The 72089-nt window shown below is 38.6% G+C and overlaps 3 protein-coding genes across 4 annotated transcripts; 1 reads left to right on the plus strand and 2 right to left on the minus strand.

Moving 5' to 3' along the window:
• Nucleotides 1-35: 35 nt before the first annotated feature.
• Nucleotides 36-3522, minus strand: LOC133290567 (uncharacterized; the record flags this gene model as incomplete). The annotated part of the gene is made up of 2 exons (XM_061488662.1): nt 1488-3522; nt 36-350 (listed from the first exon to the last, which is right to left on the minus strand). Coding segments are annotated over exons 1-2 (2350 nt in total), but the record flags the coding sequence as incomplete, so codon positions are not given.
• A 27293-nt stretch (nt 3523-30815) lies between these two features.
• Nucleotides 30816-32847, plus strand: LOC133290569 (protein SRG1-like). Of its 2 annotated transcripts, XM_061488666.1 has the most exons (5): nt 30816-31088; nt 31226-31473; nt 31570-31680; nt 31762-31894; nt 32605-32847. In XM_061488666.1, exons 1-5 carry the CDS (start codon nt 30840-30842, stop codon nt 32845-32847), a joined length of 984 nt encoding a protein of 327 aa, XP_061344650.1. In that variant the 5' UTR covers nt 30816-30839. The 2 variants fall into 2 exon arrangements, with proteins under 2 accessions (XP_061344650.1, XP_061344649.1); XM_061488665.1 differs by having other exon boundaries at nt 31570-31894.
• Nucleotides 32848-58462: 25615 nt separating this feature from the next.
• LOC133290566 (protein SRG1-like) lies at nt 58463-60528 on the minus strand. The gene is made up of 4 exons (XM_061488661.1): nt 60222-60528; nt 59797-60044; nt 59142-59466; nt 58463-59047 (listed from the first exon to the last, which is right to left on the minus strand). Exons 1-4 carry the CDS (start codon nt 60468-60470, stop codon nt 58805-58807), a joined length of 1065 nt encoding a protein of 354 aa, XP_061344645.1. The 5' UTR covers nt 60471-60528; the 3' UTR covers nt 58463-58804.
• Between the last annotated feature and the right edge of the window lie 11561 nt (nt 60529-72089).

Consider the following 72089-nt stretch of genomic DNA (forward strand, 5'->3'; position numbering starts at 1 on the left):
CATCTTAGTTGCACCTGGGTGGATGGTGTACTTACCCATATGACCCTCTGTTAACACTTCTTCTACCATTGGTCCCTTCGGGACAATTAACCGATCTTTGTAGTATTTCACATGAGAAGCATCGGTGAACACAAAATCTTGCTCTTTCATCATTTGGATCCCTTCATCAAGCACTTGGGCCGCTTTAACTTTTTCCATTAACGAATTTCGGACTTCGACCGTAGTCATGAAATATGAAGTCTCAAATGGTGTCACAGAAATTCGCAAATCCCTGAACTCCTCAATCAAATCATACTCTGCAATCATCATGCTAGCCACACCCGTGGTCTTTCTGCTCAAGGCATCAGCCACTACATTCGCCTTTCCAGGGTGATACTGAAGGTCAAACTCATAATCCTTCAGGAATTCCATCCATCTCCTTTGTCTCATATTAAGCTCCTTTTGATCGAATAGATACTTCAAGCTTTTGTGATCACTAAAAACTGTGAAGGTAGCACCATACAAGAAGTGTCTCCATATTTTCAATGCAAAAACCACGGCCGCTAACTCAAGATCATGAGTAGGGTAATTCTCTTCATGTGGTCTCAACTGTCTAGAAGCATAGGCCACTACCTTTCGCTCCTGCATCAACACACACCCTAATCCATACTTGGATGCATCACAATAGATCTCAAATCTCTTCTCCGGATCAGGAAGAATCAGAACCGGTGCGGTAGTCAACTTATCTTTCAATTCTTGAAAACTCACATCACACCCAAGGGTCCATGCAAATGGCACCCCTTTTCGGGTCAACCTAGTCAATGGCAAGGCAATTCTGGAGAATCCATTAATAAACCGCCTGTAGTATCCTGCTAAACCCAGAAAACTTCGGATCTCAGTAACACTCTTGGGTCTCTCCCAATCCAGCACAGCTTCAATTTTACTCGGATCAACAGCCACTCCTGTAGATGATATGACGTGTCCAAGAAACTGGATCTCATGTAACCAAAACTCACACTTGGATGGTTTGGCATATAACTGATGCTCCCTTAAAATCTGTAGAACTATCTTCAAATGCTCTGCATGTTCTTCCTTACTTTTGGAGTAGATCAGAATATCATCAATGAATACTACAACAAACTGATCTAAATGTGGTTTGAAAATTCGGTTCATATAACTCATGAACACGGCCGGGGCATTAGTAAGCCCAAATGGGATCACTAGATACTCATAGTGCCCATATCTAGATCGGAAAGCCGTCTTCGGAATATCCTCTGCTTTTACCCGAATCTGGTGATATCCGGAACGAAGATCAATCTTTGAGAACACTGAAGCACCCCTGAGCTGATCCAACAGATCATCAATGCGTGGTAGAGGATACTTGTTCTTTACTGTTACCTTGTTTAACTGTCGATAATCAGTGCACAACCTCATAGTCCCATCCTTCTTTTTCACGAAGATGACTGGTGCACCCCAAGGAGATACACTCGGTCTGATAAAGTTCTTGCGGGATAATTCTTCTAACTGCTTCTTCAGCTCAGCTAGCTCCACTGGTGACATCCGGTATGGAGCCAATGAGATAGGCCCCACACCAGGTACTAAGTCAATTGAGAATTCAATCTCCCTCTCAGGTGGAAAATGAGGAATTTCTTCCGGAAATACATCTTCAAACTCGCATACAACCGGAATATTAGCAGTAGGTTCTTTGGAGTCTCCTACGAGTCCTCCCAGGATAATGTATCCTGCATCTCCCTCATTTAGAGCCTTATTTAATTTTTGTGCCGTCAAGTACAAACTGTCCGGTTTTTCTCCTTTTGCAGCAAAGAAAACCCTTCTGCTACAACAATCTAGCATCACACCATATCGGACCAGCCAATCCATACCTAAGATAATGTGTAGATTCATGCCCTCAAGCACTATCAAATCCACCATATACTCTTCTTGCTCATATATGAATCTGACTTCTTTGCACTTCAAGGAAGTAGAAACAATGTCTCCGGTGGCAGTCTTCACTACCATGGGAGGCGTGAACTCACAAATGGGTAAATGTACCCCATTAGCAACAAATTCCGATATGAAGGAGTGGGTAGCTCCAGAATCAAACATGGCATCAAAAGCATATCCTCTGATAAGAATAGTACCTCTGATAAGGTTTGGAGACCTCTCTGCCTCCTGCTGTGTCACTGCATATACCCTGGCACTAGTGGGCGCCATAGGCTCCTCTATGGCTCTCTGAGTAGGCACAGACTGAATAGGGATCGCCTGAATGGCTGCAACTTGCCCCGTCTTCTTGGGGCACTCTCTGGAATAATGACCTGCCTGACCACAACTGAAGCAAACATTCTGCCCCAGTCGACAAACACCTGTATGCATCTTCCCACACTTGGCACAAGTGGGAATCTTCCCTGCACTAAACATTCTGCTTCCATTCTTCACAAAGGGAGTCTTCTTAAACTTGGTGTTCTGCTGTGCTTGCAAACCCTTGCCCTTACTCTTCCAGGGCGTAGTCCTCCCACTGAAGCTCTTTCCTGCTGCTTCCTTTCCCCTGGTACGATAGTGCTCCTGAATATTCTGGCACTGCTTGATCAACTCCACAAAATTTCTGGTGCAATGACCCGCCAGTTTGTCTGCTATCATATCATTCAGACCCTTCCTGAATCGAAAGGCCTTGTCTTCTGGAGTGAGGGGAGTTCTACCATAACAAGAATATTTTGCCAAGCGGTTGAACTTGCTGAGATATTCATCCACAGTCATGCCTCCCTGCCGGAGGTCTTCAAACTCACTCTTCTTCCTTTCCCTGGCTTCTTCAGGGAAGTACTTTTGCAGAAAATGCCTCTCAAATAATGGCCAAGTAATAGCATAACCTTGGCACTCAAGTGGGTTTCTAACATTACTCCACCAGTCAGCAGCATCCCCCTGTAACATGTACACCGCATATAGGAGCTTCATGTTGGCATCGCATTCCATAACCTGAAAAATACGCTCCATCTCTTGGAGCCACTCCAATGCTGCAATGGGATCTCTTCCACCTTTGTAGTGAGGTGGGGAATGCTTCCTGAAAGCATTCAGCATACGCTCTCTAGTATCCCGGTCAAACCTGGGTGGTATAGTTGATCTATCAACCTCAATAATTGGCTGCCTCACTAGTCCTTCATGGACAGATGCCTCCGCCTCCTGATGGGCCTCTCCTGACCCTTCATGTCCCAGCACAACAGGCTCAAGAATCTGTACGGGACCAGCAGCACGTGCAACCTGCTGCTGCACATGTGGTGTAACTGGCGGTGGAGGAAGTGGTGGAGGTCCTCCTCGTACCTCTGTCAACAGTAGTCGGATCATCTCAGCATTGGCCAGCCTATTCTGCGCCATAAGGTCTTCACTGGCCTTTCTTAGCTGCTCTCTATCGCGATCTCTGGCCTCTTCGATTCTTTTCAAATCAGCTTCCCTGGTTTCATTCAGGGTCTGCTGCAATGTTGCTATAGCTGCAACAATAGGATCAGGAGGAGGGATTTGAACTATTCGCCTGGGTCTCCCTCGAGGTGCCATGTCACTACACAAAACTGCACGAGGTATGAGTTAGCTACGCTCAATCAAGTGATAGCATATGCAATATCATGACACTCAAGAGACACTCAATAAACAGTTCTAACACTTAAGCAATACATCAGTGAACGTCCCGGTGAAATTGCTCTGATACCATAAATGTAACACCCCGTAGTACTCCGGTTGTTAACATACATGATATTTAACATTCACAGCGGAAGACTTTATTTGAAAAGGAATAAAGCATCTTATAAAAATACGAGTAAACTTTTTCCAAAACATTTCATAAAAACATTTCTAAAAACGTTCACGTCAGATACTGCGAAAGCGTAAATCTAAATATACATCTACTAATTAATCCCATGAGCCAGTATTAGTGGCCATTGACCATCAAGATATGACATCAAGTGTCATTCCTGACGGAGTCTCACGGACAGCATAACAGCTGTATTTCGGATAACTAGAAACATGATTCTACACATACAGATAACCTAATTAATACAACAATTTAAACAGATAGCTTGCAAGTCCCACACGGACTGCAATCCCCTTAATGGGTCAATACAACTAATAAGGCTCCATGCCCAAATTAACTGAATACATGCATCAAGTCTATATTAATTCGAAGTATAAAAGTATCAGTAAATAATCCATGGCTCTAAGAATACTATCATGAGCCTAAATAAATACATACAATAATCTCCATAAAATAATTAAGCATGTTAACAAGTCTACATGCCAACATCAAATCTAAACATAATATAAAATCATCAGCTGCATCATCAACTACTCCAATGCGGGGGCCATGCCCCTAGAAGCATCACCACTACTCTGGGTACCTGAAATGATGTCCCCAAACGGGGTAAGATAACAACATCTCAGTAAGCTCAAGGTTCATAGAGGATCCTCTAACCCCTGAGCCCACTTCCTGCATAACAAGTCAGATATAAAGCATATAATACAGACATACAACATAAACATAGCATCATCATATCATCCTTGTGTAACCCTAGGGTCAAAGCCATAGACGGTTACACATGTGTGACTTCCAGGGTCAAGCCATAGACAGTCAACACAACCTCAGTATGAAATAGCTCCCAGAGTCAAGTCATAGGCAGCCTACATACCATGATCACTGGCCAGGATCCTCATAACATATATCATCAGTGCATCATCATAACATCAAGATCATATAACATCTATATGAATGTGAATGAATGCACATATACATCATACCATATACTTTCATACAATATAACCATAATGCCCACCATCATGGTGGGGCCACAAGAGAGAGGAGTCAACTAGAACTAGGAGCTTACATCTTCAAGGTTTCTCCTTTAGCTCAAGTCTCCACCTTTTTCCACCAAGAACACACCTTTAGGCAAGCACACACCTTCATGAACATGCTCATGAGTTAGGCTCAAGAACATAAGAAGAAAAGATGATATTTTTCATGAAAAAAATTTAAGAACACTTACCCAAAAATCAAAGGAAACAAGCAAGCAAGTGTGATTCTTCAAGAGAGCTCAAGAACACAACTCCATAGCCTTTGCTCTCCACAAAACCATGGCTGTTTGGGATGATAAGGGACACGAAATTTTTGATTCGGTGTCACATGCTTACAAATCAGAGTCGTTGATCTTTTTTGATCTAACGACTCTAAGATAAGGTGTCAAATTTGAAATTTGACACTGGTGTCAAAGGATCCTGCCTCATATATATATAGGGTAAGGATCATTTTACACCAGTGTAAATTACACTCAATTTTTTTCGTTGATCCCATTTCTATCTAAGGGCTCAAATTTTGTAGAAATGTGAGCTGTAACACCCCGTGTATACTCGATTTGTTATCATGTCATCGTATTAAGCCACGCTTAATTAAATATGCAGAATAACTTTTTCTTTTTCAATTATGACGTCATTATATTAACCAAGTTGATTACTTAATCATTTTTCATAAAATATTGCCTGTATGTAAATTGCAATAAAACAACTAACTGGAATACCTCAATATATAAATAACTGTGAGTATCTAAGTCACGGAACTACAGCACGTAGTCCGGACCATAATCCTGATACATTAATACAACCCGAATCTAAAATAAGACATAGTCAATCAATGTGGCATGGACAACCCCCATGCTCACCAAATAAGGCAATAAAGCCCAACAGAGTCTCAACAATACAAACATAATCATAAAGATAGAACATATCACCATCCAATCATAACAGTAATAACAACTAGCATATCACATCAGCTCCGGCCTCCTGCCGCCCGAGGTTTCAACCCCCGAGTTACCTGAACCTGAAATATGTGCCCCAAACGTGGGGTGAGATCTCTAAACAGAAATCTCAGTAAGACAAGGGGTCCTCAGGGATTTCTCCACACCAAGCTCACTTACATGTGCAATATAAGTTTTCCAAAAATAGTAATATAATATAAGTTCCAAAACCAGTGCAATGCAGCAGAATAATCATGTCATGTGTGTCAACTATTCTACCGGCCAGAGAAATGCAGGATTTACATACGTCTATTACCTACATTCAGTGCAAGTCACTACTTACACCTACCCACAAAATCACCCTATGGTATGTCTACTACATACACAGGTTTACCGTCTAGGTGGAACAACGCATGCATATTATAAGACTTTGCACATAACAGCTCAACAACATTTCAAATATAAATACATGAAAACACACCATGTATATAAACCATCCCCCCATGGTGTAACACCCCGTGTATACCCGAAATATTAACATTACATCGTATTAAGCGGTGCTTAATTAAAAATGCGGAATATTCTTTTTCTTTTCAGTTATGACGTCATTATCAATTACCAACTTGATTACTTAATCAATTTCATAAAATATCGCCTGTATGTAAATTGCAATAAGACATCTACTGAAATACCTCAATATATAGATAAAGTGTGTATCTAAATCACGACATTACATCAAGTAATCCGAACAATATCCTGATACATTATTACAACTCCAAAAGACTCAAGACATAACAATACTATGTGTCATGGACAATCCCCATACTCACCAAATAAACATAGTAAACAACAAGTCTCAACATAAAACTCCATAACATAAACTGAAGCTATAAGCATAAGCAGCATGCAAATCCAGCATCCAACATGGTAGCATAATATAACAGCAATCTAACTCAGCTCCGGCCTCCTGCCGCCTGAGGTCTCAACATTACCTGACCCTGAAATAAGCATTCCCCAAACGTGGGGTGAGATCTCTAAACTAGAAATCTCAGTAAGACAAGGGGTCCTCAAGGATCTTCCACCCCAAGCTCACTTACATGTGCAATATAAGTTCTAAAAGCATTTATATCATTATCAGTTCCAAAACTATGTAGTGCAACAGATATCTATGGCATGTGTGTAATCGCTATCTACTGGCCAGAGAAATGTAGGAATACGTCTATTCCGTACATGTAGTACAAGGAACACCACTTGCACCTCACCCACAGCCTCACCCTCTTGTATGTTCTACATACTCAGGCTTACCGTATAGGTGGAACACCTCCATGCATATCAACAAGGCACTAACATATAATAGCTCAACAGCATTTCCAAAACATCAAAAGCATGTAACACATCATGCATATAACCATACCCCCATGGGACATGGTGGAACCACAACATGGCTAAACCGAGGACACGAAAGCTTACCTCTAAGCTAGCTATCCAATGCTACAAGCTCAAAGTCCAATCACAGCAGATCACAATCTGATATGGACCAAACATAAATCAATAAACATGTACCACATGCATACAAATTAAAGACAACGTCTTCCCATTACGTTTTCAAGTCTTAAAGCTTCTAAAAAAGTCACAAGCCCTTAATCCCATGATTCTGGCTTAGACCAATACATACAGAAGTTCAACTTCATCAAACTAGGGTCCACAAACCCCCCAATAGCCTACTGTACACACAGCACAACTACTGTTTCACGAAATCCCAGAATATCCAGATATTCCTCGGGACCATATCCGGATATGCAATATCCGGATATCTCACTGGACATATCCGGATATGCAATATCCGGATATCCAGAATCCCATATCCGGATATCTAATATCCGGATGTCCAAAACCCATATCCGGATACCACATATATGGATATTGCTCGGGCACATATCCGGATATTTCACGACAGAATGCAGAAACTGCATTTCGTGAAGATATCCTTCCAAGGTTGGGTTTTTACCGATTTTAAACATCTAAACATGCATTTCTAGGCGTGTTCAACATTACCCAACAACAAGTTATCATCTTTTAGTCATTAGGTGCATCAAGGTACCATTTTTAAGCCTTAAAACTCAAGTTAAAGGTTGGTGATCATACCACAGCTCAAAAACAGCAAAGGGAGATGCTCTTGGAGCTCACTAGAAGCTCCCACAGTCCAGCACACCCAAGGACACGAAAATGGACCAACAAGTTTGGTTCTTTCTCCCCAAAGGTGACACCTTGAAGCTCAAAGTACCAACTCCAAGTTCTCACAAACACACTAACCAAAGTCAGCCTTAAAACCTCACACACAGCAGCTGGAGTACCACTGAAGAACACCCTCACTCACCCACAATGATGCCTCTCACTTACACCAAGTGTTTAGGATGATGAAACAACCAAGAAAATGGGTTCAAGATTGAGTTTTGGTCAAAAACTAGAGAAGAAAGCAATGGAACAGTGCTCCCTCCCAAGCTGATCAGCTCACTCACGAAGGAAATAAAAGAGTCTAGGGTTTTGTGCCCATAATGGGAGTATTTATAGCACAAACACACTTAAGCACACAGTATTAACTTTAATTGCTACGCTTAGCATTTTAATCCTAAACTTTGGATTCTGAAACTACATAATTTTCTAAGATTTATCATATTTTTCTTATAATTTTCTGAGCAACTTTCCGGTATGCGCTTTTCAAAGCCAGTACCGGTTTCTAGCACCAGTTCTCATTATTTGGACTTGAAACTCGTTTTACAAGTCCTACATATTATTCTAGTAATTATTATGCACTTACTTTAATTTTACGGGATATTTTTTTGGCACACATTTATACCGACTAGCAGAACTGGTATCTGCACTTTTCTTCCGAAAAGCGACTTTCAGCATTCTAAATTACTTATTATGATTATTAAGCCTCATAAATAATTATTAGGGTCAATTATGGAATCATTTCCTATTTTTGCATAATTAATTAATTAAACACCTTAATTAACGGTGCGGGTTCTTACATTCACCCCACCTTTTTAGGATTTTGACCTCAAAATCAGAAACATACCTGGTCGAAACTCGGGGTACTGCCGGAGAAGCTCGTCCTCACGCTCCCAAGTACACTACTCATGAGTCCTTCCGGTCCACTACACCTTGACCATAGGAATGATCTTGCTCCTCAGCTGCTTCTCGCCACGATCGAGAATTCTGAGTGGTCCGACGGGAGTCTTTAGGTTCTCCCAAACCTCCACATCATCCGGTTGCACCACGTGCGACAAATCGGCTATGTACTTCCGAAGCTGAGACACGTGAAACACGTCGTGGATGTTAGCCAGGTTCGGAGGCAAGGCAAGCCGGTAGGCAACAGGTCCTACTCTACCAAGGATCTGGTATGGCCCAATATATCGCGGGCTCAGCTTCCTCACTTCGAGTGCCCGACCAACACCGGTGATAGGTGACAGTCTCACAAACACGTGCTCACCCTCACTGAACTCCACCGGACGATGTTTGATATCATAATAGCTCTTCTGGCGATTCTGCGCCTGCTTCAACTTTTCACGGATCATCTGGATTTGCAAGGTGGTATCTTGGACAAAATCCAAGCCAAAAAGCTCCTTGTCCCCAACCTCAGACCAACAAGTAGGAGTCCGACACCTCCTACCATACAGTGCTTCGTAGGGTGCCATGCCCAGGCTAGCATGAAAGCTGTTGTTGTAAGAAAACTCAACCAACGGAAGGTACCTATCCCATGCCGAGCCCTGCTCCAAAGTGCAAGCTCGCAACATGTCCTCCAAGGTCTGGATGGTCCTCTCAGTCTGTCCATCAGTCTGAGGGTGATAGGCGGTACTCAATCTCAACTGCGTACCAAAAGCCTCCTGCAGCGCCTCCCAGAACCGAGATGTGAACTTCGGGTCCCTATCACTAATCATACTCTCGGGCACCCCGTGAAGCCTCACAATCTCGCGGACATAAAGCTTGGCCAACTGCTCTGTAGTGAAGCTCACCTTCACTGGAAGAAAATGAGCAGACTTCGTCAGTCTGTCCACAATGACCCAAATAAAGTCACAACCCGCCTGAGTCTTCGGCAGACCCACCACGAAGTCCATGGAAATACCTTCCCACTTCCACTGTGGTACTTCAAGAGGTTGAAGTTCACCAGACGGTCTCTGATGCTCAATCTTCACCTTCTGGCAAACCAAACACTTGGACACAAAGATAGCAACATCTTTTTTCATACCCGGCCACCAGAAGTTCTTCTTCAAGTCTTGATACATCTTAGTAGCACAAGGGTGGATAGAAAACTGACCCTTATGGCCTTCTGCCATAACCTCCTCTGTCAACGGGCCTCGAGGAACCACAATCCTCTGCTGAAACAAAAGCAATCCATCATCATTCCAAGACACACCGTCTTGGTTCTTCACATAATCCAGACACTCTCTCTGAACTTGTGCCTCTTTAATCTTTTTAAGCAGCTCGTTCACAACATCAGATGCTTCCAACTCGAGAAGTACACTCTCACACGGAGCGGTCACTGCCAAGTTTCGGAACTTCTCAACCACATCAAAGTTACCAAGTAACAAACTGGATGAACTACTGGATTTCCGACTCAAAGCATCAGCTACCACATTGGCCTTGCCAGGATGATACCTTAGCTCAAAGTCGTAGTCCTTTATGAACTCCATCCATCTCCTTTGCCTCATGTTCAACTCCTTCTGGTCGAACAGGTACTTCAAACTCTTGTGGTCACTGAACACCACAAACCTCAAGCCAAAAAGATAATGCCTCCAAATCTTGAAAGCAAACACAATAGCAGCCAACTCCAAGTTATGAGTAGGGTAGTTCTCCTCATGAGGTTTCAACTGCCTCGAAGCATAGGCAATCACTTTGCCCAACTGCATCAACACACAACCTAGCCCCTTCCCGGAGGCGTCAGTGTAAAGCTCAATCTCGAGTGCAGGATCAGGAAGGACCAACACAGGAGCAGTAGTCAGTCTCTCCTTCAACTCCTGAAAGCATTCCTCACACTCGTGAGTCCAGACAAATGGAGTCTCCTTCCGAGTAAGGCGAGTCAAAGGGAGAACCATCATGGAGAATCCCTTGATGAACCTCCGATAGTAACCTGCCAAACCCAGAAAGCTCCTCACTTCCGTAACTGTCTTGGGTCTCTCCCAATCCAGTACAGCCTCAATCTTGTTTGGGTCCACTGCAACTCCCTCAGCAGAAATAACATGCCCGAGGAACTTCACAGACTTGAGCCAGAACTCACATTTGGAAGGCTTCGCATACAACTTCTTCTCTTTTAGCACTTGCAGAACAGTTCTCAAATGCCTCACATGCTCCTCCTCCTTCTTGGAGTAAATCAAAATATCGTCAATGAAGACGATCACAAACTGATCCAGGTACGGCTGGAAAATCCGGTTCATGTAATCCATGAACACAGCAGGTGCATTGGTGAGACCGAACGGAATCACCATGTACTCAAAATGACCATATCTCGAGCGAAATGCGGTCTTCGGGACATTCTCCGGCTTCACCCGAATCTGATAGTATCCGGACCGGAGATCAATCTTGGAATACACACAAGCACCCCTGAGCTGATCCAACAGATCATCAATCCGAGGAAGGGGATACTTGTTCTTGATTGTCACCTTGTTCAGCTGCCTGTAGTCGGTGCACAATCGCATTGTCCTGTCCTTCTTCTTCACAAAGATAACTGGTGCTCCCCAAGGAGACACACTCGGTCTAATAAAACCTTTCGCTGAAAGATCCTCAATATGCTTCTTCAGCTCTGCCAACTCCGGTGGCGACATCCGGTATGGAGCTAAAGAAATCGGCCCCACACCAGGTAACAGATCTATGGAGAACTCTATCTCCCTCTGTGGCGGAAACTCAGGAATATCCTCAGGAAACACCTCGAGAAAATCCCTCACCACAGGAATGCCGGTGATGTCCTCCTGTGTACCACTCACCAAACCTCCCAACATGACATAACCAAATGCCCCTGCTCTCAAGGCTCTCCTAGCCTGCAGCAACGAAATGTACGGCGAGGAACTGGCTGTGGAATCACACGGAGACAACACTACACGCTTGGCACAGCAATCAATCATCACACAATATTTGGACAGCCAATCCATGCCCAGAATAACCTCCAAGTTGGCCATCGGCAATCCTATCAGATCCACCGAGAACTCACGGCCATCCCACTGAAACGCCACATCGCGATGAACAGTGGTAGCATCACATCTTTCTCCGGTGGCGGTAGTCACCCGCATCGGTGGAGAAAGCACATCACTGGGCAACTCAAGCCCCACAGCAATCAGGGTAGCAACAAAAGAATGCGTAGCCCACGAGTCAAACAACACATCAACAGCTGATGAACCAATCGTAACAGTACCTCTGACAAGGTTCGGAGCTCGATCCGACTGCTGACGATCCAGAGTATACACTCTCCCAGAAGATGGTGGCACTGCCGGTGCCGAAGTAGGTGGAAGGGGAACCATCTGAAGTGGCACTGCCTGCACTGCAGTAGCCCTCGCCGTCGCCGACGGACAATCTCTGGAGAAGTGGCCCTCATTGCCACACTGAAAGCAAATCAACTGACCGGTAGAACACGGCCCAAAATGAGTCTTCCCGCATCCCGAACACCTGGGAGCAGGAGGTCTCGCTGCACTCCCCTGAGCAGAAGTCCTCTTGAACTGACTCGGCGCCTGCTGAGCTGCCAATTGTTTACCCTTGCCCTTGTTCCCAAACTTCCTGTCTCGCCAAGAAGTGGAACTACCAGCTGCAACCTTCGTCGCCTCAGCGACCTTGGCTCTCTTGGCCTTACTCGAGCTGTAGTAATCTTCAATATCACGACACTGCTGAACCAGTGTCCCAAAATCTCTAGAAGCAGAACCAGCTAGGTAACCAGCAATATCCTCACTAAGTCCCCTGCGGAACTTAGCAGCCAGAAATGTAGGAGTAGGCCTCGCCATCCTGAAGTGTGCAAACTTCACCAACTGGTTGAACTTGGCCAGGTACTCGTCCACAGATAACGAGCCCTGAACCAATCTGTCAAACTCTCCCTGCTGCCTCTCCTGAGCGTCATATGGAAAGTACTGACCCAAGAAGAAGTCCTCGAACATAGGCCAAGTCATCACATGGCCCTGCATCTCGTAGACATGAGAAAGGTTTGTCCACCACTCATGGGCATCACCCTCCAGCATGTAAGTAGCGAACATCAACTTCTGCGATCTGTGCACTGCATGACCCGAAAAATCTTGTCCAACGCCTGAAGCCAACGTGCCGCAGCAACAGGATCAAAGGATCCATCAAAGGCAGGTGGCTTATGCTTACGGAAAGCATTCAGCCGGCGATCGATCTCATCACGATCCTCAACAAAAACAGGGACGATCTGCATGGCCCCCGTAAGATGACTGCCATCTCCCATCTGACTCTAAGAGTCATCCTGCAGACTGGGTGGAGGTGGAGGTGGTGGCGGTGGAGCATGACCAACATCAGGGCCATTCCTCATCTCCTCCAACATGACTCTAAACATCGTCATGTTCGCTAGACGGTTGGCCTCCAACACGTCCTCAGTGGGCTTCCTGTTCGCCTCTCTGACGGTGTCCAGCATGGCCTGGTTTGCCATTCTCATGGCCTCCTGGTCGGCTAGTCGGGCCGCCTGCATCTCAGCCAATGCAGCCAGGATAGGATCGGGCCGATCCTCCGAAGTCTCACGGTTTCTCCCAGGTCTTACCATGATTCTGGACAAGTTACACAAATTATGAGTTGATCAAGCCCACACAATGTGGTCACATATGCATTATCATAATAATACTCGACGGAGCAAACACACAAAACAGACACAGCCAAACATCCTAATCATTGCAATACATACATGCTTTTCCCTTGAACCGTTGCTCTGATACCATAAAATGTAACACCCCGTGTATACCCGGAATATTAACATTACATCGTATTAAGCGGTGCTTAATTAAAAATGCGGAATATTCTTTTTCTTTTCAATTATGACGTCATTATCAATTACCAACTTGATTACTTAATGAATTTCATAAAATATCGCCTGTATGTAAATTGCAATAAGACATATACTGAAATACCTCAATATATAGATAAAGTGTGTATCTAAATCACGGCATTACATCAAGTAATCCGAACAATATCCTGATACATTATTACAACTCCAAAAGACTCAAGACATAACAATACTATGTGTCATGGACAATCCCCATGCTCACCAAATAAACATAGTAAACAACAAGTCTCAACATAAAACTCCATAACATAAACTGAAGCTATAAGCATAAGCAGCATGCAAATCCAGCATCCAACATGGTAGCATACTATAACAACAATCTAACTCAGCTCCGGCTTCCTGCCGCGTGAGGTCTCAACATTACCTGACCCTGAAATAAGCATTCCCCAAACGTGGGGTGAGATCTCTAAACTAGAAATCTCAGTAAGACAAGGGGTCCTCAAGGATCTTCCACCCCAAGCTCACTTACATGTGCAATATAAGTTCTAAAAGCATTTATATCATTATCAGTTCCAAAACTATGTAGTGCAACATATATCTATGGCATGTGTGTAATCGCTATCTACTGGCCAGAGAAATGTAGGAATACGTCTATTCCCTACATGTAGTACAAGGAACACCGCTTGCACCTCACCCACAGCCTCACCCTCTTGTATGTTCTACATACTCAGGCTTACCGTATAGGTGGAACACCTCCATGCATATCAACAAGGCACTAACATATAATAACTCAACAGCATTTCCAAAACATCAAAAGCATGTAACACATCATGCATATAACCATACCCCCATGGGACATGGTGGCACCACAACATGGCTAAACCGAGGACACGAAAGCTTACCTCTAAGCTAGCTATCCAATGCCACAAGCTCAAAGTCCAATCACAGCAGATCACAATCTGATATGGACCAAACATAAATCAATAAACATGTACCACATGCATACAAATTAAAGACAACGTCTTCCCATTACGTTTTCAAGTCTTAAAGCTTCTAACAAAGCCACAAGCCCTTAATCCCATGATTCTGGCTTAGACCAATACATACAGAAGTTCAACTTCATCAAACTAGGGTCCACAAACCCCCAATAGCCTACTGTACACACAACACATCTACTGTTTCACGAAATCCCAGAATATCCGGATATTCCTCGAGACCATATCCGCATATGCAATATCCGGATATCTCACTGGACATATCTGGATATGCAATATCCGGATATCCAGAATCCCATATCCGGATATCTAATATCCGGATGTCCAAAACCCATATCCGGATATCACATATCCGGATATTGCTCGGGCACATATCCGGATTTTTCACGACAGAATGCAGAAACTGCATTTCGTGAAGATATCCTTCCAAGGTTGGGTTTTTACCGATTTTAAACATCTAAACATGCATTTCTAGGCGTGTTCAACATTACCCAACAACAAGTTATCATCTTTTAGTCATTAGGTGCATCAAGGTACCATTTTTAAGCCTTAAAACTCAAGTTAAAGGTTGGTGATCATATCACAGCTCAAAAACAGCAAAGGGAGATGCTCTTGGAGCTCACTAGAAGCTCCCACAGTCCAGCACACCCAAGGACACGAAAATGGACCAACAAGTTTGGTTCTTTCTCCCCAAAGGTGACACCTTGAAGCTCAAAGTACCAACTCCAAGTTCTCACAAACACACTAACCAAAGTCAGCCTCAAAACCTCACACACAGCAGCTGGAGTACCACTGAAGAACACCCTCACTCACCCACAATGATGCCTCTCACTTACACCAAGTGTTTAGGATGATGAAACAACCAAGAAAATGGGTTCAAGGTTGAGTTTTGGTCAAGAACTAGAGAAGAAAGCAATGGAACAGTGCTCCCTCCCAAGCTGATCAGCTCACTCACGAAGGAAATAAAAGAGTCTAGGGTTTTGTGCCCATAATGGGAGTATTTATAGCCCAAACACACTTAAGCACACAGTATTAACTTTAATTGCTACGCTTAGCATTTTAATCCCAAACTTTGGATTCTGAAACTACATAATTTTCTAAGATTTATTATATTTTTCTTATAATTTTCTGAGCAACTTTCCCGTACGCGCTTTTCAAAGCCAGTACCGGTTTCTAGCACCAGTTCTCATTATTTGGACTTGAAACTCGTTTTACAAGTCCTACATATTATTCTAGTAATTATTATGCACTTACTTTAATTTTCCGGGATACGTTTTTGGCACACATTTATACCGACTAGCAGAACCGGTATTTGCACTTTTCTTCCGAAAAGCGACTTTCAGCATTCTAAATTACTTATTATGATTATTAAGCCTCATAAATAATTATTAGGGTCAATTATGGAATCATTTCCCATTTTGGCATAATTAATTAATTAAATACCTTAATTAACGGTGCGGGTTCTTACACATGGGGTATGGTGGAACCAACAATGGCTAAACCGAGGACACGAAAGCTTACCTCGCAAGCTAACTATCCAACCAAGAGTCCAACCAAGCTCAAAGTCCACAAACAGTAGAATCACAATCTATTTTAGACCAGCAATAATATCAACAATCAAGATCTACAAGCATACAACATAAGGACAACACTTTCCTTTTACGTTTCATGTCTTTAGGCTTCTCACAAAGCCATAAGTCCTTAATCCCATTGATTCTGACTTAGATTAATTATTACAGAGGTTCACTTAACCAAACATGGGTCCACAACCCAAAAATACAGTTCTGTATGCACAGAACCGTTACTGCCTCGAAATTCCCAGAATATCCGGATATTTGTCGGGGCCATATCCGGATATCCATATCCGGATATCACAAACCCCATATCCGGATATTTCGCGACAGAATGCAGTTTCTGCATTTCGCGAAGATATCACTCAAAGGTTCAACTTTTAATCCATTTCAACGTCCAAGCATGCATTTTTATAGACATATAGGTTCATAATCATGTTAGTTACTTAAACAACTCATTAAAAATGTCAAGACTCTACTTTTACTCAATAAAACTCATGATCAAAGATGGTGAAGCTTACCCAAAGGTTTGGAACAGAAACTAAGATGCTCTTGGAGCTCACAATGCAGCTCCAAGGTTCAGACTTTAAGGGTGCATGAAAATGGCATGCAAGCAAGGTCCTTTCCCGAAAAAATGGCTTCTTGAAGCTTCAACAACCCAAGAGAATGCCCTCACTCCACCCAAACAGTGAACTCAGGCCCTCCTTCTCACACACAGAGGTCACAAACTCAGAAATAGTGGCTCTTTCCCACTCACAATGCTAGTTCACCCAAGGCCAAGGTATTTTGGTGAAGATTGCAAGAAGAAAAGATGACAACTTGGCTCACAAGAGGTAGAAGGAAAGGTGACAAGCTTGGGAGACAACCAGCTTCAAAAATGGAGGCGCAACATGTATTAAAATCTGACCTAGGGACATGTGCCCTCATATTTATAGGGGTATCAATTTTAATCACACTGTATTAGCGCTAATAGCTACGTTTAACATTTTTATCCCAAAGTTTGGATTCAGAACCTAGCAATTTTTCTAATATTTTTCATATTTTTATTTTATTTTTCGCAGCACTTTGCCGGTACGCGCTTTTACGAAGCCAGTATCAGTTCTGACACTAGTTCTCATTATTTTAACTTGAAACTTGTTATACTAGTCCTATATATTATTCTAGTGACATATACATACTTTTCGTAATTTTCCGAGATACTTCATCGGTACGCATTTATACCGTGAGCAGAACTGGTATCTGCACTTTTCATCAGAAAAGCGACTTTCAGCATTCTTAATCACTTACCATAATTATTTAAGCATTCTCATAATTATTAGGATCAATTATGGAATTAACTCATTAATATCATAATTAATTACTTAAATTCCTAATTTAACGGTGCGAGTGCTTACATGAGCCATCAGATACAAGTCGATCAATGATCAAGATTGAGTATAAGACTTCTAACTCTTACACCGGTGTAAGAATATCCTGCCCCATATATATATATATATATATATATATATATATATATATATATAGGTAAAATCATATTCAAAGTTGCTACACGTGCAACAATAACAGGTGTATGATTATGATTTTCCACATTTAATGCTTTCACCTTTTATATGGTTAAAATTTACCATATTAAATGCTTTAAACTATATATATGACAAATATGTCATTACTGCACGTATATGGGAATAAAGTTTCTAAGGTTACTTCAGATAAATTTATCTAATGTTTACCAAAACGATGTAGTTTTGGGGTTAAAAATTATAATGATAAAGACTATTATAACTTTGAAATAAATTAAAATTACAAACACACCATGATTTACGCTTCAAAATGATGTCATTTCGATGAACATTAGGAAAAAAAATTTAAAGTAACTTTAGAAAAAAATGAACCATATATATATATATATATATATATATATATATATATATATATATATATATATATACACACACACACACACATATAGTTTTATACTTCTCCTTTCTCAGGACAAATTTAACCTTACGTTACTCTCACTTCGAATTTTGAGTTTCTCTTTTTCTTAATGTAGCCCCAGCATGATCCTTGTCTTTGCAAGAATTTGGGCTGCTCTTCTCCTGTACAATAAGAAGTACATTTTATATATATATATATATATATATATATATATATATATATATATGAGGTTTACATTTCTGCAACTGCTAAACGTGCAGAAGTGAAAAACTGGCCATATATATACGTGAAAGCATTAAATATGGAAAATCATAACCATACAAAAGATGAAAGCATTAAATGTAGAAAATCTTAACCATACACCTATCATTGTTGTACGTAAAGCGGCTGGAGAAATAATTGTACCTATATATATGGGGCATGTTATATTTACAAACTTTTTTGTTTACAAACTACATTATGTTCTTCCGAGAGAACACTGATTACACTATATTCTCCCGGGAGATCATAGTGTAATTTGTAAAAAATTTCAAAAAATGTTTGTAAACAGATCCTTCCTATATATATATATATATATATATGGAAAAATGTTTCTCACACGAGATAAAGTTACTACTGCAATTCCAAAACTACATTGTTTTGATGGTTGGAGAAATTAATGAAGGGTTGATTTGTTAATTTTGTTTTTTTTTATTATATGAATTTTACCAAAACATCATTAATTAATTCCCCTAACCCTCAAAACGACACAATTTTGGGGTTGCAAGAGATAATTTTATCTCTCGCGGCAAGATAGACATATATATATATATATATATATATATATATATATATATATATATATATGGCTTATCGTTTCTCAAGCTGCTTGAGATAATTTTATCTCCATCTACTAAATCATAACCGTACAAAGATGGATCAATGGTAATGAAGGAAGAGAGAGAAAAACAGAATCATAACCATTCAAATATATATATATATATATATATAGGGCTTATCGTTTCTCAAGCTGCTTGAGATAATTTTATCTCTGGCTACTAAATCATAACCTACAAAGATGGATCAATGGTAACGAAGGAACAGAGAGAAAAAGAGAATCATAACCTGTTGTAAATAATATTGATTATTTAGTTTTTATTTAGTCATTTATTGTTGTATTGGGCCAAAAAAAGTAGGTCAAATATTCTCTATAAATAGAGAACCCTTTGTACACATTATTTACAATTTTATAATATATTAGAATACCCTTTTTCAAGTTGGTATCAGAGCTCTCGATCTGAGGGCTTTGCTTCCGCACATATTATCTTCTTTTTTAACAAAACCCTAATTTCTTTGCCTCTTGCCACATCAGCCGCCACCGGAAAAAATTTTCGGGGACCTTTTGGACCAAGGGGACCATTGTTGACCTTATTTTTCCTCCGATCTATCATTCTACGCATTGTTCCTCCGCCACAAACGACTGAAACACCTCCGACCGCCTCCAATCAGATCTGTCTTCACTGTTTGGACCACTTTCCGGCGACTTTTCAACCGCGACCACCCACAGACAGGTGCGCGCTCACTGGACGACCACACCAGAAAAATCTCAGCCGGCAAAGCCCATCCACGCGCTCTCACGCGCCGCCCCTTTCCCGGCGAGTGAATCCCACGCGCAGCTCCTTTCTCCGGCGCGTGGAGGCGCGTACGACCGTGTTTTTGGACCGGACCACCACCATTCTTCTCGTCTTCTTGTCTTCTGTCTGGATCTGTAATTATTTTTCTGATCAGAGGTCATTTGATATTTTGTTTGGTTGATTTTATCGCTGGTTGTTAACTTTTTTTGTTAAAGAATGGCCGAGCATGATAGTTCTTCGATCTTATCTGGTAAGAGCACAAGTTCTATATCTCTTCTTGCTTCTTGCACTGATTTTAAAACCTCATGGATTTTGGATTCTGGTGCAACTGATCATATGGCTTGTCGTACTGAGTTGTTTTGTTCTTATCATCCTACTGTTGGTAGTCATACTATATCCATAGCTGATGGATCCCATAAATCAGTTATTGGTTCTGGTAACATTCAAATTCAACCTTCCTTGTTTCTTAAAAATGTTCTTCATGTTCCTCAGCTTTCTACTAATCTTATCTCCACTCAAAAACTTACAACTGATTTGAATTGTTCTATCACATTTTTTCCTTCTCATTGTCTTATTCAGGATCTTACCACGAAGAAGACAATTGGAGTTGCTAATGAACAGGATGAGTTGTATCATCTCCTTCCAGACCATGCTAGCAAAAATCAGTTATTAATGACACGTCATCCTTCTACTGCAGAGTCTATGATTTGGCTCCATCACAAGCGTCTGGGGCATCCACCATTTAGTCTTTTGAAGTCTATGTTCCCCTCTCTGTTTCTCAATAAGTCAGTTGAGACCTTTCATTGTGATGTTTGTGAATTTGCAAAACACCATCGAGTGTTATTTCCTTCTAGCACTATTAAAAGCAGGGAACCTTTTTCTCTTATCCATTTTGATGTTTGGGGCCCTTCTAAAGTGCACAGTGTTTCAGGTGCAAGGTGGTTTGTTTCTTTTATTGACGATTGTACTCGGATAACATGGATATACTTGATGAAAGACAAGTCTGAAGTACCAGAGATATATTCGGTTTCATCACATGGTTGAGACTCAGTTTGGTAAGGGTATTAAAAGACTCAGATCTGATAATGGTACTGAGTACGTCAATCGACGCCTGTCACAATTCATTTCAGACAGAGGTATGATTCATGAGCTCACATGTGTTGATACCCCTCAACAAAATGGGGTTGCTGAAAGGAAAAATCGTCATCTTCTTGAAGTTGCTAGAGCATTACTTTTTCAGACATCTGTTCCTAGTTCTTATTGGGGAGAAGCAGTATTAGCTGCAACTTTTTTGATCAACCGTTTACCTTCACGGGTCCTTAACAATATCAGTCCTATTCATTCCATGACTTCCTTCTTTCCTTCTGTTCCCATATTGCAGAGCCTTCCACCAAGAGTGTTTGGATGTGTTGCCTTTGTCCATGTTCATAAACAACATCGGAGTAAGTTGGATCCTAGGGCTCTTAAGTGTGTCTTCCTTGGTTATAACCCTTATAAAAAAGGGTACAAGTGTTATCATCCACCAAGTCGGAAATTTTTTGTTTCTATGGATGTCACCTTTCAAGAATCTGAATCTTATTTCCTGGGTCCTCATCGTCAGGGGGAGAATAGTTCTTCAGAAGACTCGTCCCCTTCCTTCTTTGAGTCTGGATCAATCTTCTCTCTTCCTAGTGTGTCTGCTCCTGGTGTGTCAGAACCTTCAAATACACCTGAGATACAACCCATACTGTCTCACCAGCAACCTCAATCGTCTGAACCACTGGTAAGTCCTGAATCTCCTATTTCTTCTGAGTCTCCTGAATCTCCTGTTTCTGATTCTAATATTATTTCCTCTCATGATTTGTCTATTTCTTCTGATATTGCTTCTACTTCTGATGATTTACCTATTGCTCTTAGGAAAGGAAAAAGATCTTGTCACAAGAAAACTTGTTCCTCATGTCCCTCTTGTACTCAATACCCTATCTCCCACTTTGTTTCCTTTGCTAATCTTTCTGTGCAGCACAAAAGCTTTGTTTCAGCACTAGATTCTATTACAATCCCAAAATCAGTACATGAAGCCTTGAAAGATAGGAATTGGGCTCAAGCCATGCAAAAGGAGATGAATGCTTTGGAGAAAAATAAAACATGGGAGGTTATTGATAGACCCAACGGAAAGAAAGCAGTAGGGTGCAGATGGGTTTATGCCCTGAAATATAATTCTGATGGCACTCTTGAGAGATATAAGGCTCGATTAGTGGCCAAAGGTTACACTCAAACCTATGGCATTGATTATGAAGAAACCTTTGCTCCAGTTGCAAAGATGAATACAGTGAGAATCTTGTTATCCCTTGCTGCCCATTACAATTGGGATATAAATCAATTTGACGTGAAAAATGCTTTCCTCAATGGTGAAATAGAAGAAGAAGTCTACATGGAAATCCCGCCTGGTTTTGATTCTGTGAAGGGGGAAAATAAAGTTTGTAGATTAAAAAAGGCCTTGTATGGATTGAAGCAGTCACCTCGTGCTTGGTTTGGAAGATTTACTAAGGTTATGATGACCTCAGGATACAGACAGAGCCAAGGAGATCACAATCTTTTCTTCAAGCACTCCCAAAATGGGAAGCTTAATGTGCTCCTTGTATATGTTGATGATATTATTATCACAGGTGATGATTTTGTGGAGAGACAGATTCTGCAAACACGGCTTGCCTCTGAGTTTGAAATCAAAGACCTTGGGAAACTGAGATATTTCCTAGGGATAGAAGTAGCTCATTCAAGCAAAGGAATTTTTATCAGCCAGAGAAAATATGTTCTTGATCTTCTCAAAGAAGCAGGAAAGCTCGGGTGTAAACCCTCTAATACTCCTATTGAGCAGAATCACAAGATGGGTTATGAAGAAGAGAGTCCTCCAGTTGATAAAGGACAATATCAACGGCTAGTTGGGAAATTGATATATCTGGCCCATACTAGACCAGACCTAGCTTATGCTGTTAGTGTTGTCAGTCAGTTTATGCACGATCCAAAGGAAAAACACATGCAGGCAGTAGAGAGAATTCTTCAGTATCTTAAAGGTACTCCTGGTAAAGGATTGTTATTCCGACGTGATGGCAATCTATCTTTAGAAGTCTACACAGATGCTGATTATGCTGGATCCGTGACTGACCTTCGTTCTACCACTGGTTATTGCATGTTTCTTTGCGGTAACTTGGTGACATGGAGAAGTAAGAAACAAGATGTGGTTGCCAGATCAAGTGCAGAAGCTGAATTTCGAGCTATGGCTCAAGGCATTTGTGAGTTACTGTGGCTGAAAATTGTACTTGATGATCTCAAAATAAAATGTGAGGGACCTATGAAGCTGCTATGTGATAATAAGTCCGCTATTTGTATAGCTCATAATCCAGTTCAACATGATCGGACTAAACATATTGAGGTCGACCGCCAATTCATCAAAGAGAAACTTGATAGCAGGTTGATTACCACTCCATACATTCCCACTGGGCGTCAATTAGCTGATCTATTAACAAAGGGGCTTCCTTCAGACAGATTTCAAGAACTTACTAGCAAGCTGGGAATGATAAATATCTATTCCTCAGCTTAAGGGGGAGTGTTGTAAATAATATTGATTATTTAGTTTTTATTTAGTCATTTATTGTTGTATTGGGCCAAGCCCTTTGTTGTATTGGGCCAAAAAAAGTAGGTCAAATATTCTCTATAAATAGAGAACCCTTTGTACACATTATTTACAATTTTATAATATATTAGAATACCCTTTTTCAAGTTAACCATTCAAAGATGAATCAATTAATATAAGGAAATAAATAAACAAAACGACGTAGTTTTGGGGTGGCCGGAGATAAACTTATCTCAAGTTGCCGGAGAAATGTTTTTTCCAAATATATATATATATATATATATATATATATATAAATATATATATTTAGGTAAAATCATTTTTGCGGTCGTTTTACGTACAACAACGACAGGTGTATGGATATGATTCCCCATATTTAATCCTTTCATCCTTTGTATGGTTATGATTCCTTGCATTTAATGCTTTCAAGTATATATATGGCAGGTATTTGATTGTTGCACTTACAGCAGCTGCAAAAATGTAAACCTCACATATATGGAAAAAGTATCTCTACAACCACTTTAGATAACACTATCTATAGCTATCCCTTTTTAACTAAGTCCGACCAATAAGACATATTTATAACAATAAAACTGTTATTATTTTCTCTCTCCTCAGACATTGTCAGCTGAGATGGCGAAGAGTGAAAATGCAGTTTTTATGACTTATGGTCAGACTTAGTTAAAAAGGGTAGATGTAGACAACATATATATATATATATATATATATATATATATATATATATATATATATAGGGTTGGATTTTTCTGCAGTCGCTTTACATGTAACAGTGACAAAATTTTCATGTATATAGGTTAAAATATTGAATGTGGGGGATTATAACCATATATATGTCATTATTGCATGTACAAAAAAATTCTTTAATTGATTCTTGTGTGATACCTTGATGAAATCAACCTTGGATTTGATAATCTAATAGATGTAGAGAAGAAGTACTGATACCAAGAAGATGATTGCGTTGCTAAATCATCACAACTTAGCTCTTGAACAATGCCTTGGAAGCAACATGCAAGGGTATCAGAAAAACATTACTAAAATAGTGCTGAATCTCAAGGATTGGTACGAAACGCTACCTCACATCTTATGAGCATTACCACTCTTTGTGGTCAAAATTATTCATTTTCCCAGGCCAATCAACATTAAAAGTGACAAGAGATTTTAGGCAAAAAAAATTATGAATAAAAAAATAAAAGAAAGCAAGAAGCCCGTTAAATCAAAGTTCCAAATGAATCGTCTAAGCAAAAATCGGGGCATGTAAAAAAGAAAAAAAAAAAAAATACCTGTGAGGCTGCAAACCCAAAAGGGAGGCTTAAGCACAAATTATGGTAAAATAGACATGTGTATTCCCATGAAATTTGGCTTGGAATTCCTTGAAGAAAACTACACATATTAGGGCAAAACTTTGTTTTAATACTACACTGGAACAAATATATGATGATGAATGAAGCAACAGATACATTGGTTGAATCATTAAGTAGTCACATGAAACAAATTAGGTGAAAATTCAAGAACTAATAATACGGCAAATTTTTGTGTTTATCTCATAATCTTTCCTCTATTATTCCCTACCCTTTTTCGTAATTCCTAGCACTTTCTTTCTCCTACCTTGTAATTTCATCATTCTTGTCAAATACATTCATTCTCTTTTTTATAAATATTTTCCCATCCATGATTATTCGTAAAGTTTTGTCTCAAGCAAACTAAATTAATGTTGAAGAGTACCCATTGACAATTCTTTGTGGTAGCAATTCTTCAGCAATTGGATTGGATTAAAAGGACTCAAAGCCAAGAGTATAAAAAAGAAAGAAAAAGGAAGCCCATTAGGTTGAAAACCTAAAAAGGCGACCTAAGCAAAAGTTAAGGCATAAAGAAAAATGACTGAAGGTGGGGCAAAATGTTAGAGCTCATCCTTGACTATGAAATTCACATTCATGCTTCAACTTATGGATTGAGATAGAACCTTTTGTCACCTTAGTCATTAAAATTGGGGCAAATTTCAGATATCCTTAGTAAGAAAAAAAGGGAGGTGAAAAACAGAAAACAAAATGGAGAAGGAAAGTAAAAATATGAGTGACATGAAAGAAAGTAGGACGATTTGGGTTTGTTGATTACGGTGTGGTAAAAAGAAATAAATGTTTTTAAAAATTTTAAAAAGAGGGTAAAAATTCCCATTAGTCTTAGGCATTATCATTCATTCCCAAACATTGTGGATTATTTCATACAATCATTGCATTTTAATTTTGAGCCGAGAGGCTAATTGCATTCGTTTTTCAGGCTCAAAGGCCTTTCATTTTAAATTTCTGTCATTTACTTTCAAGCTCGGAGGCTCATTACAATTTAATTTTCATGTACAAAGGCCTTGCATTCTAAATTTTTATCATTTACTTTCAAGCTCAGAGGCTAATTGCATTTTTATTTTTTGGCTCAGAGGCCAAGCATTTCAAAAATTTTTCATTTAATATCGAGCTTAGAGGCTCATTGCAATTTAATTTTCAGGCTCAGAGACCTTGCATTTTAAATTTCTGTCATTTAATTTCGAGCTCAGAGGCTCATTGAAATTTAACTTTTGGCCTTAGAGGCCATGCAATTTAAATTTCTGTCATTTAATTTCGATCTCAGATGCTCATTACAATTTAATTTTCCGGCTAAAAGGCCAAGCAATTTAAAACTGTGTCATTTAATTTAGAGCATAGAGGCTCATTACAATTTAATTTTCAGGCTTATAAGCCTTGCATTTTAAATCTATGTTTCAAGCTCAGAGGCTCATTGCATTTGTTTTTCAGGCTCGCGGGCCATACATTGTAAACTCATGTCCAGTTAGTTACAAAGTTTTTACCATTCTGTTTTAACCCATATTGGTTATAAATTTTATGTTTTTCTCGTTTGTTAACCCATACTCAATTGGTTGCAAATATTTTTTGGTTCCAAGTTTCCTTTTCAGATGAATTCAAGCATTTAATTTTCAGGCTCAGAGGCGTTGCATTTTAAATTCATATCATTTACTTTCGATATTAGTGGTTCATTGCGATTTAATTTTCCGGGTCAGAGCCATGCAATTTAAATTTAGGTCATTTAGCTCATTGCAATTTAATTTTTTGAGTCAAAGCCATGTAATTTAAATTTAGATCATTTAATTTCGATCTCAAAGGCTCATTAATTTAATTTTTCGGCATAGAGCCCATGTATTGTACTTTTGTCATTTACGTTTGAGCTCGTAACTCCCTACATTTTCAACCCATTTTATAAATTTTAGGTTGCATCTACCAACATATATTTTCTACTACTCTTAGACAAAATTAGGATTCATATCTTTATTTGTTCCTTATAACATAATATGTAAATTATAATTTGTCATATTATCTAGTAAGAAACAAATAAAGAGGGACAACTGTGAACACCTAATTTTGAAAACCTATTTTTGTCCTTAAAGAAGAAGAAGAAAAAACAAGCAAAATAAAGAGAAAAATGCGATGGAGTCGTTTGGGGAAAAAAGGAATGAGCAGGTCTTCTTCCAGCATCGATATCTCCTTCATCCATCGTGTGATCGAGCTGAAACTTTTTTAGTAAGATCTTAACTCATTGTTCTTCACATTTAACGGTGGATTTGTTGTTTGGACGTCTACATCATTCCCAAAAAATTTAAAACAGAAATAGTTCTTCTAGACAATTCTACAGCAATCAACGATTTTACGAATGTCATTTCTCTCAATTGAACCGTTGGATCAACCTTAAATTTTGTGAGAGTGTTCCTCTATTATGATACTTCGATCTTACCAGTCCGATTTTTGAGCTGAGTTCCCTAGTGGTAGATATAAATTTTGGAAGATGGTTCACTTGTTTGTTAGAACATATATTGTTTCGAGAAGCAGTATTGCGAAGGTCATCTCTCTCAATTGAACTATTTGATCATCCTCAAATTTGGTCAGTGTTTGGTCCTAGAGAACCGTATAGTACTACCGTAAGGTATGCGCTCAGTGATACCCTATAGATAGGTATCTTGGTTGGCTTATAGTCAATATTCCAATTACTGCGTACAAGCAATATGCTTATAGCCGAGACTTTGGTGTGTGCACAGTGTGGGCAGTAGTAGTAAATGAGTTTAGAATTGTGTACCTGGGGGTCTTAAGCTTGTATTTATAGGGGTTGCCTCTTGGGCTGTGTAGATCTCTCAGTTGGTGTAGGATTCAACTCCTTTTTTTATAGGGATAGAGGTTCTATCCTCATTATCTTTATTGTTTCATGCTGTTAAGATAATTGAGTCATTATCCTTTAAGGAATTCTTGAATAGGTAGTTAGGATATGGATATATTCCATAACAGTTTCCCCCTAGCCTGGCATTATCTCGGACTCGGTCTTGCCGGGGTCGTTGATTTGGAGATCGTGCTCCTTTGTTGTTGTGTTGATGAGCGGAATATGAACCCGACGTTTAAGATGTCGGTTGGGTTATGAGCCCGACATGGACAATTTTTCCTTTCCTTCTTCGTTCTGCCGGGGACTCGTTTTGTCGTATTTGGTCGTGGTATTAACCTCGGCATAGTGTCGCGGATAAGGTTAAATCTGGCCTTTGTCATGTCAGCGTGAACTTCCGCTTCTTGCCTGCAGTGACGGTTACGACGCTCCACGTGTTTCATGCTCATTGGTGGTTCATGCATTGTGGAGCGCATGTCGTCCTGAACCTGCACAGGTCATGTTTGCATTGGTCGTTGCCCTGACCTCCGTCTTCATGTATGTTCTCATTTTGAGTACCTCGGCCATGTTGAGTCACCGGATTTTGGCGTTCCCGCCCCTCTGTTTCAGCTCAGCCTTCTCTTCCAGCTCGGCCTTTAGCGTTTTGGTTTCGCAGCTAGGCTTCCAGTGCTTCCATTCTTTGGGCATTCAATCGCTGTTGAGCTAGGAACCTGTTCTCCATTTCTTGCATCCTTTGAAGGATTGCATTCAGGGCGGTGTTAGCTATGTGGCTGTCAGCTCCGAGTTGTTCACTCCACGGTGGCTGATGTACTGACTCCATCGCAGGGTTGCTTCGGGTCGTGATGTGCAATGACTTAGTGCCGACCTCTCCTAGTTGGTGTAGGATTCAACTCCTTTATTGTAGGGATAGTGGTTCTATCCTCTTTATCTTTGTTGTTTCATATTGTTAGGATAATTGAGTCATTATCCTTTAAGGGATTCTTGAATTGGTAGTTAGGATATGGATATATTCCATAATAGTCGGTGTGTTCCACTCTTGTGATACTTCACTCAGATTTTTGAGTTGATTCCTCTAGTGTTAGATATAGATATCGAAAGATGGTTGTCCACATTGGAAAAAAAAACAATAACTTTCCTCCAAAGTCCCACATTGAACAACTCTCATTCCTTCCCTCTAGATAAAGACCTTCTCCTTACACCTAAACACACACTCGATGATACCAAAAATCACAACAAATACACAGACACTTGAGCTTACTCTTAAAGCTCGTGTCATAGTATTCTTTTTTTTTTTAAAGGAAATTGGGCTTAGTTTTAAAAATAAGCTGGTGTCATAGTAATTTTTTGTCTTTGAAGATTAATTAATCTGTGACGGCTTGTTAATCTCAAAGTTTTTTTTTTTGGGCATCAAGCTACTGGATTGCGATAGCTCTCCACAACTTGGCTCCAGACACCAAGTTTTGTCGCCTTTGAGGTAAGTCCATTTACCCTCCCCTTTAGTTAATAATTGTATATTCTTTGCATTTTTTTTATGTTCTTTATTTGTTTTATTAGAAATTTTCTTTTTTTTGCATGCTTTTATGATTTTTAATTTTTTTTATTATAAATTATTATATATAGTTTAGAAATTATATTAGAGATTAATTTAGTTGTGACGACTTGTTAATCTCATAGTTTTTGGGTCATTTTTTTTTTGATAAATAGTTTTTGGGTCATTTTAACTGTGACAACATGATGACTCGAGCTTATTTATAATAATAATTTTATATTAAGGATTAAGGATTAAGGATTTTATATTAAGGATTAATTTATTTATTTTATAGAATTAAGGATTAATTTAGTCTTGACAGTTATTAATCTCGTAGTACTTTTGGATTATTTTAGCTACGACAGCTTGATAATCTGAAACCTTCAAATCCAAAACTGTGAAATGAATTTTCTTTAAAATTATTTTCAAAAATTAAAATCAACCAAAACACAAATATTTCTTACAGAACGAAGTAGCTTTGAGATCCTCATTGCACAAGAGAATACGTTAGAGCATAACTCTTTTCGTGAAGCCTAAAATAAAATCTTAATAATTTAGTTTTATTTTCTTTTAAATAATTATATATCTCTTTTAAGAATAAAATAAATATTTTTAAAAGCTATTAATAATTTACACAATTAATTAAAGGTAATTATTTTTAAACGGATGTGTCATGTGTAGTGGAATTAAGTTTCCACATTCTTTGTGCATAATTAAATTCTCGAACATTGATCTAAAATTTTAGAAATCAGTTTGCAATAAAGCAATTTTTCGAATTTGTTTTATATAAAATAAAATTAGTGGCGACTTCATTCTTTTTATTTTTAAAAATTTCGGGTCGTTACAATTACTTATATGCCGAGTATAATTCCCCAATGCAATTTCATGAATATTTCGAATATCTCTTAATCTTTTAAAAAATATTTTTTTTATTTCTTATAATAAATAACTTAAGACAATTATTTGCAAATTCCTTTAGAAAATTGTCACTATATGGTTACGAAACAAAGAGAAAGTTGTAAATAATTAAGTGGCATCAACTTTTTTATTTTAAAAAAAAAATGTTTTTGACTTTTGGTGCTCCATAATACTAAAAACTAAAAAGCAAAAAAAATTTCCTGTTTTATGTGGTGTCCAAATGTGAGTGGAAAAAACTACATATTTAAGTGAAAAAAGGAGACAGAAAATCTACAAAGTGAGAGCAGATCTTGCGTGCGGATCTACAAAATTTTCACCACCAAAATATAATCCCCACAACACCATATTATAAACGTGTCATCCTCCTAAATCAAGATTTAAACAAAAGACAAAATGGTGGTAATTCAGTTGCTAATAAGTAAGTTGACTAGGTGAAAAGAAAGTGCTTCGGTTCGATCTTTACATATTATATTTGACAGACGATTAATTATATTTATACCTGACCCCTCTTGCATTCGTGATTAGTTTTATAGCCGACTCAAAATATTGAAACTTGTAAAGATATATACCACGAAAAAAAAAAACCCGCTAATTAAGTTTGGGTTAACTAAAAAAAATTAAAACAAAAGACTTTAGGCATGCAATTATTCATTCGTATGATTGAAAGAAGAAGACACGGGTTACTTATAAAATTGATTACAACATAGCAAAAAAGATCAAGCCATGGAAGAGATAAAGAACCCATCTGGGACTTCTCTTCTGGTACCATCAGTTCAAGAGTTGGCTAAAGAGAACATATCTACTGTTCCACCAAGATACATTCAGCCTCAACAAGAACACTTGGACATCTATGAAGCTGATCCTATCCTTGATATTCCAGTTATTGACATGCAGCTCTTGCTTTCTGTAGAATCCGGGATTTCAGAATTGGCTAAGCTTCACCTTGCTTGCAAAGAATGGGGATTCTTTCAGGTCTCTTTTCTCTTCTTATCCTTCAATTTCTTAAAACTATCAGACATCAGTGTGTTGGTTTCTGAATAGCAGTCAACATACGCTTTATTCGGAAAATTCGAATTATCAGTTGATTTAATTGTTAATCCTTCTTGTAGTTGGTAAATCATGATGTTAGTACTTCCTTGGTGGAGAAAGTAAAGTTGGGGATTCAGGATTTCTTCAATCTTCCAATGTCAGAGAAGAAAAAGTTTTGGCAAACTTCACAGCATATGGAAGGATTTGGACAAGCATTTGTTCTGAGTGAAGACCAAATACTTGATTGGGCTGACATGTTCTACATGACCACACTTCCAAAACACTCAAGAATGCCCCACTTATTTCCGCAGCTCCCTCTTCCTTTCAGGTTCTCTTCTCTTTCTCTCTTATGTGTGTGTGTTTATGTCTACATATTCATATCTCAAAGGTTTGGCATGTCTATTCATTGCTCTATGTCATGCAGAGACACTCTAGAGCTATACTCTCAGGAACTGAAAAATCTTGCTATGGTTATTGTTGCAAATATGGGAAAAGCTTTGAAAATGGAAGAAATGGAAATGAGAGATTTATTTGAAGATGGGATACAAATGATGAGGATGAACTATTATCCTCCATGTCCTCAACCAGATAAGGTTATTGGACTCACTCCCCATTCAGATTCAATAGGTTTCACCATCCTCCTACAAGTCAATGAAGTAGAAGGGCTCCAGATAAAGAAAAATGGCATGTGGGTTCCTGTTAAACCCCTGCCTAATGCCTTCATTGTCAACGTTTGGGACATACTAGAGGTAGTATATATATCCATTCACATCACAATTTTATAATATCAACTAGAAAATTCTTGAAATTCCACTTGTCTAATTCATAGCATGTGCCGTAAATTGTTGAATTATAACAATGGGATTTGCATTCATTATTTAACATGACACAAAATTTTTTTCTACACACAATATTTTGTGGGGCTTACACTTTTTAAAGCAAAAAAAAAAACTACTGCACGCAAAACGAATCTCTTTAACATTACACAATTATTTTTCCTACAACATAACTCTTATAAAATCCTATAACTATTTAGTACCTTAACTCTCTATTTCAAATCTTGTAAAATTTAAATAAAAACAATCATATCATCAAAAGATTTTTATTTGAGTAAATATTATTTTTGGTCTTCAGCAAATTCTACGATGTCTGCTTTAGTCCTTAGCAAATAAAAAAGCTATTCGTGGTCCCTAATAAATTCAAAGTGAACCCGTTTTAATCCTTTTGAGGGACTAATGTGAGTCTTTTTTGAATTTGTGAGGGATCACGGTTTCAACTAAATAAGTTCATTTTGAATTTTTTAGGGACCACGAATAGCCTTTTAATTTGCTAGGGACTAAAGCGAGTATCGTGAAATTTGATGAGGACCGATTTTTATTTATATATATATATATATATATATATATATATATATATATATATATATGAATTTAATTGTTTGCATGTTTTACGAGGCAAGATTATAACTAATGGAATATACCGAAGTATTAAGCATCGAGCAACGGTGAACTCTGAAAAAGAAAGGCTTTCGATTGCAACATTCAACAGCCCTAGACAAGATGGAGTGATAGGTCCAGCAGCAAGCTTGATCACTGAAGAAACACCAGCAAGGTTCAAAAGAGTCGAAGTAAAGGAGTATTTCAAGGGCCTATTTGCTCGTAAACTTGATGGAAAGTCTTACATAGATTCCTTGAGAATATAAGAGCACCATTATTCAAGCCATTAAAATTACGTAGATGCAACCTCTCATGCGTGCATTGTTAATAAAAAGTCAGAACATTATGTCTTGTAAACCATAAGGAATAAGGCCCAGCCAAATTGGTCACAAATTTTTATTTTTATTTTGTTTAATATATATGTTTATGTATCAAGCAATCTCATGTTTCCCAATCACCATACATCCTGCTCTAGGTAGTTGATGTTCCGTGCAAGATTGCAAAGAAGAAACCATTTTCTTGAGGATAAATTCATAAAACTAAAAAAAAAAAATATGTGGGTCAACATACACATATTTCACCCAAGGCTTATTTATGGAATGATTCGCTTCACTTGAGTTCATATAAATTTTTTAATACATTGTTTTTTTTTCTTCATATTCCTAAGGGAAGGTATAATTCGATTCGGTTTGATTTTCGATCCAGATCGATTTTCAAAAATATTCAGTTCTTAAATCAATTTGAAAAAGAATTTAATTCTTAAATCCGTTATGAAAATATGGTTAGTTATGATGTGATTTCTTTCTTTCCATAGTGTTTATTTTTCTTTGGTTTTAAAAATTGATTTTTGTTTTTTAAATAAGGAAAAAGTATTTCTCCAATAAGCTCAAAACGACGTCGTTTTGGGTTATAAGATTAAAAAATTATAATAATAAAAACTAATACAACCCTATAATATATTAGAATTACACAAACAACTTGATTTTTGCCCCAAAAGGACATCGTTTTTGGCTCACTGGAGATAACTTTATCTCCATTGACTGGAAAAATTCTTTACCTTTTAAATAAAAAAGATATTTGCTTTTTCTAACTATATTTTTATATTTTAATGTTTAAAATGAAATGAGAGAATGCATTAATGATGTGGTAATATTTAGGTATTTTAAGACAAAGTAATTTCATCACAATCTTTCGACTCCAGAGTAAAATTTAGAAGTATTACTCCTCATCTTAATCGTTGATTTTCACTTATCTAATTGTTATAATTTATTGAGTTATACCAATTAATTAATTATTAATTTCAAATAAATGACAATCGTTAGATAGACGGAAATCAACGGTTCAGATGGGAAGTAAGACTTCTATGTCTTATACCGGAGTCAAACACTCCTCCCAAAAAATAAATATATATATATATATATATATATATATATAATCATATCTAAAGTTGCTATACATGCAGAAATGACATATATATGATTATAATTTTCTACATTTAATGTTTTTACCTTTTGTATGGTTATAATTTTTCACATTAAATGTTTTAAACTATATATATGGAAAATATGCCATTACTGCACGTAAATAGGAATAAAGTTTCTAAAGTTACTTTAGAAAAATTTGTCTAATATTCACAAAAACAACGTAATTTTGGGGTTAAAAGATTAAATGATAAAAACTATTATAACCTTGAAATAAATTAAAATTACAAAGGCACCATGATTTTTTCTCTCAAATGACATCGTTTTGATGAACATTAGACAAATTTTTTTAAATTAAATTTAGAAAAAATGAAAAATATATATATATATATGTGTATATATATAGGATTTTATTCTTCTCCTTTCACCATAGAAGTTTAACCTTATGTCTCTTTCAGTTCGAATTTTGAGGGTTTTTTTTAATGTAGGGCCCATCATGATCCTTGTCTTTGCAGAAAGCTAGGCTGCTCTTCTCCTTTAAAATAAGCGTAATGTAGGGCCCATCATGATCCTTGTCTTTGCAAAAAGCTAGGCTGCTCTTCTCCTTTAAAATAAGCGTGTATATATATATATATATATATATATATATATATATATATATATATATATATATATATATATATATATATATATATATATATATATATATATATATATATATATATATATATATATATATATATATATATATATATATATATATATATATATATATATATATATATATATATATATATATATATATATATATATATATATATATATATATATATATATATATATATATATATATATATATATATATATATATATATATATATATATATATATATATATATATATATATATATATATATATATATATATATATATATATATATATATATATATATATATATATATATATATATATATATATATATATATATATATATATATATATATATATATATATATATATATATATATATATATATATATATATATATATATATATATATATATATATATATATATATATATATATATATATATATATATATATATATATATATATATATATATATATATATATATATATATATATATATATATATATATATATATATATATATTATATATATATATATATATATATATATATATATATATATATATATATATATATATATATATATATATATATATATATATATATATATATATATATATATATATATATATATATATATATATATATATATATATATATATATATATATATATATATATATATATATATATATATATATATATATATATATATATATATATATATATATATATATATATATATATATATATATATATATATATATATATATATATATATATATATATATATATATATATATATATATATATATATATATATATATATATAGGATCCTTTGACATCGATGTCAAACTTTGAAATTTAAAACTAAATCTTAACCGTTGATTTCCATCAATCAACGATTATCATTTATTGAGAATTAATAATTAATTAATAAATTTGATTTCCAATAATAATAACTGTTAATTTGTGGAAATTAACGGTTAGGATTTGGTGTCGAATTTCAAAGTTTGACACCGGTGTCAAAGGATCCTGCCCCATATATACATATATATATATATGGAAAAAAATTCACACCTTAAATAAAGTTATATCTTGCAATCCCAAAATTACGTTGTTTTGAGGGTTGAAAAAATTAATAAAGGGTTGTTTTGGTAATTTTGTTTTTTTATTATATGAATTTTACCAAAACATCATTCATTAATTCCCCTAACATTCAAAATGACGCAGTTTTGAAGTTGCAGAAGATCCTGCGGCAGGAATATATATATATATATATATATATATATATATATATAAACAAAATTATTTGTAATGTGACTGTATATAAGCATTGGTGCAGTCACCTAAAAACTAGGTCATTTTGGGTGGAAAAAAGGAAGTTCGCATTTAAAATTAATTGTAAAAAATAAAAATATTATATTTATTTCGAACTTTGTATGGTTATGATTCCCCGTATTTAATGTTTTATATTTATTTTCTCCTTTGTATGCTTATTATTCCCCATATTTAATGCTTTTACATTATAAAACGACGTAATTTTATATGACTGCACCAATATTTAGGTGCAGTCACTTTACATCCGCTAAACCCATATATATATATATATATATATATATATATATATATATATATATATATATGTTTCAATTTTTCTGCAGTCGTTTTACGTGCAGCAGTAACAAATTTTTCATATATATAGGTTAAAATATTGAATGTGGGAAATCATAACAATATATATGTCATTATTGCACGTACAATAACTTTAGATATGATTTTATCATATATATATATATATATATATATGGAAAATACTTTTCTTATGTTGTAGGTAAGTAGTTACCTCATGTCGTAGAAATAAAATTACAAGTGAGACCCACAGTCAAGAGGAAAGAGAAAAAAGAGTGGTGCGACTTAATCTTTTTTTGTGTGTGTAGGAAAGTTATTTATCTCATATAAAATGAGATAAACATAACTCTCTCTATATATATATATATATATATATATATATATAATTGAGTCTATTTAATGGCTTTCAGTTTGAGTATAATTTTTCTGTGAAAATTCACGACTTCAACTTGAGATCTCTATAAAGGGCGATTCTAATAACAATACTATTTTCGTCTCATTTCCCGAAATTTGAACTTGAAACTTCTCTGTAGGTAGCAAACTCTTTATTACTTAAACCGATGAATATTATTTGACGTGTTAGTTAAATAGTGCTTCCGAATACATAGATAAAAAGAAAAAATAATATTAATAATACTGCATTCCTACCCTTACTCTACTCCTTGCGTTTCACAGCCATCATTTTACTAGCTGTTGTAAAACCCAAAAAGCTTAGCTTCAGCGAGACGAAAGCAGGAAGGACATGATGAAGTAACATATTATTTACTGGGAGTGGCCAGGGACACCATTAACAGTTCACGGAGTTTTCTACTTTTCTTTATATATAGATTAGGAGTTCAGAGCTAGTGGACGTACAAAAAAGAAGTTCATGACAGTTATTGACTTGTTTCTTTTGTTTGGTAAGCACATTGACATGCCTAATCCAAAAATATACAAATACAGCCAATCCACATTGATGTCACATGAAGTCTCACTTCCACATTCTCAATCAAGACAATCTCCCTACAACGCGTTTCATTAGGTTGGTATGTAGACTCGTGTATATTCATTAATAAGATAATTTTTGATTTTATTTATATTTTAGTTAATATATTCATATCTCAATTTGCAAATCTTCCATATAAACAAAGGGAAAAAGGTGTGTCATTTTAAATGACACATCCTATATCTTTTCACTCTCACAAAGAGGTAAGATCCACACATTTAAAAATTTTCTCATTCATTCTCTCTTATGATTTATCTCTTTCTCTCAATTAAAATGACACAACTTTATTCCTTCAAATTAATACACACTTTCCCCATAAACAAAAGCTTGAAACCTAAACAACCATAGCAACCAAAATCCAACCGAATAGGAGCCATTGATATTAATATATTTTATATTCTTATATTTATTAAATTTAAAGAAATGTATATTCATATTCTTGTGCATCAATGAGTAGCAGCAAGTTAACCAGAAAGTAAAAAATATTTCTCATGTATTTGTTCTCGACCCATATAATAGACCTATACCCCACCAAATTTTAGGAATGAGCCTTATCATAAATTTTTCTATAAATAAACTTTCTTAAAACCCTAATAATCCTAGTTATTATTGTCCACACATATCAGCCTTGATTTGCCACCACCTGCGACTGTAGTCTCCAAACATATGTAAACCATAAAAATAAAATAAAAGAATGCAGAATTAGTAGTGTCCTGTTAAAAACTTTTATTTTCTACGTTATTGTGGGCTCTATATTCAATTATCAATTATATCATGCTATTTAATTATTGGATGAATTAAGTGATCTATTGAGGAATCCAATTAGATTTCAAAATGAGTATGGGTTAAATAAGTGGATATATACCCACATTGGCCTAACAAGGTATAATGGGAGCTGGTAAGCCCAATGATAAGGAATCACGAAAAGAGTTATAGTCCCCTATATGTCAAATCAATTATATGGTTTTCTCCTCCTCATCAAGAGAGAACTTTCACATAAGGATTCGGTACTCTGGTGATTTAGCTAAGGAAGACCATCAATCCCAAAATTCAAAGGCATCAAGAAACTACAACCATTGCGATGGAATCAGGAACACTTTAATTCATTTTGATTCATCGATGATCCAATATGATGTATCCGGGGGTTTGATGGTTTCCAATATAGGATATTGGGAGAATCCCAACAATTGTTATCAGAGCCTCGATCATATTGAATCATTGGGGTTTTTTGTTTAAAATTTTGAAATTTACATAAAGAATGGATCTTTTGGAAAATCTAAGATTCACAGTTTAATCAGAGTTTGTTATTTAAACTTTTGAATCTGTATAAAGGTGGAATCTTTGAAAGAATTTGGCTTCATAATTGATGAAGGTTCGTTGTTTGAATTGGAAATTTGAATGATCAATGAATTCTTTTAGGAAATTTTGAACTTTGTAGTTTGAAAGAAATTAAATTTAGGTTTTTGTTCTTAGGGTTTTCTTAGATTTGATATTCTTTGTTAAAAGGAAAATATGAAATTTTTAGGAATTAATTATTATGATGTTTTCATATTTAGAACCAAGGAAAAATGTAATTTTCTATTAGGTACTTGGTCTCTGGGCACTCATCTGTGGGGCACCTAGTCGGTGAAGATAAAGAAATTTTAAAGGATCATTACAATCACTCTTATATCATTGATGGGAAAGATTGATTGTATGACTCTAAAATGTGTTTGTTATTTCTCATTGTTTGCTTTCGGAATTAAGTATGGTGAATTTATTAGCCATAAATATGTTCAAATTCTATAAAGTTGATTTAATTCCAAACGATTGGTCACATTTATATTTATTGTTCATGCAAATAATGATCGGCCCAAAGGAAGGTTATTATTTGGCCGAACAATAAATGTAGTGTGGTCATGTGTGTATCTATTGTTTATGCAAATAATAGTAAACCCAAAGGAAGGGTACTATTTGGCCAAACAATGTATGCACTTGTGGTAATAAATGTGTGACAAACATAAAGGAATTTCCATGTGAACATTGGTCGGCCCAAAGGAATGCTATGGTTTGATGGATTGATTGTCAATGTTTGATTACTACACGGAGAGTACCAATTGCAAGTTAATATTTCTTGTCCTAAGACTAGATGTCAATGTTGTGCTAGGTATCTTATTGATGAACCCATTTTTCTTCAAATTTTTGGTCAATATCATGTATGCATTTTGTGTTGTTTGATTATATATATGATATGATATTAATGTTGAGCATATTGTTCTCTATTCAAGTGAACATAATCCCTATGTTAAATGGGGCAAACTTCAAGGTGTAGAAAAAGAACATGAAAATCATTCTCTGCTGTATGGATCTAGACCTTGAGCTAAGGATGGAAAAACCTACCTCTATTGAGGAAAATTCGAATACGGAGAAAATTGAGAAATAAGAATGCCTCAACCGCATGTGTATAATGATCATGAAATGCACTATTCCAAAAGTGTTTCAGGGCTCTATTGCTAAAAGCATTGATGCCAAGAAGTTCCTCACAGAAATTAAGCAATATTTTGCTAGAAATAAAAAGACAAAAGCGAGTAACACTTTGGAAAAACTCGTTACCATGAGGTATTAAGGAAAGGGGAACATAAGGGAGTACATCATAAAGATATCTAATTACTGGAAAACTCAAGGCACTAATGTTGGAGCTATCTGATAATTTTCTCGTGCAATTGGTTCTCATATCTCTTCCTGCACAATATAGTTAGCTTGTTGTGAGCTATATCACTCAAAGGGACAAATGACTCTTAATGAGCTCATTTCTTTTTGTGTGCAAGAAAAGGAAAGGCTTCAACGAGAGAAGACTGATAATGCTTACTTGGCATCAACCTTTCAAAATACGAGAAAGAAGAGAGCTAAGGAAACTACAAATAAAGCACCCATGCAAAAGAAACAAAAAAAGTAGGATACAAAATTTACCTGATATTTTTGGAAGAAAAATGGACACATGAAGAAATAATGCTCCAAATATGAGGCATGGCATGAAAAGAAGGGTATGACTCTCACTTTGGTTTGTTCTAAAATTAATTTAGCTTCTGTACGTATGAATACTTGGTGGGTAGATTCTGGTGCTACTACTCACATATGTATGTCTATGTAGGGTTGCCTGTGGAGCCGACAATCAAGTGATTTTGAAAGATACATCTTTGTCAGTGATGGCAAGAAAGTTTCAGTTGAAGCTATTGGGAATTTTAGATTATTGATATAGACTGGTGTTTATTTGGATTTGAATGAGACTTTTGTTGCACCATCATTTAGACTAAATTTAATTTCTATTTCTTGTTTGAACAAATCTGGTTACTTTTTTTCTTTTGGGAATAACAAAGGTAGTCTTTTTCACTATTCAAATATTGTTAGTACTAATTCTTTAATTGATTATATTTATATGCTTGATACTATAACTATTGACAATGAGGTAATGCACTCTAGTGCAACATAGCTAATCAATGTCACAAGTCAAATAACAATACACTGAAAGCAAAGCATAATCAATATCCAGGCATATCAGTAAAACAACATGCATAAATCAGCTCAACTCTGTCCTCCTACCACCAGAGGTCTCAACCTCAGAGGAACTTGTACCTGAAAATGTGCCCCACACGGGGTGAGATCTCTAAAAAGAAATCTCAGTAAGATAAGGGGTCCTCAAGGACTCTTCCGCCCCAAGCTCACTTACAAGTATATATATAAGTTCAAAGACAGTAAACACAATGCATGTTCATGTTAGGGCAATATAGCTATGACAATATATTCCTATGCTCAGAAACCCATGTACAACAACTCATATCTAATGTGATGTATATGCAAGTGCGGATCAACTGGCCAGGGAATAGGATAGGGTTTATGCACGTCTGCTACATACCAAACATGAGGGATGATGTGTCATGCCTTACACTAGGATCGCTGCCTGATCGTACAAGTACTCACATCACATTCATACATTACATCAACAGGTATGTTAACATATCTCAAGCATATATCAATGCATATATCATTTTCATAATGCATACCATGCATATAAACCACTCTCCCATGGAGGTCAGTGGAACAAGCAACAGATCAATCTGAGAACCAGAAGCTTACCTGTCAAGCTAACAGTCCCAATTAAGAGTCCACACAAGGTTCACGTCACCAAACAGCATAATCATAGTCTGTTTATACCAGAAACATTATCAATATTCATAGTTTAAGAGTTCATTACATTAGGACAATGTTTCCCTTTTCGTTTAGTGACCATAGGCTTCTTTTAAAGCCATAAGTCATCAATCTAAGTGATTCTGACTTAGTTAACTTATTACAGAGGTTCATATTAACCAATTAAGGGTCCAGAAACCCAATCTACACTTCTGTTTGGACAGAATAGTTCATAACACGAAATTTCCCAGAATATCCGGATATTCCATAGGGGCATATCCGGATATCCATATTTGGATATCACAGGGTTAATATTCGGATATCCATATCCGAATATCTCAGACCCAATATCCGGATATCCATATCTGGAAATCATATCCGGATATTTCGCGACAGAATGCAGTTTTGTATTTTCGCAAAGATATCCATCCAAGGTCCGTTTTTAACACTTCTAAACGTCCAAATATGCATTTTTAGACACATTTAAGCCAATGTTCATGTTAGTTACTTAATTATATCATTTTACATGCCAAGACTTAATCTTTAACATAGAAATTCATGAACAAAGGTAGGGAATGTATACCAACTCAAAACAGAGGAAAAGGATGATCTTGGAGCTTCCTACTCAACTCTATAACTCTGACTTCGTAAGACCACGAATTTGTCTCACAAGCTTGGTCTTTTACACAAGAGAATAGCTTCTTGAAGCCACAAGTTCCAAGAAAATCGCTCTCACTACAACAACTCAATGGACAACCCTCAACCCTTACAACTCAGTGGCTGTAAACTCAGAAATGGGGTGTCTTCCACCTCCCTAAACTTGCTTACAAACAACTATGGTGGTTTGGTGAAGAAAACTTGGAAAAAGATGATTACTTGGGGCTCACAAGAGGAAGAGAGGGAGGTGACAAGCTTGGAGAACAAAGGCAGCAGCAAAGAGGCACGTAGGGTGTGTGAAAATATGCCCTAGAAATTTGTGCCTTCATATATATATATAGGTGCACTTAACTTAATATGTCGGCATTAGCTCTAATAGCTCCGCTAATCATTTTAATCTCAAACTTTATATTCTGAACCTAGCTATTTTTTTAGGAATTATCATATTTTTATTATAATTTTCGCAGCACTTTGCCGGTACACATTTTATTCGTAGTCGATATAAGTTCTGGCATCAACACTTATTATTATGACTCCAAACTTGATATATTTCACCTAGGTATTTTTTTAGGAATATTCATATACTTATTACAATTTTTTGGGATACTTCACCGGTACACATTTATACAGCGAAGCAGAACTGATTTTTGCACTTTTCGTCAGAAAAGTAACTTTAAGCATTATTCCACGTTCTAATTAATTATCTTATTATCATTATACATAATCATTATCAAATCCATGCTCCGACATAGATAATCCTGTTTAATTAATTATTTAGCGGTACGAGTTCTTACACTTGAAGTATGTAATGTTTTGTACAAGATCCGATTTGGTTTATGCTGTTGGAATGGTAAGCCGGTATATGTCCAACCCCAGCAAAGAACATTGGAAAACAGTGAAGTAGATTTTCAAGTATCTCAGAAGAACAGCAAAGTTTTGTCTCCGATTTGGAGAAGGCAAAGCTGAGTTGCAAGGCTACTTCGATGCTGATTAAGGGGGAGATTCTGACTCGATGAAGTTGACGATGGGATATATGATGACATTTGCAGGAGGAGCTATCTCCTGGAAATCAAGATTACAGAAATGTATGGCACTTTCAACGACCAAGATCGAGTACATAGCCGCGACTGAGGCAAGGAAAGAAATGTTATGGATGAAGAAGTTTCTCTCTGAACTCGACCATGATCAAGACAAGTACTGTAACACCCTGTCTGCAGCCAGTGAGTTAACCTACATATGGTACACTAGCGCTCTACAAATTATGAATTAAGCGGAAGGCTTAACATGCATATTTACGTTGGTTATTGTAAAAAGACAGATAAACTTTTCCTTTTATCCTATTACTATTCTGATTTATATTACTTTAATAAATTAACGCACTTCTTATTATTCCCCCACATTTCCACGAACAAAACTTAATTCCAATTATTGTAATTTGTACAGTCCCATACCTGTACCAATTTCTTGAACGGTATACCTATATCTATTATATTCATATGTGTTCTTGACTATCCATCATAGAGACCATTCTGAACAAAAAACTATGGACATCATAACAGCTATAACTCAAATAAATCCAAATTCCTGCTATACAGTAAAAATTCAAAAGCCAAGTAAAAACTCATCCAAAATACCATAGGGCAGCAACCATATTCAACCTTTAGGAGGGATTATATCATTGAATACAAGCCTAGAAGATGCATGGTTTTAAGGCTTTTGCTCACAAGCTCACAAGGAATCTTTTTCATGTTAAAACTTGATTGAGAAGAAGAAAGAGAGATATTTTGTGTGTCTTGAAGAAAGAATAGAAAGATGAAAAGTGGTTTGATATTAAAAGGTTTAAAGGTTTAGTTTTTATTACTTTTTCACCTTTTTAACTTGATATTTTTAACAAAATTAAACCAAGCTTTCAAGACAATCCAAGCACTCTTCCCATTAGATTTTGCATCGTGGAAATAGGTCCAAATGAGGTAGGAACCGACTTGCGCAATTGGATGAAGAATAGCACACAATTTTTTATTTTTTCAAAGAATAAAGTAATTTAATTTTCATTGGTTTTCACTTTACACATCACACACTTGAACTTTTGACCAACCAATCACACAATAACATAATTATACATCGCAAATGGCAAAGAAAGCAAGACATTCATCTGTGACCAAAAATTAACCTTAGGTGTAAAGTTAAAGCTTACTTTTTAAACTAGTTGACTTTTTAATTAATCAATCTCTGACCTAATTATTTAAATTATTCTACCCATCATTTAATTGAATTAAACACATATATAACCCTTATAATTTACCAGAGAATTTAACTAGACTATCAGAATTCAGTTCAGACCTACTTTGCAAAATTACCAAAATACCCCTGTTAAACAATTTTTGTATTTTTGTCTCTAAACACAACTTATGTTCTTTTTAGGTTCTAATTAACTTTTTAGGCATGAATTGTATCCTCACATCCATTATCATGATAGTTTCATGATTCAACTGTCAGAATTTTCTTAACAGTCACAAAATTCACACACTGTCTCACTTAACTCACAATTTCACACAGTTTGAGAATTAGGGTTGTTATGAGTACAAGCTGGGATGTGACAATCAAAGCGCAATTCATCTTGCGAAGAATTCGACCAATCACTCCAGTACTAAGCACATTAATATGCGGTATCGCTGGATCTGGGATGTGGTGGAAGATGGAGAGCTCAAACTCGTCAAAGTGCACATCGACCTAAATTGGTCTAACATGATGACGAAACTGATACCAGCAAGAAAATTTAAAGACTGTTGTGAAGGTGTCAGGTTACTACTAATGCCGACGCATTGAACTCGGAAGGGGGAGATTTGTTGGGCTTCCTCCTTAATGCTAAGCTCAAAGCCTATAAGAGTTTAAGAAATCCTAAAACCCTAAACCCCTTCCTTCCCTATAAATACATTAGTTGTGGGATAAAGGTAGGTTAAGAGAAAGAAAATAAAAAGATTAACTTGTAAGATTTGAGGGTTTTGAGTGAAAATATCAAAGCTTTGATTTTGAGAGCACCTCTAGGGAGAAGCTCGAGTGTTAGACCTCCTTAGGGAAGTTTGAGAGAAAACCACCATTGTAGGTGAGGTTTGAGTGTACCATCATTTTTCTGATGCTTGATCTTTTGTAATCCATTATTTTCATAGTGGGATTTGATTCTGGACTAGTATCTCGTGTAATTTTACTTTTTCTAATTAGAGATGGTTTTCCCAAGTTAAATTATGTTGTGTTCTTCTCTCTCTCTCTCTCCTCTCTCTCTCTCTCCTCTCTGTGTTTTTTCATTTTTCTGCTGCACTGGTCGACCTGGTGATTCAGGCCGACCTCTGATAGAAGAGCCACGCTCCTATCTCGACGTTTGACTTCCGCAAAGGCTTCTTAGTTGAGATTGAGGGAATCAAGTTCCCAACAAAAACACCAGCTCAATTCAAAACAATGGGAGTGGAAGACCATCTCAAGGGCTTCTTGGCTCGAGAACTTAATGAAAAATCTTACCTTGATTCAATGAGGATATAGAGTAGCAACTGAGAGTAAAATGATTGTCTCTTTTGCAAATTCTAGTTTGTGTTTTGTCTAAGCGATAAAAGATATTGAACAAGAAATTGACTCAGTTCTGAATTATCCTATTTTTGCATGGAAGAATGTAAAAATAACGCATATGAACCTAAATTTCCTTTTATGATCATTTCTTTGTTTTTTCCTTCTTAAATTCAATTCATCGTTGATGAAAAAGTAGCATACAAAAACTTATCAAATGGAAGAACGTAGCAATGTTTAATGTAATAATGCAATGATTTAACAAATGGTTTGCTACCATTGAGATTGAGAGATTGTTGGCACTACTACATTTAATAAATTCAATTCAGATTTTTAATAATATGTCGGTATTTTTTTATTTTCTTGTCAATAAAATTTTCATAGATTCTTTGCTTGCTGCAAAAATATTGACAAAGTTTGTCCTTATCCATAATTGTTATATATATAGGAACATGAAGCAAGGGTAAGATGGCAATTCTTCATCAACACTAACGTTGGATGAGAGAAAACTTAGAATATTGTTGGCAAGAAAGACTTAATTATGAACATAAGTTAAAAAATTTCACGTATACTTTATCATTTGCCATCGAGCAGAAACAAGTAATATCAATACCCTTCAATGTAACCTCATTTTCAGGAACCCTTTCTTTTCTTTTGAGTAAACACCTTTTTTAGTCCCTGTCAATATCTACGAAGTCCTTTTTAGTCCCTAACAATAAAAAAGAACCAAATTGGTCCCTGAAATTACAAAAAAAGGGCCATGTTAGTCCTTATGTCAACTCTCAAATATGTAGAGTGGCCCTTTTCTTGTACTTTCAGGGACCAATTTGGTCTTTTTTTATTGCCAGGGACTGAAAAGGACTTCGTAGATATTGCCAGGGACTAAAAAGGGTGTTTACTCTTTTCTTTTCTTTTTGGTAAAAAAGGGACCCTTTCTATTTTCAACCTTATCTATCAAGATCTAAATTATGACAACAATTATTTGTTGTTATACATTCACTATCAAGTATAATATGCTCGATAGTAGACTTTTAACTACTCTATGTCTCTATCATATATCGTTATCTGGTAATTAATTGCTGGTCCTAATTTATCCAAAAGATTAAGAAGATTTCTGCCAATACTTTTAGGGACGTTTGGTAGAGGATAAATTTTTTTTTTATCGGAAAAAAAAAAATTCCAAAAATATGGTCAAATTTTTTTTTTCATGTAAGTTACGAAAAACTGTTTGGTAGGCCAAAATTTTTCCAAGAGAGTTGGGTTAATTTTACTGATGTTATGTTTGGTTAATTGTAAAATATTACTGAGAATGTCGAATGGTATTACAAAAATACCCATTTGTTTGAATACATCATCAATTTAATCGTTTCCCAACAATTTCTTTATCGTTTCCCAAGGGGTGGGAAAAAATTATACTACGGGTCAGATGGTATTTTTCGTTGGGAAAATGTAGTGTTAAAATAAATCATGGGAAAAAATTATACAATGGGCCAGATGGTATTTTTCGTTGGGAAAATGTAGTGTTAAAATAAATGATGGAAAAAAAATAACTAGAAATATTTCCAAAATCTACCAAACATTGGCAACTTTCTTCCCCACCCTTAATTCTCGGGAATCCACGTAAAATCTGCATACCAAATACCCCCTTAAGAAAGAAAACAAATTCATCCAAAGATTACAGAGAAATTCTCCTTTTTCCACCCACATATTTTTGTTAAAGATATATAAAACCATTAATGTAACCTCACTCAACATCTTAAGCTTTTGGGTTGAATTGATTCTTATATGGTATCAGAACCTCGGTGTCCCGGGTTCGATCTTCGCCCCCCCCACCCCATTTTCTTTGTGGAATTTCTTAGTATGGGTAGGCTGGATAAGCCCAATGGGCTCTCTTGTGACGGAGCGTATTAGATATATATATAAAATCATTAATGAGGTCCTCACCTAATAGCTTAAGCTTTTGGGTTGAATTGGTTCTTTACATGGTATCAAAGTCTCGGTGTCCCGTGTTCGACCCTCACCTCTCCCTACTTTCTCTTGTGTAATTTTCTTAGCACAGGTAGGTGGGTCTATACATTATCCACTCTTCAAGCCCAGTGGGGTCTGTGAGGGAGCGTGTTAGAGAATAGTATAAAAACCATTAAAAGGCCATCTCCCAGCAGCTTAAGCTTTTGGGTGGAATTGGTTCTTTACAATTTTATTTGTAGTGTTTAAGGATCTTAAGAGTTTAAATAATTTATTTTGGAGGTTACAGGTTTGAAAAATAAGGATTTAAAGGTACTCGGAATATTAAATCAAGAGACATCAGATTTGGAAAACATAATAGTGCTAACTTCAGCTTAGGAGAAATCTTAGAGTTAATACAAATTATTGGACTCCGGACAAACGTGTGGTTTATTAGAATATATATATATATATATATATATATATATATAAAAGTATTTCTATAGCAACTTTAGATAAGCTTATCTACAGCTATATATATATATATATATATATATATATATATGGCGGGAGAATATAGCAACTTTATAACGTTAAAGTTGCGGGAGAATATTTTTCTCTCTCTCCTCATTTACTTTTCAGAACTTTTTTGCTGACGTGGAGAGAGGAAAAAGAGCAACTTTAACGTTATAACTATATTCTCCCGGGAGAATATAGTTAAAGATGGCAGCTGTTGATAAGTTTATCTAAAGTTGCTGTAGAAATGTTTACCCCTATATATATATGTGTGTGTGTATATGGGGTAGGATCCTTTGACACCTCATCTAAGAGTCGTTGGATCAACAAAGATCAATGGTGTCACATGCTTACAAACTAAAGTCATTGATCTTTTTTGATCTAACGACTCTCAGATGAGGTGTCAAACTCTAAATTTGACATCGGTGTCAGAGAATCTTATCCATATATATATATATATATATATATATATATATTGTAACATCCCGGGCGCTGACGAGGGCGGAGAGTGATCGTCAATGCGAAAGGGCATGGACAAGGAGCGGCTCGTGACAGTCTTCTAGCAGGAGGTTACATGAATGAATCGAATCGACACCCGAAAGAGAGGGATTCCAAAGACTGTGTAGGTTGAGATTGCATAGTTTGAAATAACTTATAAGAATTAATTGGTACTACCTATACTGTAACACCTCGTGTATACCCGGAATATTAACATTACATCGTATTAAGCGGTGCTTAATTAAAAATGCGGAATATTCTTTTTCTTTTCAATTATGACGTCATTATCAATTACCAACTTGATTACTTAATCAATTTCATAAAATATCGCCTGTATGTAAATTGCAATAAGACATCTACTGAAATACCTCAATATATAGATAAAGTGTGTATCTAAATCACGACATTACATCAAGTAATCCGGACAATATCCTGATACATTATTACAACTCCAAAAGACTCAAGACATAAAAACACTATGTGTCATGGACAATCCCCATGCTCACCAAATAAACATAGTAACCAACGAGTCTCAACATAAAACTCTAATACATAAACTGAAGCTATAAGCATAAAAGCAGCATACAAATCTAGCATCCAAACATGGCAGCATAATATAACAGCAATCTAACTCAGCTCCGGCCTCCTGCCACCTGAGGTCTCAACATTACCTGACCCTGAAATAAGCATTCCCCAAACGTGGGGTGAGATCTCTAAACTAGAAATCTCAGTAAGACAAAGGGTCCTCAAGGATCTTCCACCCCAAGCTCACTTACATGTGCAATATAAGTTCAAAAGCATTTATATCATTATCAGTTCCAAAAACTATGTAGTGCAACAGATATCTATGGCATGTGTGTAATCACTATCTACTGGCCAGAGAAATGTAGGAATACGTCTATTCCCTACATGTAGTACAAGGAACACCGCTTGCACCTCACCCACAACCTCACCCTCTTGTATGTTCTACATACTCAGGCTTACCGTATAGGTAGAACACCTCCATGCATATCAACAAGGAACTAACATACAATAACTCAACAGCATTTCCAAAACATCAAAAGCATGTAACACAGCATGCATATACCATATCCCCATGGGACATGGTGGAACCACAACATGGCTAAACCGAGGATACGAAAGCTTACCTCTAAGCTAGCTATCCAATGCCACAAGCTCAAAGTCCAATCACAGCAGATCACAATCTGATATGGACCAAACATAAATCAATAACATATACCACATGCATACAAATTAAAGACAACGCCTTTTCATTACGTTTTCAAGTCTTAAAGCTTCTAACAAAGACACAAGCCCTAAATCCCATGATTCTGGCTTAATCCATTAAAAACAGAAGTTCAACTTCATCAATCTAGGGTCTACAAACCCCCAATAGCCTACTGTATGCACAACACAGCTACTGTTCTGCGAAATCCCAGAATATCCGGATATCTCATTGTCCATATCCGGATATGCATATCCGGATATACAGATTCACATATCCGGATATCCAATATCCGGATATCCCAAAACCACGTATCCGGATATCCAATATCCGGATATCAGTTCGACAGATATCCGGATATCTCACGACAGAATGCAGTTTCTGCATTTTCGTGAAGATATCCCTCAAAGGTTCCCTTTTTACCGATTTTAAACACCTAATCATGCATTTCTAGATGTGTTAAGCCTCACTCAACAACAAGTTATCATCTTTTAACCTTAACATGCATCAAGCTTTCATTTTTAAGCCTTAAAACTCAAGTTAAAGGTTGATATACATACCAAAGCTCAAAAACAGCAAAGGGAGATGCTCTTGGAGCTCACAACCAGACTCAAGCTACTGCCACAAGAGGATGCACGAAAATGAACACAAGATGACTCTTTTACTAAACAAGAAGACACCTTGAAGCATCAAAATGCCAACAAAAGGTCACACCCCTCAAGAACAGCAAACACAGCTCTTCAAACTCCCTCACACAGGTTCTCTAACTCAGAAACACCACCCCAAAGTAGTCCCCAGGCCAACCCTCACCCTCACCAAGTGTTTAAATGGAAGAACAAGCCTCAAAGGTGGAAGCTTGCTCAAGAAATGGAAGGGAAGGCAATGGAACAGTGTATAAGGTGCAAGTCAGCCACCAAGTCACGTAGACAAATCTGAGTGCCTAGGGTTATGTGCTAAAATGCATATATATAGCCAAAACTCACTTAAGCGCACAGTATTAACATTAATTTCTATGCTTAGGATTTTAATCCCAAACTTTTGATTCTGAAACTACATAATTTTCTAAGAATTATCATATTTTTCTTATATTTTTCTGAGCACCTTTCTGGTACGCGCTTTTCAGAGCCAGTACCGGTTTCTAGCACCAGTTCTCATTATTTGGACTTGAAACTCGTTTTACAAGTCCTACATATTATTCTAGTAATTATCATGCACTTACATTAATTTTCCGGGATACTTTTTCGGTACACATTTATACCGACTAGCAGAACCGGTATCTGCACTTTTTTTCCGTAAAGCGACTTTCAGCATTCTTAATCACTTATTATGATTATTAAGCCTCATAAATAATTATTAGGGTCAATTATGGAATCCTTTCTTATTTTTGCATAATTAATTAATTAAATACATTAATTAACGGTGCTGGTTCTTACATTCACCCCACCTTTTTAGGATTTTGACCTCAAAATCAGAAACATACCTGGTCGAAACTCGGGGTACTGTCGGAGAAGCTCGCCCTCACGCTCCCAAGTACACTCCTCAGGAGTCCTTCCGGTCCACTGCACCTTGACCATCGGAAAGATCTTGCTCCTCAGCTGCTTCTCGCCACGATCGAGAATTCTGAGTGGTCCGACGGGAGTCTTTAGGTTCTCCCGAACCTCCACATCATCCGGTTGCACCACGTGCGACGGATCTGCTATGTACTTCCGAAGCTGAGACACGTGAAACACGTCGTGGATGTTAGCCAGGTTCGGAGGCAAGGCAAGCCGGTAGGCAACAGGTCCTACTCTACCAAGAATCTGGTATGGACCAATATATCGCGGGCTCAGCTTCCTCACTCTGAGTGCCCGACCTACACCGGTGACAGGTGAAAGTCTCACAAACACGTGCTCACCCTCACTGAACTCCAGTGGACGATGCTTGACATCATAGTAGCTCTTCTGGCGATTCTGCGCCTGCTTCAACTTTTCACGGATCATCTGGATCTACAAGGTGGTATCCTGGACAAAGTCCAAGCCAAAAAGCTCCTTATCCCCAACCTCAGACCAACAAGTAGGAGTCCGACACCTCCTACCATACAATGCTTCGTAGGGCGCCATGCCCAGGCTAGCATGAAAGCTGTTGTTGTAAGAAAACTCAACCAACAGAAGGTACCTATCCCATGTCGAGCCCTGCTCCAACGTGCAAGCTCGCAACATGTCCTCCAAGGTCTGGATGGTCCTCTCAGTCTGTCCATCAGTCTGAGGGTGATAGGCGGTACTCAATCTCAACTGCGTACCAAAAGCCTCCTGCAGCGCCTCCCAGAACCGAGATGTGAACTTCGGGTCCCTATCACTAATGATACTCTCAGGCACCCCGTGAAGCCTCACAATCTTGCGAACATAAAGCTTGGCCAACTGCTCTGTAGTGAAGCTCACCTTCACTGGAAGAAAATGGGCAGACTTCGTCAGTCTGTCCACAATGACCCAAATAGAGTCATAACCCGCCTGAGTCTTCGGCAATCCCACCACGAAGTCCATGGAAATACCTTCCCACTTCCACTGTGGTACTTCAAGAGGTTGAAGTTCACCAGACGGTCTCTGATGCTCAATCTTCATCTTCTGGCAAACCAAACACTTAGACACAAAGATAACAACATCTTTCTTCATGCCCAACCACCAGAAGTTCTTCTTCAAGTCTTGATACATCTTAGTAGCACCAGGGTGGATAGAAAACTGACCCTTATGGCCTTCTGCCATAATCTCCTCTGTCAACGGGCCTCGAGGGACTACAATCCTCTGCTGAAACAAAAGCACTCCATCCTCATTCCAAGACACACCGTCTTGGTTCTTCACATAATCCAGACACTCTCTCTGAACTTGTGCCTCTTTAATCTTTTCAAGCAGCTCGTTCACAACTTCAGATGCTTCCAATCCGAGAAGTACACTCTCACACGGAGCGGTCACTGCCAAGTTGCGGAACTTCTCAACCACATCGAAGTTACCAAGTAACAAACTGGATGAACTACTGGATTTCCGACTCAAAGCATCAGCTACCACATTGGCCTTGCCAGGATGATACCTTAGCTTGAAGTCGTAGTCCTTTATGAACTCCATCCATCTCCTCTGCCTCATGTTCCACTCCTTCTGGTCGAACAGGTACTTCAAACTCTTGTGGTCACTGAAAACCACAAACATCAAGCCAAAAAGATAATGCCTCCAAATCTTGAAAGCAAACACAATAGCAGCCAACTCCAAGTCATGAGTAGGGTAGTTCTCCTCATGAGGTTTCAACTGCCTCGAAGCATAGGCGATCACTTTGCCCAACTGCATCAACACACAACCTAGCCCCTTCCCGGAGGCGTCGGTGTAAAGCTCAATCTCAAGCGCAAGATCAGGAAGAACCAACACAGGAGCAGTAGTCAGTCTCTCCTTCAACTCCTGAAAACAGACCTCACACTCGTGAGTCCACACAAATGGAGTCTCCTTCCGAGTAAGGCGAGTCAATGGCAAAACCATGGTGGAGAATCCCTTGATGAACCTCCGATAGTAACTTGCCAAACCCAGAAAGCTCCTCACTTCTGTAACTGTCTTGGGTCTCTCCCAATCCAGTACGGCCTCAATCTTGTTCGGATCCACTGCAACTCCCTCCGCAGAAATAACATGCCTAAGAAACTTCACAGACTTGAGCCAGAACTCACATTTGGAAGGCTTTGCATACAGCTTCTTCTCCTTCAGCACTTGCAGAACAGTTCTCAAATGCCCCACATGCTCCTCCTCCGTCTTGGAGTAAATCAAAATGTCGTCAATGAAGACGATCACAAACTGATCCAGGTACGGCTGGAAAATCCGGTTCATGTAATCCATGAACACAGCAAGTGCATTGGTGAGACCGAACGGAATCACCAAGTACTCAAAATGACCATATCTCGAGCGAAATGCGGTCTTCGGGACATCCTCCGGCTTCACCCGAATCTGATGGTATCCGGACCGGAGATCAATCTTGGAATACACACAAGCACCCCTGAGCTGATCCAACAGATCATCAATCCGAGGAAGGGGATACTTGTTCTTGATTGTCACCTTGTTCAACTGCCTGTAGTCGGTGCACAATCGCATTGTCCCGTCCTTCTTCTTCACAAAGATAACCGGTGCTCCCCAAGGAGACACACTCGGTCTAATGAAATCTTTCGCTGAAAGATCCTCAATATGCTTCTTCAGCTCTGCCAACTCCGGTGGCGACATCCGGTATGGAGCTAAAGAAATCGGCCCCACACCAGGCAACAGATCTATGGAGAAATCTATCTCCCTCTGTGGCGGAAAATCAGGAATCTCCTCAGGAAACACCTCGAGGAACTCCCTCACCACAGGAATACCGGTGATGTCCTCCTGTGTACCACTCACCAAACCTCCCAACATGACATAACCAAATGCCCCTGCTCTCAAGGCTCTCCTAGCCTGCAGCAACGAAATGTACGGCGAGGAACTGGCTGTGGAATCACACAGAGACAACACTACACGCTTGGCACAACAATCAATCATCACACAATTTTTGGACAGCCAATCCATGCCCAGAATAACCTCCAAGTTGGCCATCGGCAACCCTATCAGATCTACCGAGAACTCACGGCCATCCCACTGAAACGCCACATCGCGATGAACAGTGGTAGCATCACATCTTTCTCCGGTGGCGGTAGTCACCCGCATCAGTGGAGAGAGCACATCACTGGGCAACTCAAGCCCCACAGCAATCGGGGTAGCAACAAAAGAATGCGTAGCCCCAGAGTCAAACAACACATCAACAGCTGATGAACCAATCGTAACAGTACCTCTGACAAGGTTCGGAGCTCGATGCGACTGCTGACGATCCAGAGTATAAACTCTCCCAGAAGATGGTGGCACTGCCGGTGCAGAAGTAGGTGGAAGGGGAACCATCTGAAGTGGCACTGCCTGCACTGCAGTAACCCTCGTCGTCGCCGACGGACAATCTCTGGAGAAGTGGCCCTCCTTGCCACACTGAAAGCAAATCAACTGGCCGGTAGAACACGGCCCAAAATGAGTCTTCCTGCATCCCGAACACCTGGGAGCAAGAGGTCTCGCTGCACTCCCCTGAGCAGAAGTCCTCTTGAACTGACTCGGCGCCTGCCGAGCTGCCAACGGTTTACCCTTGCCCTTGTTCCCAAACTTCCTGTCTCGCCAAGAAGTGGAACTACCAGCTGCAACCTTCGTCGCCTCAGCAACCTTGGCCTTCTTGGCCTTACTCGAGCTGTAGAAATCTTCAATATCACGACACTGCTGAACCAGTGTCCCAAAATCTCTAGAAGCAGAACCAGCTAGGTAACCAGCAATATCCTCACTAAGTCTCCTGCGGAACTTAGCAGCCAGAAATGTAGGAGTAGGCCTCGCCATCCTGAAGTGTGCAAACTTCACCAACTGGTTGAACTTGGCCAGGTACTCGTCCACAGACAACGAGCCCTGAACCAATCTATCAAACTCTCCCTGCTGCCTCTCCTGAGCGTCATATGGAAAGTACTGCCCCAAGAAGAAATCCTCAAACATAGGCCAAGTCATCACATGACCCTGCATCTCGTAGACATGAGAAAGGTTTGTCCACCACTCATGGGCATCGCCCTCTAGCATGTAAGTAGCGAACATCAACTTCTGCAGATCTGTGCACTGCATGACCCGAAAAATCTTGTCCAACGCCTGAAGCCAACGTGCAGCAGCAACAGGATCAAAGGATCCATCAAAGGCAGGTGGCTTATGCTTACGGAAAGCATTCAGCCGGCGATCGATCTCATCACGATCCTCAGCAAAAACAGGGACGGTCTGCATGGCCCCCGTAAGATGACTGCCATCTCCCATCTGACTCTGAGAGTCATCCTGCAGACTGGGTGGAGGTGGTGGTGGTGGTGGTGGCGGTGGAGGTGGTGGCGGAGGAACATGGCCAACATCGTATTAAGCGGTGCTTAATTAAAAATGCGGAATATTCTTTTTCTTTTCAATTATGACGTCATTATCAATTACCAACTTGATTACTTAATCAATTTCATAAAATATCGCCTGTATGTAAATTGCAATAAGACATCTACTGAAATACCTCAATATATAGATAAAGTGTGTATCTAAATCACGGCATTACATCAAGTAATCCGGACAATATCCTGATATATTATTACAACTCCAAAAGACTCAAGACATAAAAATACTATGTGTCATGGACAATCCCCATGCTCACCAAATAAACATAGTAACCAACGAGTCTCAACATAAAACTCCAATACATAAACTGAAGCTATAAGCATAAAAGCAGCATACAAATCTAGCATACAAACATGGCAGCATAATATAACAACAATCTAACTCAGCTCCGGCCTCCTGCCGCCTGAGGTCTCGACATTACCTGACCCTGAAATAAGCATTCCCCAAACGTGGGGTGAGATCTCTAAACTAGAAATCTCGGTAAGACAAGGGGTCCTCAAGGATCTTCCACCCCAAGCTCACTTACATGTGCAATATAAGTTCAAAAGCATTTATATCATTATCAGTTCCAAAAACTATGTAGTGCAACAGATATCTATGGCATGTGTGTAATCACTATCTACTGGCCAGAGAAATGTAGGAATACGTCTATTCCCTACATGTAGTACAAGGAACATCGCTTGCACCTCACCCACAGCCTCACCCTCTTGTATGTTCTACATACTCAGGCTTACCGTATAGGTGGAACACCTCCATGCATATCAACAAGGCACTAACATACAATAACTCAACAGCATTTCCAAAACATCAAAAGCATGTAACACAGCATGCATATACCATATCCCCATGGGACATGGTGGAACCACAACATGGCTAAACCGAGGACACGAAAGCTTACCTCTAAGCTAGCTATCCAATGCCACAAGCTCAAAGTCCAATCACAGCAGATCACAATCTGATATGGACCAAACATAAATCAATAACATATACCACATGCATACAAATTAAAGACAACACCTTTTCATTACGTTTTCAAGTCTTAAAGCTTCTAACAAAGCCACAAGCCCTAAATCCCATGATTCTGGCTTAATCCATTAAAAACAGAAGTTCAACTTCATCAATCTAGGGTCTACAAACCCCCAATAGCCTACTCTATGCACAGCACAGCTACTGTTCTGCGAAATCCCAGAATATCCGGATATCTCATTGTACATATCCGGATATGCATATCCGGATATACAGATTCACATATCCGGATATCCCAAAACCACGTATCCGGTTATCCAATATCCGGATATCAGTTCGACATATATCCGGATATCTCACGACAGAATGCAGTTTCTGCATTTTCGTGAAGATATCCCTCAAAGGTTCCCTTTTTACCGATTTTAAACACCTAATCATGCATTTCTAGATGTGTTAAGCCTCACTCAACAACAAGTTATCATCTTTTAACCTTAACATGCATCAAGCTTTCATTTTTAAGCCTTAAAACTCAAGTTAAAGGTTGATATACATACCAAAGCTCAAAAACAGCAAAGGGAGATGCTCTTGGAGCTCACAACCAGACTCAAGCTACTGCCACAAGAGGATGCACAAAAATGAACACAGGATGACTCTTTTACTAAACAAGAAGACACCTTGAAGCATCAAAATGCCAACAAAAGGTCACACCCCTCAAGAACAGCAAACACAGCTCTTCAAACTCCCTCACACAGGTTCTCTAACTCAGAAACACCACCCCAAAGTAGTCCCAAGGCCAACCCTCACCCTCACCAAGTGTTTAAATGGAAGAACAAGCCTCAAAGGTGGAAGCTTGCTCAAGAAATGGAAGGGAAGGCAATGGAACAGTGTATAAGGTGCAAGTCAGCCACCAAGTCACGTAGACAAATCTGAGTGCCTAGGTTTATGTGCTAAAATGCATATATATAGCCAAAACTCACTTAAGTGCACAGTGTTAACTTTAATTTCTACGCTTAGCATTTTAATACCAAACTTTGGATTCTGAAACTACATAATTTTCTAAGAATTATCATATTTTTCTTATATTTTTCTGAGCACCTTTCCGGTACGCGCTTTTCAAAGCCAGTACCGGTTTTTAGCACCAGTTCTCATTATTTGGACTTGAAACTCGTTTTACAAGTCCTACATATTATTCTAGTAATTATCATGCCCTTACATTAATTTTCCGGGATACTTTTTCGTTACACATTTATACCGACTAGCAGAACCGGTATCTGCACTTTTCTTCCGAAAAGCGACTTTCAGCATTTTTAATCACTTATTATGATTAGTAAGCCTCATAAATAATTATTAGGGTCAATTATGGAGTCCTTTCTTATTTTTGCATAATTAATTAATTAAATACCTTAATTAACGGTGCGGGTTCTTACATATACTAACAAGATGCATCTACTTTTCGGTAGCCCATAGCGGAAGAACTCCATTGTTAAACGTGTTTGACTTAACAGTTTGGAATAGCTTATAAGAATTAATTGGTACTACTTATACTAACAAGATGCATGTACTTTTCAGTAGCTCGTGACAGAAGAACTCCATTGTTAAACGTGTTTGACTTGCAGTAATTCTGGGATAGGTGACCTCCTGGTAAGTTTTCTTAGGAAGTGTGCGAGTGAGGAAAAAGCACACTGAAAAATCTCGTGTTAGTATGTGGAGATAGTCATTGATTCTTGAAGCGCCCACGCATTACACAAATAATATAAATAATATGTTACTTAACCCAATTAAAAGGGTAATAGCAAACTAACAAAAAAGCTGAGAACGGTTCCTTCTTTCAATCTTGCACGTAACATAATTATATAGCTAGAACAGAACCATAGGGTGATTGAGGAGCACATAAGCATATCTAATCAACAAAGAAAATGACCAATTTGGCTGGGCCTTATTCCTTATGGTTTACGAGGCTTCATTCTGTTCTGACTTGTTATTAACAAAGCAATTGCATATGAGAGTAGAGTAGGCCAATCATTTTAATGGCTTGAATGGTGATGCTTTTATATTCTCAAGTCATCTAGGTAAGACTTTCCTTCAAGTTTACGAGCAAATAGGATCCTCAAGTATTCAATTACTCCAATTCTTTTGAACCGTGCTGGTGTTTGTTCAGTGATCAAGCTTGCTGCTGGACCTATCACTCCATCTTCTCTAGGGATGCAGAATGTTGCAATTGAAAGCCTTTCTTTTTCAGAGTTCACTGTTGCTCGATGCTCAATGCTTCGGTATATCCCATTAGTTATAATCTTGCCATGTAAAACAACCAAACAAAACTAGAATTTCAAGAATCTTCTTAAACTAGTTGATATTATAAAATTGTTATATGAATGGATATATTACCTCTAGCATGTCACCAATGTTAACAATGAAGGCATTGGGAAGGGGTTTAACAGGAACCCACATGCCATCTTTCTTTATCTGGAGCCCTTCTACTTCATTGACTTGTAGGAGGATGGTGAGACCTACTCCATCTGAATGGGGTGTGAGGCCAATAACTTTTTCTGGTACTGGACATGGAGGGTAATAGTTCATCCTCATCGACTGCATCCCATCTTCAAACAACTCCCTCATTTCCATTTCCTCCATCTTCAGAGCTTTTTCCATATGTGCAACAATAACCATGGCAAGATTTTTCATTTCCTGTGAATAAAGCTCTAGAGTGTCTCTGCATGACCAACAGCAGTGAATAGACATGCAAAACTCTGAGATATGAATATGTAAACATAAATTGTTGGAAATGAAATTCAAATATAAGAGGAAAGTCCCACGTTGATAGGATTGGATCAAGTGAGGACTATATAAGTGAGAAAGACTCGTAAACTCATTGCCTTAAGATTTTGGATTTAGATGTAATGTCATGTTCATGTGATCCACGGTTTGGCTGGGCCAAGTATTGTCAAAACCCATTTTATTGTGACTGTCTCTTGGGCCATGGTTTTAGACTCCCCTGTACCATTTACATTAACACACACATAAGAGAGAAAGAGAAGAGAACCTGAAAGGAAGAGGGAGCTGTGGAAATAAGTGGGGCATTCTTGAGTGTTTTGGAAGTGTGGTCATGTAGAAAAGGTCAGCCCAATCAAGTTTTTGGTCTTCACTCAGAACAAATGCTTGTCCAAATCCTTCCATATGCTGTGAAGTTTGCCAAAACTTTTTCTTCTCTGACATTGGAAGGTTGAAGAAATCCTGAATCTCCAACTTCACTTTCTCCACCAAGGAAGTACTAACATCATGATTTACCAACTACAAGAAGGATTAACAATTAAATCAATTGATAATTTGAAATTTCTAATAAAGCACATGTTGACAAGGACTGCTATTAAGTGATTCTTTTGATATAACTAAAGTTTCTAGAGTTCAGAAACCAACACTGATGAGTGATAGTTTTAAGAAATTGAAGGATAAGAAGAGAAAAGAGACCTGAAAGAATCCCCATTCTTTGCAAGCAAGGTGAAGCTTAGCCAATTCTGAAATCCCAGATTCTACAGAAAGCAAGCGCTTCATGTCAATAACTGGAACCTCAAGGATAGGATCAGCTTCATAGATGACCAAGTGTTCTTGTTGAGGCTGAATGTATCTTGGTGGAACAGTAGATATGTTCTCTTTAGCCAACTCTTGAACTGATGGTACCAGAAGAGAAGTCCCAGATGGGTTCTTTATCTCTTCCATGGCTTGAGCTTTTTTGCTATGTTGTAATCAATATTATAAGTAACCCGTGTCTTCTTCTTTCCTCCACTCCTACCTTGCTAAGAACACGAATAAATAATTACAAAGTTTTTTGTTTCAATCTTGATTTAGCAGGATGACACGTGTGCAAAAGGGGTTGTTGTGAGGATTATGGTGAAAATGTTACAAACGTTTTTTTGTTTATTAGAGTGACTTGGTCTAGCGTATCATTCTGTGAAGAAATTGATGGGCATGATCTCGACACTTGAGTAAAAATGGACCCTCAAAGTTTCAATTTTTGTTGCTGCTATTCAAATATGAGCCAAAATTCGCAACTTGATTGATAAAAAAGAGTCAAGTTCAATTACTGCACGCAAGATCTGCTCTCACTTTGTAGACTTCCGGTCTCTTCTTTTTTCCGTAAACATGTGCTTTTTTTTTTCCCACTCTCGCTTGGACACCATATAAAACAGGAATTTTTTTGTTTTTTAGTATTTTGGAGCACCGAAAGTCAAAAACATTTAAAAAAAATTTGATGCCACTTAATTATGGACAACTTTATTTTTGTTTGATAACCATATAGTGGCTAGCTATTTTCAAAAGGAGTTTGTAAATAATTGTCTTAAGTTGGTTATTATAAGAAATAAGCAAACAAATTTCTTAAAAAGATTAAGAGATATTTGGAATATTTATGAAATTGCATGAGTGAATTGTACTCAGCATATTGGGATTCTATAAGCATAAAAGAATTTATAACTGATCCGGATATAATATAGGTCTAACCATGGCCCAATAAACACATGGAAGCCCAAGCCCATAAAGGACCTGGAACAAGGCATAAAAGACAGGCACGGGACGCGATAACCCTATCGCGTCACACCAGCGCGATGTCCATATCACGGAACACCAGGCGCGATAGTCCCATTGCGTCATACACGGCGCAGTGCCTCATCACAACATCCAGGATATACTTACTCCCCACGCAACGGGATACCTTCTACAGACAGTAAACTTAAGGGCCAAGGCAACACCACCGCGCCCTCACACCAGTAAGCAATGGACAGCTCCAGCTCGCCACAACTCTACTAATAGACACCATGGCGGCAAGCTCCTCAACATTTAAACCATGACAGCCACACTACGTTGGCACCAAGGAACCTTTGCCTTCACCATGAAGAAAGGTCTCCTCCAAACACACATCTCGATTACTATATAAACATACGTTATGCCACCAAGGTACGATCATCATTTACTTTCACAACATAAACACCTGCCTCTGATACTGACTTGAGCGTCAGAGTGTCTTCGCAGGTACCCCCCCCCCCCCAAATCCGGTGCTACGTGAAGGACGAAGGACAAAGAGCTTAGGCTCATCCCACATCAACAGTACCAGGCCCAGGCCAGTAACCATCTAAGGAGTCTCAACCGTGTGTGATTTGGGCTTGATACGCATTGGGCCATGTAAGAACTCACACCGTTAATTAAGGTATTTAATTAATTAATTATGTGAAAATAGGAAATGATTCCATAATTGACCCTAATAATTATTATGAGGCTTTAATAATTATAGTAAGTGAGTAATAATGTTGAAAGTCGCTTTTCGGAAGAAACGTGCAAATACCGGTTCTGCTAGTCGGTATAAATGCGTGCCGAAAAAGTATCCCGGAAAATTATAATAAGTGCATGATAATTACTAGAATGATATGTAGAACTTGTAAAACGAGTTTCAAGTCCAAATAATGAGAACTGGTGCTAGAAACCGGTACTGGCTTTGAAAAGCGCGTACCGGAAAGGTGCTCAGAAAATTATAAGAAAAATATGATAATTCTTGTAAAAATGAGTAGGTTAAGAATCCAGAGTTTGGGATTAAAATGCTAAGCGTAGCAATTAAAGTTAATACTATGTGTTTAATTGTTAAACCACTATATATAGCCTTATGATTGGCACTAAACCCTAGGTGCCACTATTTTCTCTACGTGAGTGTGCTGAGCTTGAAGTCAGCCACCCCTTTGTAACCCTTTCTCCTCCATTTGTGAGCCAAGTTACCACCTTTGCTCCATTTCTTCTTCTCTTTGGTTGAGTAAACACTTGGGTGAGTGTCTTGGGAGGTTGAGGTCCCATCTTCTGAGTTGTGGGAGCTGGTGTGAGTCAAGGTTTGGGGCTGAGTTCTGGTGTTGGTGTGGTTGGGGCTTTGTGTTGGTTGTGGGAGCTTTAAGGAGTGAACTTTTGTGTGAAAGGATCACTCTTGACCACCATTTTCGTGTACAGTGAGAGACAGAACCTTGGAGCTGTTGTGTGAGCTCCAAGAGCACCCTTTTTCTGAGTTTGAGCTTTGGTAAGCTTCATCACCTTTGATCTTGAGTTTTTAAGCTTAAAAATGGAACCTTGATGCATGTAAAGGTTAAAAGATGATAACTTAATGTTGGGGTTGGTCAAACACACCTAGAAATGCATGTTTAGGTGTTTAAAATCGGTAAAAACCCAACCTTGGAAGGATATCTTCACGAAATGCAGTTTCTGCATTCTGTCGTGAAATATCCGGATATGTGCCCGAGCAATATCCAGATATGTGATATCCGAATATGAGATTTGGACATCCGGATATTAGATATCCGGATATGGGATTCTGGATATCCGGATATTGCATATCCGGATATGTCCAGTAAGATATCCGGATATTGAATATCCGGATATGGTCTCGAGGAATATCCGGATATTCTGGGATTTCGTAGAACAGTAGCTGTGTTGTGTGTACAGTAGGCTATTGGGGGTTTGTGGACCCTAGATTGATGAAGTTGAACTTCTGTAATTAATGAACTAAGTCAGAATCGTTGTGATTAAGGACTTATGGCTTGGTATGGAGCCTTAAGACGTAAAACGTAAGGGAAGGCATTGTCTTTAAGTTATATGCTTGTGTTGCATTATTAGTGATATAGTATTGGTCCATAACAAATTGTGAATCTGCTGTGTTTGGACTTTGAGCTGTGGACTCTTGGCCTTGGGTGTTAGCTTGCAATGGAAGCTTCCGTGTCCTCGGTTTAGCCATGTTGTGGTTCCACCATGTCCCATGGGGGTGTGGTTGTATGCATGCTGTGTTACATGCTTTGAATATTTGAAATTCTGTTAAGCTTTATGTGTAATGGCTTTTAATATGCATGTGTTGTTTCATCTTGACGGTAAGCCTGAGTATGTAGCGTCATACGATATAGTGATCCGAGGTGAATGCAAGTAGCTTCTTGACTAGTGTGGGTATTTGGCGTATGTAAATCCTGCATTTCTCTGGCCAGTAGAATAGAATTGACACACATGACATGATTATCTGCTGCATTGCACTATTTTAGAGCTGATGATGATATCTGCTTTTAAACTTATATTGCACATGTAAGTGAGCTTGGGGTGGAAGATCCTTGAGGACCGCTTGTCATACTGAGATTTCTTGTTTAGAGATCTCACCCCACGTTTGGGGAATGCTTATTTCAGGTTCCGGTAGTTTGGTGACTGATGCCTCTGGCGGCATGAGGCCAGAGCTTAGTTGATGATATTATGTTGTTTGCTGCCATGACTGGATATGGATGTTGTTTATGTTTTCCGCTATTTATGTTTATGTTGTTGTTGAGACTGATGTTGGGGTGTTGCCTTATTTGAGTGAGCATGGGGATTGTCCATGACACTTTATGTTAGTGCTTTAGATTGGAGTTGTATAAACTGTTAGATGGTCCGGTCTACGTTGTTGTAGTTCCGTGACTAGAGCCACACTTTTATTATATATGTTATGAGGTATATTCAGATAGTTGTTTCATTGCAATTACATACAGGCGTTGTTTTATTAATTGATTGATAAGAAAGTTGGTAATGATAATGACATCATAATTGAAAAGAAAAAGATATTCCGCATTTTTAATTAAGCGCTGCTTAATACGATAGTATGATAACATTACCGGATATATACGGGGTGTTACATTTATGGTATCAGAGCAATGGTTCGAGGGAAAAGCCTGTATGTATTGCAATAGCTAGGATGTTTGGTTGTGTCTTTCTTGTGTGTTTACTCCGTCGAATTTTATTATGATAATGCATATGTAATCACATTGCGTGGGCCTGATCAACTCATAATTTGTGTAACTTGTGCAGAGTCATGGTAAGGTCTGGGAGAACACGAGAGACTTCTGAGGATCAACCCGATCATATCCTAACTACATTGGCTGAGATGCAGGCGGCTAGGTTAGCCGATCAGGAGGCCACTAGATTGGCCAACGCGGCAATGATGGATGCTGTTCGCGAGGCGAACCGGATAGCCGCAGAAGAGGTTCGTGAAGCGAACCGGAGGACCACTGAGGATGTCCTCGAGGCGAACAGGATGGCGAACATGACGATGATGAGAGTCATGTTGGAGGAGATGAGGGCTGGTCCTGCTGTAGGCCATGCACCACCGCCACCGCCGCCGCCTCCACCTAGTGTTCAGGATGAGAGCCTTAGTCACATTGGCAGTGCTGCTCATGTCGATGAGACGAGGGAGACTCTTGTAGAGCCTGCTGAGGATCGTGATGTGATAGACCGCCGGCTGAATGCTTTCAGGAAGCATAAGCCACCTGTGTTTAAGGGGTCTTTGGATCCTATTGCTGCTGCTAGATGGCTGGAGTCGCTGGACAAGATATTTCGGGTCATGCAGTGTACAGATCCGCAGAAGCTGATGTTCTCGACTTATATGCTGGAGGGCGATGCCCATGAGTGGTGGACGAACACCTCTCGTGCTTATGAGATGCAGGGTCGTGTTTTGACATGGCCATTCTTCGAGGAGTGTTTCTTGGACAGATACTTTCCCTATGATGCGCAGGAGAGGAAGCAGGGGGAGTTCGACAGATTGGTTCATGGCTCGATGACTGTTGACGAGTACTTAGCCAAGTTTAATGAGCTGGTGAAGTTTGCACACTTCAGGATGGTTTCTCCTACTCCGATGTTTCTGGCTGCTAAGTTCCGTAAGGGACTTAGTGAGGTGATTGCTGAGCATATTGCTGGAGCTGCTTCGAGGGACTTTGGTACACTGGTTCAGCAGTGTAAGGACATTGAGGATGTCTGCATAGCGAGTAAAGCCAAGAGGGCCAAGGTCGACGAGACCAAGGGGACTATGGATTCCACTCCTATTTCTACGTCCTGGAAGGACAAGAGGTTTGCTGGGAAGGGCAAGGGTAAACAGTTGGCTACTAGGCAGGCGCCTGGTCAGTTCAAGAGGACTGCTTCGCAGCAGGGGAGTTTTGCTAGGCCTCCTTCCACTCCGAGATGTGCGGGGTGCGGAAAGGAGCATGTGGGACGTTGTGCTTCGGGGCAGTTGGTTTGTTTCCAGTGTGGCAAGGAGGGCCACTTCTCTAGAGACTGTCCGTCGTCGATGGCGAGAGCTGCAGTTGTTCAGGCAGTTCCTTTGCAGATGGTTCCGATGGCTTCTACTTCGGCACCTGCAGTGCCACCTTCTGTTGGGCGTGTGTACACCTTGGATAGGCAGCAGTCGGACCGCGCTCCGAACCTTGTTAGAGGTACTGTGTCTATTGGTGGTATTGCTGTTGATGCATTGTTTGACTCCGGGGCTACGCATTCGTTTGTTGCTACCCCGATTGCTTTGGGGCTTGAGTTGCCCATGTCTGTGCTTTCTCCACCGTTGCGGGTGACTACCGCCACCGGAGAGATATGTGTTTCTACCACTATTCATCGTGATGTAGCGTTTCAGTAGGATGGCCGTGAGTTCTCGGTAGATCTGATAGGATTGCCGATGGCCAACCTTGAGATTATTCTGGGCATGGATTGTTGTCTAGAAACTGTGCACTGATTGATTGTTGTGCAAAGCGCGTGGTGATGTCTTCGTGTGATTCCACAGCTAGTTCCTCGCCATATATTTCATTGTTGCAGGCTAGCAAGGCCTTGAGAGCAGGGGAATTTGGTTATGTCATGTTGGGAGGTTTGGTGAGTGGGACACAGGAGGATATCACTGGCATTCCTGTGGTAGGGGAGTTCCTTGAGGTGTTTCCTGAGGAGATTCCTGAGTTTCCGCCACAGCGGGAGATAGAGTTCTCCATTGACTTGTTGCCTGGTGTGGGGCCGATTTCTTTAGCTCCATATCGGATGTCTCCACCGGAGTTGGCTGAGCTTAAGAAGCATATTGAGGATCTTTCGGCAAAAGATTTCATTAGGCCGAGTGTGTCTCCTTGGGGAGCACCGGTCATCTTTGTGAAGAAGAAGGACGGGACAATGCGATTGTGCACCGACTACAGGCAGTTGAACAAGGTGACAATCAAGAACAAGTATCCCCTTCCTCGGATTGATGATCTGTTGGATCAGCTCAGGGGTGCTTGTGTGTATTCCAAGATTGATCTCCGGTCCGGATACCATCAGATTCGGGTGAAGCCGGAGGATGTCCCTAAGACCGCGTTTCGTTCGAGATACGGTCACTTTGAGTATTTGGTGATCCCGTTTGGACTCACCAATGCGTCGGCAGTGTTCATGGATTACATGAACAGGATTTTCCAGCCGTATCTGGATCAGTTTGTGATTGTCTTCATTGATGATATTATGATCTACTCCAAGACTGAGGAGGAGCATGCAGAGCATCTGAGGATAGTTCTACAAGTGCTGAAGGAGAAAAAACTTTATGCTAAGCCTTCTAAGTGTGAGTTTTGGCTCAAATCAGTCAAGTTTATGGGGCATGTGATTTCAGCAGATGGAGTTGCAGTGGATCCCAACAAGATTGAGGCCGTACTGGATTGGGACAGGCCCAAGACAGTCACGGAGGTGAGGAGCTTCTTAGGTTTGGCAGGTTACTATCTGAGGTTCATCAAGGGTTTCTCCACGATGGTTCTCCCTTTTGAAAGAAACTGACCTTGAAGGTCGAGGCATGTGAGAGGGAAAAACAAAATTTTTCGAGCGGAATAACACATACTATATCAAGAAACATGCTTTAGGGCATGGATGTTACCTTGTTTGCTTTCCAAAACTTGAGGATGATCAAGATGAGGCTTGAAGATGCAAGCCCTCTAATGTTGATCCACACCACCCTTTGTCAAGACAGAAGAACTCTTCTTCAAGGCCACCAACGAAAACACCAATGGAGGCAAGCTATGCGCCCAATGTGTGAAGGAGGAGGCTAGGTCAAGGTGTTTAGAAGAGTGAATATTCAGCAAGAATAGACACAAAAGTGGCGCATGGTTTTCTTTGAAAAGGCTAGGTTATTTCAAAACTCTCTTAAGAAAAACCTGATCAAAAGGAACCCACAAGGAGATGAGAGAATGAGTTAAAAAAAAATCTGATTTTCTTCACTCAAATAAGGCCCTATATATAGCGCACACTAGAGGGATGAGTGGAGTTGTTGCAAAATTCAAATCTTGTCAACAACCTCCTCTCACATCCTCATGATATCAAGTGAATATCTCAACAAGAATCTGACTCAACAACCAGCATATGGCCAGCCATATGGTGCGCCCCACTTGGCCTCATAACAGTCCAGATACGTTGAGCAGTTGCATTCAAACTTTAACCAACTGTCTCACTTATTCTCTCAACAAACCAAATCTGACTGGAGCTCATTTGGTTGATCCTATGACCATCATCAGATACCTAAATCAGCGCCCCATATCCTCACTAGAAGATTCTCAAAGATCTCCTCTTGATATTTGGGATTTGTTCCAACAAGATCTTATCTTATCCTTTTGTTATGAAACAACTTTTCATAGCCAATTCAAATTCGAATTCAAACATTTGAATTCAAACGTTCAAATATTTAAATTTTAAATTCAAATTCAAATTCCAAATTCAAATTCAAATTTCAAATTCAAAATTCAAATTCAAAATTCAAAATTTCAAATTTCAAATTCAAAATTTGAATTTCAAAATTCAAATTCAAATTTCAAATTTCAAAATTCAAATTTCAAATTTCAAATTCAAAATTCAAAATTTAAACATTTGATAATTAATTTAACTAATTAAATTAATTAGTAATATCTTGGACCATCCAAGCCCATTAACTAACCATGCGCCCTTTTTTCCTTTTGGTGGGCTTCCAAACTTCTTCTTGGGCTAACAACCATTACTAGGCCCAATACCTTTAATGCTATATTGTCATGACAATAAGGTGTTAGTGTGTGACCCATTAGGCCCAACATAGCCACTGACATAAATGGGCTTGGGCCCAATAAGCCCACAACCCATCTAATGACAACACAGAGCACTAGCAATGCTTTGTTTCCCCAGAGCTAGTTAGGTTAATGACATAATCATCCTATTACACATATTTGGTTGTCGTATGTATTTCCTTTCGTCTTGGTTATCTTCCCATAAAACCTAGGGTAAGGAAACGTATCAACCCTTGCGGTTTAGGGTAAGCTTTATTCGAAATAGGGAATCTTCAATTTACTGACTCTAAAGGCAGATCATCTCATGATCTCTTTTACTATGCATAGATTTTCGAGTCCCTGTAAATGTCATCTCGATTTCTCCGGTTTACAAATAACCTAATCTCTCACAGAGATTTGACGAATTCCTTCAGCTTATCACCCTAGCCCTGTGCTCTTTCAGAACAAGCCCAACAGTATACCTATGAGTCTCCATGTTTCAGGCAGATGAGGTATACAGTCAAAGCATGCCTTCTAGAACACAGTCTAGGTAATAACTTCTGGTCTAAGGAAAGACATACCCAAATATAAAGAGACTACTCTAATGATACTCTCTGTGAGAGTTCCTCATAGAGTCTCTTTGTGGGTCTGTTCAGTGCGAGCTATACCCTTATAGGTCCACCCACGACTTTAGCTAAAACATCTCCATATATGTAGCTCATGAGGTCTTTACATTGCATCCGAATACAAGTAGATAAGTCGTGCTAGTCTTACCCGAGATCACTGATCCCTATTCTCAGTGTCTCTAGACTAGGAACATAAAATTAGAAATAAACATCAGTATCCTTGAATCCTCATGATCGTGATCTCATCACAGATACTCAAGAGATACCTATTTTATTCCAAGGGGTTTATCCGGTTACTCATATATAATATTAACAGTAATATCGAGACAAAATATGAAACATGATAAAGAATGCTTTTATTTATTTGCGACAATACAAAGGTCTACATCTATCTCCTTATTTAATCATAAGATTGTCTCTAGGACACCCAAATACCAACACATTTGACTCGCCTTACCCGAAAGGAGACTCCATTTGTGTGGACTCACGAGTGTGAGGTGTGCTTTCAAGAGTTGAAGGAGAGATTGACTTCTTCACCTGTGTTGATCCTTCCTGATCCTGAGGAACAGTTTGAGCTTTACTGTGATGCTTCTGGAAAGGGGCTGGGCTGTGTGTTGATGCAGTCTGGTAGAGCTGTTGCTTTTGCTTCGAGGCAGTTGAAGCCTCATGAGGAGAACTACCCGACTCATGATTTGGAGTTGGTTGCGATTGTGTTTGCTTTCAAGATTTGGAGGCATTACCTGTTTGGCATGCAGTTTGCGGTGTTCAGTGATCACAAGAGCTTGAAGTATCTGTTTAATCAGAAAGAGCTGAACATGAGGCAGAGAAGATGGATGGAGTTTCTGAAGGACTACGACTTTGAGTTGAAGTACCATCCTGGCAAGGCCAATGTGGTAGCTGATGCTTTGAGTCGGAAATTCGTGAGTCTATCCAGTTTGACGATGGGTGACTTCGACCTCATAGAGAAGTTTCGAGATCTGAAGGTGACCACGTTGCTTGGGGGTTCACTTCTTGAGATGGAGACTGTGAGAGTCCGGAATGAGCTTATAGAGAAGATCCAAGAGGCGCAAGTGCAGAGAGAGTGTCTTGACTACGTGAAGAACCAAGACGGTGTGTCTAGGAATGAGGATGGACTTCTGTTGTTTTAGAAGCGTATTGTGATTCCTCGAGGTCCCTTGACCGAAGAGGTTATGGCGGAAGGCCATAAAGGGGCAGTTTACTGTTCATCCTGGTGCTACAAGGATGTACCAAGATCTGAAGAGAAATTTCTGGTGGCCAGGAATGAAGAAGGACATAGTTGTGTATGTGTCCAAGTGTTTGATCTGCCAGACTGTGAAGATTGAACACCAGAAGCCGTCTGGTAAACTTCAACCTCTTGAGATTCCAGAGTGGAAATGGGAGAGCATTTCCATGGACTTCGTTGTGGGTTTGCCGAAGACTCAGGTTGGCTGTGACTCGATATGGGTCATTGTGGACAGATTGACAAAGTCTGCCCATTTTCTTCCAGTGAAGGTGAGCTTCACTACAGAGCAGTTGGCCAAACTGTATGTTCGCGAGATCGTGAGGCTTCACGGGGTGCCCGAGAGTATCATTAGTGATAGGGACCCGAAGTTCACATCTTGGTTCTGGGAGGCGCTGCAGGGAGCTTTTGGTACGCAGTTGAGACTGAGTACAGCCTATCACCCTCAAACTGATGGACAGACTGAGCGGATTATCCAGACCTTGGAGGACATGTTGCGGGCTTGCACGTTGGAGCAGGGCTTGGCATGGGATAGGTACCTCCCATTGGTGGAGTTTTCGTATAACAACAGTTTCCATGCTAGCCTGGGCATGGCACCCTACGAGGCGCTCTACGGTAGGAGGTGTCGTACACCTACCTGCTGGTCTGAGGTTGGGGATCGTGAGTTGTTTGGCTTGGACTTTGTCCAAGATACCACCCTGCAGATCCAGATGATCAGGGAAAAGCTGAAGCAGGCGCAGAATCGCCAGAAGAGCTACTACGATGTCAAGCATCGTCCACTGGAGTTCAGTGAGGGTGAGCACGTGTTTGTGAGACTTTCACCTGTCACCGGTGTTGGACGGGCACTCGGAGTGAGGAAGCTGAGCCCGCGGTTTATTGGGCCATACCAGATTCTTGGTAGAGTAGGACCTGTTGCCTACCGGCTTGCCTTGCCTCCAAACCTGGCTAACATCCACGATGTGTTTCACGTGTCTCAGCTTCGGAGGTACATAGCGGATCCATCGCATGGGTGCAACCGGATGATGTGGAGGTTCGGGAGAACCTAAAGACACCCGTCGGACCACTAAAGATTCTCGATCGTGGCGAGAAGCAGCTGAGGAGCAAGATCATTCTGATGGTCAAGGTGCAGTGGACCGGAAGGACTCCTGAGGAGTGTACTTGGGAGCGTGAGGACGAGCTTCTCCGGCAGTACCCCGAGTTTCGACAAGGTATGTTTCTGATTTTGAGGTCAAAATCCCAAAAAGGTGGGGTGAATGTAAGAACCCGCACCGTTAATTAAGGTATTTAATTAATTAATTATGTCAAAATAGGAAATGATTCCATAATTGACCCTAATAATTATTATGAGGCTTTACTAATTATAGTAAGTGAGTAATAATGTTGAAAGTCGCTTTTCGGAAGAAAAGTGCAGATACCGGTTCTGCTAGTCGGTATAAATGCGTACCAAAAAAGTATCCCGGAAAATTATAATAAGTGCATGATAATTACTAGAATGATATGTAGAACTTGTAAAACGAGTTTCAAGTCCAAATAATGAGAACTGGTACTAGAAACCGGTACTGGCTTTGAAAAGCGCGTAACGGAAAGGTGCTCAGAAAATTATAAGAAAAATATGATAATTCTTGTAAAAATGAGTAGGTTAAGAATCCAGAGTTTGGGATTA

The sequence above is a fragment of the Gastrolobium bilobum genome, unplaced genomic scaffold, assembly GCF_033153095.1.
Source record: "Gastrolobium bilobum isolate Gb01-03AN ecotype WA unplaced genomic scaffold, APGP_CSIRO_Gbil_v1 utg84911, whole genome shotgun sequence".
In the NCBI taxonomy this organism is placed as follows: Eukaryota; Viridiplantae; Streptophyta; class Magnoliopsida; order Fabales; family Fabaceae; genus Gastrolobium; species Gastrolobium bilobum.

Coding starts and splice junctions, on each gene's coding strand:
- LOC133290569 (XM_061488665.1), top strand. CDS start 30,840: ATGGAAGAGATAAAGAACCCATCTGGGACTTCTCTTCTGGTACCATCA. Junction 31,089..31,225: donor AAGAATGGGGATTCTTTCAG/GTCTCTTTTCTC, acceptor TCCTTCTTGTAG/TTGGTAAATCATGATGTTAG. Junction 31,895..32,604: donor ACGTTTGGGACATACTAGAG/GTAGTATATATA, acceptor TTACGAGGCAAG/ATTATAACTAATGGAATATA.
- LOC133290566 (XM_061488661.1), bottom strand. CDS start 60,470: ATGGAAGAGATAAAGAACCCATCTGGGACTTCTCTTCTGGTACCATCA. Junction 60,045..60,221: donor AAGAATGGGGATTCTTTCAG/GTCTCTTTTCTC, acceptor TCCTTCTTGTAG/TTGGTAAATCATGATGTTAG. Junction 59,467..59,796: donor CAGCTCCCTCTTCCTTTCAG/GTTCTCTTCTCT, acceptor TTGGTCATGCAG/AGACACTCTAGAGCTTTATT.